The following is a 72,089-nucleotide window of genomic DNA, read 5'->3' on the forward strand; positions in this document are numbered from 1 at the left end:
TTTGTAATTTTGCTCCCACTCTTGTAGAAACTTCCTGCCCCAAACTAGAAATTAGCCATTTCTCCAAGGTGCTCTGCTTCCTTTTAGTGGGAAAATATTATGTGAAATCCATAATCTAGTCTTGGTTTCTGGGTTTTTTAAGTGGCCAAAACCTTCCCCCCACCCCCAGTAATGAGTTCATATTTATACTTTCAAGTTTAGAGCTACAGAAGTTTACTCATCTATCTCACAGAAAATTCCTACACAGAAAATGCTGGGTCCCAATAAATCAACACAGTTTTGCATTCACCTGAGCCCACTACACACCACACACTATAGTGTTCACCTGTCCTACCATACATCATATCCCATGAGGCTATCCACACATAATAGTTTTAGAATAACTATAAAAACACTACCATCATGATTATTGAAAACAATTTAAGATTATTTTCTGAGGCTAGAGTACAGCCCCGGGGAATAAGCACATTACTATGTTTTAAAATAGTTTGAAATAGTCCCTGACTTGTGGTATGTCAACACGTGATGAGTGGTTATACACATCGTTGCATTTTGTTCTCAATTTTTAGGAACTGAAACTCATTTGTCTGATTTATAATGTTAAAAAAATGTCCACATGGAGCATAGTAAGGAGATCAGCAAATGCTTTCCCCAAATGTTAATGATAATACTGGACAAAATTTTCAAAACAAAACATTTCAGAATTTTGGAAAATGACCAGTGGCATACCAAAGATTAAGAAGTGCTTATTCAAGAACTACCTGAACCTCAGCAAGAACAACGGGGGCAACTTAAACATGGTATTGTTCCCTTCCTTCCCTTGGCTTGGTGGTGCTGTAGACTGAGGACCAGCAGTCCTGCTGTCAACAGAAGGGTGATTTAGAATTCCATAGAAAGGCCCATGCCCAGGGATGTTATAGGAAACAGTAGCAATTAGTGACAAAAGTCAAAGATCAACATTACAGGTGTCTGAGGCTGCAATACTGAGACAAAGAAGAGACCAACCAAAATTTAACAAATACATCTGAGAAATTAGACAGCCATAGTGGAATCTGATAAGCTCCCACTCATTCCCAGAGATTTTGGAGGTGTATACAAATTAAGGAGAAAACAGAGAGGACCACAGTTAATTACTTCTCCCTAGCCAAATATGACACCTTGCACAAAGAATACATAGAAGCCAGGGCAGATTTGTAAATACCTTGAATAGTAAATGAGTGCTCTGATACATATATCCCCTCCAGAAAGGATGGAAGACTTACTGGTTAAAGTTAAAAGCACAACTGCTGGCTAATCATTGGCTACGAATGGGCTCTGATGACATAGGAGTGACTCCTGGGAGGCCAGGAAAGAAAAAGAAAGAAGGAAGAGGAGAAGGTAAGAAGGAGAGAGTGAGAGGGAGGAGGAGGGGGAGTGAAGAAAGAAAGTGAAAAGATCTATTCTTCAAAAATAAATAAGGCATCAGAGGCTACAAACTTCAGGGCAGTCAAAATTGACAGAATTAGTCCAGGCAGGTAACAAACAAACAAACAAAAAGAAATCTAGATGAAAAAACAATGTCGACTTTATTCAAAGAGCCTCAAACTAGAAATAAACCCAATAATCATCAAAGATTGAATGGATTATATATAGTCTATTCTTACATGGAATTCAATTGAGCAATAAAAAGGAATAGGCTATGATACACTGATGAGAAATATAGATGACTTATACGCTAAGTGGAAAAAAATACCACTTACAAAGAGTACATACAGTTTGTTCCACTTTAACAAAATTGTATAAAGGACAAATCTAAACTTAACTAACATAAAGCATGCCAGTAGTTGCAGTGATACTTTTTGGTGATGGGTTTAAGTATAAATGGGCATGAGGTGTATTGGGGTATGAAAATGTTCTGTATCTTGATTGTGTCCATGTTTACATAGTTTTATAAATTTGTCAAAATGAATAGAACTGTATACCTAAAATAGATATATTTTATTATATATAAATTATACATACATGAAGTTGATTCAAATTTTTAAAAACGAAACAGGAAAAAAAAAATGTGATCAGGAAAAAGGACATGGATAGACTGAAGCAATAAACATTGTAACTTCAAGCAAGTGCATACAATCGTGGTTATTTTCTCCCCCACCAGTTTACAAGCTGAATATGCCTGTTTCATATTCAGCACTTCACAAATATTTCGTAATTAGTGAATGAAACTGAAAGGAGCCAATGTCCAGGTAAGGTTATCTCAGATAGCACCACCCTGTGGGGGATCTGTCTTCCGTAAGCACCCCTTGCCTTGATCCCACCTTCATTCTAAGGACTAGCACTCTTGCTTCTTTTTCTTAATCACTTTTGCTTTCTTTTTCAGTAAAACATCAGCCTCACCACCCTTCACACATGGCCTGCACACCCTTCCTTTCTTCGTGTTTGGAATCAGTTGAAAAGAGTTGACCAAATGTCTTTAGAAAATAAGTGAGGCAAGGGGCAAAGGTGCATTTATCTTTAAGAGTTTAGAGAGAAAATGAGGGACCAAAGGAGTATGGAATTTCTTGGCCAAGTAAAAAAACATTTAAACAAGAAGGGAAACACTAATGTTTCAGATACTACAACAACGTCAAGGATGAATGTAATGAGGAAAGACTGTCAACATGACTGTGAATCCAACTGGGATATTGCCGAGACCAGCTCAGCAGGATGGGGCTGAAGAAGGGGTGCTATGGAACTTAGGGAAAAAAAGGTTACCATAAAACAGGACACAGAGACATTTATCTTAAGTAAAGGTGGGAAGCGGGGGTGGGGGGGGAACCCCTCAAGGTCTCAAGGACCAAGAGCCCTGCCTCAAGAAACCACACTGCTTTTATTGAGCTCTTGAGGATTACCTCAAGCGAAAAGGGGGTTGTAGGTGCAGGATATAGGTTTTTTTATTATTATTTTAGAAGTCACTTAGCTGGTAAATGGTTAAACTTTTTATTCTAAAAAGAATCATTAGCATTTGAGTTAGCTATCCATGCATAGCATTTCAGAGAATCCTCACTGTGCTTCAGCAAACTGCATGCCTATTTGTGGCAACCCTGTGTGCCTAGGTTTGCACCTTAGTTCTCTTTTCTAATGCATATTCTGTTAATGACCACTCATAAACCACTTGGTCATGAGGTTCCTCTTTCTCTTATTCTTTAGAGGACATATCATGCTTGTGCAAATGGCGTGCCAATCTGCACAGGTCTGGTGCACCTAGACCATTGTATTATGTCCTCATTCAGCTGACCCCACGAATAACCCATGCCCTTAGGTCTTTGTTCTTAAGCTTAAGTCATTTACCATCACCGTGACTGTTTCTCAAGCAGGAAAACAGGACAAAGTAAGGAAGGACAAGATGGAGTTTTCAGCAAAGAGGCTAAGAAAATATTATAAAAACATGTCTTGCAACAGGATATGGTTGATTTGTTTTGGCTTGATTTTCACTGAGCACTTATTACACACAGGAAGGGCACCTTTGTCATGATCATTATCCCAAAGAAACTTAAATGTTAGAAGGAGAGAAAGCCCTAAGTAGTGGCAATTCAGGGTAAGAAGTAATGTAAACATGTAGCAGAGTACAAATGAAGTGGTTTCTAGGTTCAGATCCAAGAGAGACTGCTTCCCACTTATGGATCTAGGAAACCTTCTGGAGGATGTGACACCCCAAATGGGCTTTGAAGTTTGAGTACTACTGAACAAAAAAGAGGTTACAAGGAAGGCATTCCCTAGAGAAAAGATGGAATCAGTGCGTGGTCCTAGGCTCCTGGGCTGTTAGGTTCTCATTCCAATGGGAGAATCACAGTAGTGGATCTCATGGGATGTCTTGATATGAACTGTGAAATAAGAAAAATGAGGAGACACTCTGAATAACTTGCAAGGGGTGGTTGAAGACAAGGAAGAGTAGTCAGGAGATGAAAACTAAGAGAAGTAAAAATGGAATATGAAATGAGAAATTGAGAAGAGAGAAAAAATGCAAAGAACTCACCAGCGCTTCTTAAACCACAATGCAAGGGCCATCAGAAGCATCAGGGGCAATGTGATTACCAATGGTGTCAAGTTCATGGAAAGAGGAGGTCCTGCGAATATTGGAAAGACACATAAATGTCACAATAAGCCCACTGTCTATTGTACTCCATTCATTGATTTCCCTGTTTTAACACATGCACTGGGTATGAATCCTATCAATTGTCTTATTTAGTTACTCTATGCTCGTACCTGCTCAACAAAGGGCTCCTCATCTCCCCACAAAATCTCTTATATCTGCGTGTACCTCATGTTCCATTCCTACATTTCTGAACTCACCCCTATTAATTCCTTCTTAATATCTCTCTCACCTAGTTCCAGCATCATGAAACTTTCTTTTACCCTATCTTTGAGGCTCAAGGATCACCTTTGCCTTACAGATCAACCTTACCCACCCCAGTAGAGAATGATGTCCTGGTCTCCCAGACTGCTGTGCTTCACTTGGCAAGACAGGTCAGCTGCCTCCTCAGCTGGCACTCCTCCTGGCACTCCAGCCACCCAGCAAGGTGCCTGTTCACTCCACATTCACATCACCCAAATGTGCTTTGGGTAGAAGCCAGAGACATGACAAACCAGCAAAAGCTGGCTGGACCCAATTATAGGGCTACTGGTCAGCCAGGTCTCTGGTCTAACTGCAGAAGGCATAAAAGATATTCAGATGAGGACTCTAATAAAAGATAGCTTACAGAAAAATTATCCACATTAATATTACATGTTATCCTCCTCTAGGAACTTTTTATCTAGCAACCCCCCTCCCTCTTTAACTCATATTTGTCCTATTTTTGAAACAAATAGTGGAAAGGGGAAAGACTTGTATAGAAAGTCTTATAGGAAGGGGTTGAACTAACCTTGCCTCTGGAAATACATCTTCCCTGCATGAAGGAGACCCAAGAGGAATTGGGGGGAGATTTTTCTGATGTGCTTATGTGCTGTTTCCTTGATGCCTTCACACTGATTGGTTAGATCACAAACTCTCTAGGCCCCACTCTCACCTTCTGGAGATGGCACCCATGACATGTTTTGGAAACTCAGAAAATCTGATCCTTGATAGGGTGTCTGTAGGAAGCCTTTTGTGGTATCCCTAGAATGTAGTTCACAGCCAGGACTCACCTGTAATTCAAAGGGATCTGGGAAGAGGGAGGAAGGAGAAAGAGATTAACTTTTAAAATGAGAGGACAGAGTTCCCGTCATGGCTTAGTAGTTAATGAATTTGACTAGTATCCATGAGGAAGTGGGTTTGATCCCTGGCCTTGCTCAGTGGGTTAAGGATCTGGGCTTGCCGTGAGCTCTGGTGTAGGTCTCAGACAATGCTCAGATCTGACATTGCTGTGGCTGTGGTGTCAGCCAGAAGCTACAGCTCTGATTCGACCCTTAGCCTGGGAAGCTCCATGTGCTGTGTGTACAGCCCTAAAATGACAAAAGACAATAAATAAATAAATAAATAAAATGAGAGGAGATGTTCCTGTTGTGATGCAGCAGAAACAAATCTGACTAGTATCCACAAAGACTTGGGTGTGATCCCTGGCCTTGCTCAGTGGATTAATGATCCAGCATTGCCATAAGCCATGGTGTAGGTCACAGACTTGGCTCAGATTTGCCATTGCTGTCACTGTGGTATAGGTCAGTAGCTGTAGGACTGATTTGACCCCTAGCCTGGACACTTCCATATGCCATGGGTACGGCCTTAAAAAGTTAAAAAAAATAAATAAATAAAAATGAGAGGAACAATATAAGAACCTGGGGATTTATTTTAAAAATGGTTGAATAGAAGTTTTATAAGGACATGAAGGTAAACTAAAGATATGTTCGATGAGGATCAAGGCAAAGAAGAATTGGTAGGATGAGGAAAGGGGCATAAGGGATAACTGCCAAGAACTGAGGGTTTAATGTAAAGAAGTTGGACAGTAATGACAGAAGAGGTACATAGGACAGATTAGGGGAGAGAGAAGAGGGCTCATGTGAGTGAGGTGATAGTACAACATGCAGGTGCATGAAATGAGTCATAAAGGTCATTGAACTATGGGCATAGACCTAAAGAAACTGAATGGAGGAAGGGATCATATTTTCAGGGGATCAAGCACAGAGTGAGACAATTGTGTAACTCTGGGTTTTAGGCTATATAAGGGAAACCACTGGGGAAAGATTTTTAAAAAACAAACAAACAAAAAACACAAGAAGTCCAGAAGAAGAAAGATTGTAAGAAATCTTGAAGAGTCAAATAACCCCTAAGAAATGTAGCAGGAAGATTTTTATGGTGAGATAGAAAAAAAAAAAAAAAAGGAAATAGTTCAGAAAAGTATGAAAATGTTTCCCAAAAGAATATAAGATCCTTCTGAGGAAACCCTTAAATGAATGAATTAAACTTACACCCAAACTGCAATTGACTGGCAAAGTCTTGAATCTCCTGAGTTAATCTAATAAAATAGATACGGAATAGCTGTTGGAGGTCTATCGACTTCTCGTTGCTGAAGTTTTCCTTAGACCAGGTGTGCAGGGAAATTATTGTGCCTAATTCGCTCTCCCAGCTGTGAGTCTGCAACTCATCCAGCCAACCGAAGCCTTAATTCTCTGCCCAGGACTGGTTGGCAAAGGATGAGATCTGGATAAGATAAAATGAGATGTATTCCTGGTCTGCTATGGATAGTAAAAGTCAGGTAGTTTAAGGGCAAATGAAGCAAGCAGAAAAGAGAGAAGTCAGAAAGTGAACCAGTTACTAGAGAGAAAGAAACATTATCATTAGCTTAAAGGTGACATTTTCCTGACCCAGGGCCCCATACTCTACCACCATCTTTAAAAAGAGTAAACTGGATCTGGACTCAGGAATGCTCAAATGGTAAGCACTCTGGTACCCTTAGGATCCAGATCTATCTTGGGAAAGTCTACCCACTCTCCCCATATCCACTTGACTGGGAAGCTGACAGATGTTCTTACCGTCTGTATTATCACCACCTGAGAGAAGAACAGCTAAAAATGCAAGGTGCAGAAACAGCATGTCGTTTGCAGATGTTTCTCTCTTTCTTTCTGGTCTCAACAAACCTGCCCCTCAGAGTATCTCTATTCTGACTTCCTTCTTCCTTCCTTCTTCAAGCAATATTCCCACCAACCGCTAACTACAAAAAAAAAAAAAAAAAAAAAAAAAAACTGCTGCTTCTCTCAACCTTGGCCTCCTACTCAATCTCTCGTTTCCCCTTTAGCTCTGGCCTAAGGCTATGCTCTCCTGTCTGTATTCTAGCTACTCATCTTCTCACTACCCTCCATCCTGTCTACTGTCTCTGCTCAATTGCAGTGGACAAAGTTATATGTGACACTGAAAGGTTATGTCACCTTTCTTAGAGATGCACCTCATCTCTAAAATGTAAAACAGAAACTACATGGCTTCCCCAGGTCCTGCTTGTTTTGACAGGTCACAATTCTTCCAGTTTCTCCACTAAGTTCTCACTATGCTCCATCATGTTTCCTCTTCTGGGCACTCCAATCTACTCTTCTCTTTTTGAAATCCTCAAAGAATTCTCTTTCTCATGTACCCCCTTCTTCCTCCACTTTTCTCTTTTCTTGATATTCACTGGCTCATTAATAAACTGGAAGATATGCTTTCTCAGATCTTCTGTGATTTCCCCATGCAATTGTATAAACTACTGCTAGTTGTCCAGTACACTTAGAGATGAAATTGCAGCCATCCTAGAGTGTGTGGGACCCTGAAACATGTAAAGTAAAAGCTTTCTTATTGAGTTTAATAGATATATTCACTCATCGAAAAATCACTCAGCACATGTGTGGTATCTCAGCAGGTATGGGAACATACAGAGATTGACAATTTATTCACTCCTGTCAGGGAGTTTTAAACCACAGAAGTAAATAAAGCCAGAATTAAAATTCATTGTGATGATTGTCATTTCAGTGTCTAGAATCCCAGATCCAAGCCTGTTCAGAATAATATTCTCTAGGGGCTATTTTCACTGCCTAACCCCTGGAATCCCCATAATTTGAACTCTTAGCAGAGCAGCATGCTCTTCAACTCTGAAGGCAAAACTTCTTTGCTGTACAACTACGTGGAATCCGGGTAGTCAGGAAATGGAGCTTTTCAAGAGGATGCATACTTGGAGACACATTAAAATCCATGTTGAGGATAAATGTTGTCAATGCATTGTCCAAAAAAGGGCAGTATTTGCTAATATTTGAATTTATTTAGGTATGCAATTTAAAAAGGAGTTGGTGATTTGTCAATGGTCCTAACTGGTTAATGTGTATAAATACATGTACACAAAACATTTTTAATCCGGGCCATGTGTTCATTATTATGGTATCACTTTAATAGCCTTTAGTAATTACTGAATGCAGGAAGCAGCCACTTACAAGCCCATTTTTAACATTTCTCTTTGAGATGTGTCAATATAATAAGTCTCAAATAATTGAGTGAATTTCCTCTATTATGGACACAGATAGCTGACAATTTCTATGAGCTACAAACTCCTCCAAGAACTGTACACAATTTAAGCTTCACCCTAATCACTCACAAGCACCATATCTCTTCTTTACCAAATAGTCTTGTCAATGGTAAACTCTTAGTTTTTAGGAAGCTATAGCTCATAAAACACTATATTCTCATCACATTTTCCCCATGGGCCTAAAAGAAAAACTCAATTGTCCTACTCTTTTGTAGTTGGATCAGGACCATGTGATTGATTTCTGGTTGATGGAATGTGTTGTGCTGGAGACATAAACCACCTTCCAATCTGACCATGTAAACTCTTGCATTTGATGATCTTGGCATGTGGTGGTAGCCTGGAGGTCCCCTTTCCCAGATGGCAGAGCTATAAGGCAGAGAAGGGCTACCTGGACTATGTGAAGCTTGCCTGAATAGGAAATATACTTTGTTGTGTTTAGCCTCTAAGATTCTCAAGTTTATTTATAACTGCAATACAATCTAGCTATGCTAATTAATATCGTAAAACCCAGTAACTAGCCCTGCTGAATTCAGATACGAATGAGATAAAGAGATAGAGCATTTAATAAATCGATCAAATTGTCAACTTTACTTCTGATAAAACTTTCAGAGAATTTCCCTTAGTGTGTAAACCAAGTAATGTTGCTGGTATTGAACTCCAAATGAAGTGGACTGACTTATTCACTGCTGTAAATTGATTATTTGTGGCTCACACTTCGGTTCATATGCTGAAGCCCTAACTCCCAGGGTGGTTGTACTTGGAGACAGTGCCTCTAAGAAGGTAATTAAGGTTAAATGAGGTCCTAAGAGCAGGACTGTATATGAAGAGACACCAGAGTAGCTCACTCTCCCTCTCTCTCTCTCTCTCTCTCTCTCTCTGTGTGTGTGTGTGTGTGTGTGTATCTCCACATGCACTAAGCAAAGGTCATTTGAATACAAATCAAGAATGTGGCTGTCTGCACGGAAGCCAGGAAGAGAGCCTTCACCAGAAACCAGTCTGTCTTGGACTTCCAGTCTCAAAAACTGTGAGAAAATGTGTCTTTGGTTTAAGCCACCCAGGCTGTGGTATTTTGCTATGCAGCCTGGGCAGACTATACACTCACCTAGTCCAGACAAGGCTGGAAAACCTCTAAGCACTCCCACCTGAGGTCTGTTCCTGGTTGAGTCATGGAGGAGGAGACCAGAACTAACATCCTAAGAGCCGCTTGGCTCCAGAGGCAAAAGTCAGGAAGAAGCTGTGGAGGTCTATCACATAGCCAGTGTCTTTCCCAGACGCACCAATAAAAGTAATTCACTCTGTTTTTATAGGAAAGACTAGGAATGAGAAAAGAAACAAAAATACTGAGGAAAAATTCTCCTTCAGGGGAACTAGATATGTAGGTCACAGCCTCACCCCCTGACACAGCAATACCCACCCAGTCATTTGTCTGAAACCTAAAACTTGCAGTCTTTGCAAACTTACCTCTTCTTTATTCCTCACAGTCACTATGGCATTTCCCTCCATAGTTTGTCAAATCTGCCTCTTCCTCTCTAACCTCACTGTCACATTTAGTTCTGTCACATTTAGTTCTGCTTTCATCAAGTGTGACTTAGGTCACTGTCACAATTCCTTATCTGTACAATGTGTTCCAAACCCTCTCTGTATTTATCCATCTCCGATTCAGAGGTGCTGCATGAAATGCAAACCTGATTATGTCAAGCTCATGCATAAAATATTTCAATTACTTTCATAACAGGTAATGCAAACCCCTATGTATGTCAGTTTTACACACACAAAAAAAGGCTCATATACATCAATCCCCAAGAAATAAGAGCAGTGGAGTTAGGAAGAGCGGGTTATGTGAGAGAAGAAACTGAAGGACTATTTGTGGCTGTGAACACCTATGAACACAGATCCAAGAATCTGAAATGTGTATGAGATGAAACAGGGAGAGAGGAGGTGTTTATATAGGCTCTCCAGATACACACAATTCCAAAGAATAAACTGCAGTGGGGGGGGGGACATCCTCTTATTAGACTGACTGAGGGTTTTGGCTGTCCTGGGGGAGCCCATTGCTTCCCCTCTGTCACCAGCCCCCACCCCCGCCAGGATCGCGGTTCTTGCCCCTTGATGCTCAGCCCACAGACATCCTCAGGCTCTTTGTCTGGGCTCTTACCTGGCCCTCCCCCAAATTAGCCCCAGTGGGTGTCCTCAGCACTCCAATGTCATGCCCCCACCCCACACAGCATCACACTCTACCCCATCATTCCTCTTCTCTGCCAATGGAAAACTTGCCCTCTGCCCACTTCCCTATTCAAGAAACCCCACTGCCTCCCACAACCTCATGCTTTTTACTGGACCTTTCATTTCCCCATTAGCAATTCTCTCCCCTTCCCAGCTCCCAGGAGCATCCTCTGCCTCTGCTCAATGTCTTCCTCCCTCTCACATCTACAGCAGTGGGAAGGGTCCCACCCTGAGATTAGGATGAAGCACTGACCAGAACATAGTCATTACCGCACAGGCACACTGCACACCACCTTGTATAAATTTTATTTATTTTATATTTTTTAATGTTTTATTGATTCAATATCTTGAATAGACATAGGCTTGTTCAATTATTTGTTGGTTCTGATAGATTGTGTTTTCCAAGAAATTGTTCCATTTTATGTTGATTATCAAATTTGTGGGGATAGAGTGGTTTATAACATTCCTTTATTATTCTTTTAATTACTTTGGCTAAAGTTTATTATTTTGTTTATTTATTCACTTATTTATTTTTGCTTTTTAGGGCCCCACCTGGTACATATGGAGGTTCCCTGGCTAGAGGTCAAATCAGAGCTGCAGCTTCCGGTCTACACCACAGCCACAGCAACATGGGAGCTAAGTCGACATCTGCAACCTATACCACAGCTCACAGGAACACCAGATTCTTAACCCACTGAGCAAGGCCAGGGGTCGAACATGCATCCTCTTGGATAATAGTCAGGTTTGTTACTGCTGAGACATAATGGGATCTCCCTGGCTAAATTTTAAAACCTAAAGTATTTTCTTATCACTGGACCTTTAGATTTCTGTGCTTAAATATCTGAATAGCAGGAAAGAGGCTTCTTTGCAGGATAGAAGCCAAGAAATGAACAACAGCAGCAAAAAAATTGCTATGACACATAGATACACGAAATAAACAATAGTGTTAAAAATTAATGCATAGACTAGAATCACAAGATCAGGAAATCTTCAAGAAGCAAATCAACTAAGACATTAAAACTAGAGTGAGGAATGGAAGCTGATACATGGGCTTCCCAAGGCGTTGCCAAGGGTTGGTCCTCAAGGGCTGTGGCTACTGTAGCTAGATGGGTGAGGAAGTAAAATCTTTGAGATCACTCCCCCAAAAAATGCAAGTTGGACATGTGACTTTCTACTACACCCTCAGTCAAACTGGACCAGAAAAAAAAAAAATCCATTCTACTACAAAGAAAGAAATCTTGTGGTTGCCTTATCCTCCGACTAGAAAAATTTTTAATTATTCTTATAAAAACTTAATCACAGGTTTTCCCTCACATGAATTTGACATTGAAAAATACTCACTTAATTTGGAATGTCGAACCCAAGCACTTAATATTAAAAAGTGATTCCAGTCAGGGAGGGAGGAATGGGCACAGCTCAGAGGATTTCTAAGACGGTGAAAATACTATTTATGACATTAAATGAAGGATACATTTGTCTAAACCCAGAGACTATACAACACAAAGATGAACTCTAGAGTAAATCCATGGATTTGGGGTGATTATTATGCATTAATGTAGGTTCATTCTTGGTAAAAACGTGCCACCAAGGAAAATGATGTTGGTCATGGAGAAGCCATGATTGTGTGGGGATAGGGTACATACCGGAATTCTGGATACTTTCAATTTTTTGTGAACCTAAAAATTGCTCTTAAAAAAACAGACAATACAAAACAAAACAAAAATTTTATATTAGTAGCAATAAATTGGGAAGCCAAAAGAAGTTTTTCTAAACAATCAATAAAAAGGAAAAACAAATCTGACCAATTTATGTTAGAGGCAGACTGAATTATGTTTTCATGTTCTCTGGAGAACATGATGTTACAAAATCATTATCATATGAAGAGGCAATCAAAAACACGCAGCTAAACATGTAAGACATGGTATTTTAGGAGTTCCCTTTGTGGCTCAGTTGGAACTCCTAAAATACCAGTACCCATGAGAATGTGGATTCGATCCCTGGCCTCGCTCAGTGGATTAAAGGATCCAGTGTTGCCACGAGCTGAGGTGTAGGTAACAGATGTGGCTCAGACCTGGCATGTCTGTGGCTGTGGTGTAGGTCAGCAGCTGCAGCTCCAATTCAACTCCTAGCTTGGGAACTTCCATATGCCACAGGTGTGGCCCTAAAAAAAAAGAGAGATGGTATTTTAGAGGTATGTTAGGTAGTTAATTTCAGAAGTGTCTCATTTTTCTGAATGATGTACTATTTCCAGTATTTTGTTAGCTTTTGAAAAAATTGAAATTTATTGTCATTTCTGCCATGTATTTTAAATATTAAGTGTCCTACAACCAAAAAATAAAATTAGTTGCAAGCTGGTCACTTGGCAGAAGCAAATGAAAAAACTTATTTCTAGGCATACACAACCAACGCAATCTTCTTTTTTTCTTCTAATATAGGTAGTCCTTGCTTTGCACAATTTCAATAAACACAAATTTAAGTTACCAAGGTTTATTTAAATAACACCAATCCCCCATGAACAAGGCTCAAATTTCAGTTGCCACATTATATTAAATACTAGCAGTTAAATGAAGTACAAACTTTACTAGTAGTTATTTATTCCATGAGTCACTATGGAAATAACAAACATGCAATCAGTAACCGATGACATCACTGACCCATCACAACACTTCTTTCAAAGTTTAACAGTAACTGTTAATCTCTTCCATGAACAGACATCAAAATGTGTACCTGGGCTCTCTCCCTGTATTTCAAGAACAAATACACACAACATTTTATATGAATAAATAATGGAAAGAGAGCATTGACCAAGAGGATTAAGATGAAAATGCTGGAAGAAGTGATATTAGAATTGAATGTAAATGAAGTCCGTAAAAGAAATAGTTAACTTGAGGAAAGTTTATATGCCACTGCTTGAGAAATTGTAGATACGAACTTAGAGGCACTTAGTGAAGGCAAACTTCTGTGATAATCTATATGGAAAAAGAATCTGAAAAAGAATGGATGTGTGTATAACTGAATTACTCTGTTGTACAGCAGAAATTATCACAACATTGTAAGTTAATTGTGTCAATAAAGCTTTAAAAAATGAAAAAAACATAAATGAGAAGAGTGGTTGTGACGAAAAGGATACAGTTGTCCCAGATGAAGTAACTGTCAGAAAACTTCACATTTAAGGGACTCTCAGAGATATTCCCCGATATTGAAAACTCAAAGTGTAAAATGTGGGAATCTGATCCAAACTTGGAAAGGATTTTGAAAATTCACAACGGCACAGAAAAGATACTCCAAATCTACAAGTTATGTGGTAAAAATAAGGCAAGCACGATTCAAACCATTCTTGGTAAATTTTTACAAAGAATAAGTACACTTTAATTCTGGATGTTTCTATTGTTTAAAGTGGCAATGTGCTAAATTAGTAGGTTTTACTTCTTTTATTTCCTCATGTATTTATAACTCACGGTAAGAATATTTTGAATGTTTTGACAAAATTTTTTTAAAAACTCATGAAATGATCATAATTTTTTCCAATAATTACTAAGGTCATTGCGCTTGGTTTCAGTTTGCATGATCAATTTTTACAGTCCCACACTATCATGCAAAGAAAAGACTGACTCTATATTGCAAGGTTTGAAATCAAATTCCCTTTTTACTTTTTTTTCTTTTTTGGTCATCATGAGGCCTATGGAGTTCCCGGAGCCAGGGATCAGATCCCATCTGCAGTTGTGACCTATGCTGCAGCTGTGGCAATGCCAGGTCTTTCACCCACTGTGCTGAGCCAGGGATCAAACCTGTGTCCCAGTGCTTCGGAGATGCCACTGATCCCATTGCGCCACAGCAGCAACTCCTGGAATCAAAAATTTTTAAAACTGCAATTTGTTAGCATTCTTGATATCTTTTTATAGACATTATCACTTCATTTGTTCTTAATGACTCCCTTAATCCTTTGAAGCTTGCAAGGAATTAATTGCAATTTCTTAAGTACATTGAATTAGGATTCTAATATCACTCTGATTATGACACTAGTTTTACAAAAATGCAGAGTCAAACTAGTGATAAACCCATTATTCAAGGATATTTTTGGAAGTATTTGGCTTGTTTCCTAGAATGCATAATTTTATTAATATCTTTGAAATTTCTGAAGAAGTATTACTGATTTCCACAAATTGCATCCCTAATCATATAATAGTATTTATTCAAATGCTTCATCATATATTCAACAATAGTTTTAATTTTATATTTATAATTTTAATACACTAATATTTTGTTGAGGCTGAAAAGTGATGGTACTGATTCTTGTGTATATATATATTTTTTTTTAATTGTTTTTGGGTTTTTTTTATGGCTACACCCACAGCATATGGAGGTTCTCAGCTAAGGGTTGAATAGGAGCTGTAGCTGCTGGCCTACACCACAGCCACAGCAATGACAGATCTGATGCAGCAGATCCCAGCTGCATCTGAGACCTATACCACAGCTCATGGTAATGCCAGATCCTTAGCCCCCTGAGAGAGGCCAGGAATTGAACCTTTGTCCTCATGGATGCTAGTCAGATTCATTTCTGCTGAGCCATGATGGGAACTCCCTGATTTTTGCATATTTTTAAAAATTGTATATTTTTTAAATTTTTATATAAATTTAAAAATATTTAAATATAGACTTTAATTATATCTTTTACTAGCAACATTTTTAAAAGAATGTGCACAGTCAAATGATACAGAATTCTATTGCAGTTTTTCAAGGATTTTCAGATGCTGTCAATTACATTTTCCATGCATGGTGGCACTGTCATATATCTAACTCCTTAAATCACTTTTCTGCATTCAGCTTTTGTAACTTGCCTATGAAAGATTTATATAATTTTTCCAGTCATTTAAATGTGCCAGGAAAATTCTTTAACATCAAAAAAAAAAAAAAAGTTTTATGTGAAACACAGGCATTTGGAAGTATGCAAATCAAATAATTATCAGTTTTACCTTTTTCATATTTGAGGTTATATCATCAAACTTTAGTGGAAAATATTTAGCATTTCTTATCTTACAATTATTCGGTTCATTACATCTGTCATTGTTTTAATTGCTTAGTTTTATATTTGTTCGTCTAAACCATCTGTTGTATTATTTGATGCTATTGTTCGTCTTCTGCATAAACATTCTGAAATAATGTTGGTTAAATTGGCTGTAGTATTTGCCAAATGAAGAGAATACTAATACATTTTCTTGGATGGTACTCTGAATGCTAGAATTTGTCTTGTCAAATACTGAATTACCCATATTATGAGTTCATTTATGGTATGCCAATATTTTCATGTAGTCATGGTACCATAGCATTCAGAGTTATACACATTAATCATACTTATTTTTAAATATTTATATATGTTCAAGTATTATTAAGGAGTTTTCGCTTCTTCTGCTATTAACATATAATAATTCTGCTTATCTTTCGCTCATTCTCATTCATCAGATAATTTTTGACCCCTCAAGTATGTTTGATATAAATTAAATAATAATAATTAGTCATAATAAAATATATAAGTTTTTTTAAGCAACAAGAATCTGGTTATTTTTCCACCAATTAAAAAAAATCTGTGTGCAAAAAATATTTCAAAACTTACATTTTCAAACACTTCTTACTGAAGTATAATGAGCATTCAAAAAAATACACAGTTAAATTATAAAGTTCATTGATTCATCACAAAGAGAATATATCTATGTTCTGCAATTCAGGTCAACAAGTAGAATATTAGTAGAACTTCAGAAGATTCCTTATGCTACTCCCCAAAATTACCTCATCTCTCTCCCCAAAATATAACCACTATTTGACTTCTAACATCATATTTAGTTTTCCCATCCCCCTGTAATAGTTTACCTTCTCTCTAAGTAATGCCTGGGTTCATTGGAATTCTTGAACCTCTCTTTCAGTTTTGAAGAGTTCTTACCCATTATTTCATCTCAACCATTATCAACTCCTTTCTCTTTTCTGTTGTTTTGTGACTCCAGCTGCACATGTGACCTTCTCAAGGCATTGCTTCAGTTGCATACTTTGTCTTTGCTAATTTTCCAATGTATTTCCCTCAAAAATTCATTCTGGATATATGCTTCTAAACTATCTTTAAGCTTATTTATTTATTTATTTCATCTTTTTAGGGCTGCACCTATAGCATATGGAAGTTCCCAGGCTAGGGGTCGAATCAGAGCTACAGCTGCCGGCTACACCACAGCCATAGCAACGCCAGATCCAAACCACATCCGAGACCTACACCACAACTCACAGCAATGCCAGATGCTTAACCTGCTAAGCAAGGCCAGGGATCAAACCTGTGTCCTCATGGTTACTAGTCAGATTCATTTCTGCTGCACCACGATAGAAATTCCTATCTTCAAGCTTATAAATTTCTCATCAGCGGAGTCTTATCTGCTATTACATTCACCCATTGTTTTTTAGCTATTGTCATTTAATTTTTCTAGTAGAGAATTTCCATTTATTATCTCTTTACAGCTCCCATTTCTCTGCAAAATCCTCAATATTGTTTTCAGCTCCTTAAGCGTATTTATTTTAAAATCTGTGCCTGACAGATCTGTGCCTCCATTGTCTAGGACCCTAAGTAAGTCTGCGTCTATTCTCTGTTATCCTTTTGTAGTTGTTCATTTTACCCTGCCTTTATGAGGTTTTTTTTCTTTTCCTGATTTTTATTTTTGTCGTCATTATTTATGTTTCTAAAATATATAGAAATAATTTGAGAGCTTAAGATAAAATAGTATCTTCCTGCAGAATCATTTAGGAGCATTGGTAACAAAAAATTACATTATTAATTTTAGAGTTAAGAATAATTTGAAACTTAGTACCAGTCTCTGCAAAGTGACTCTCCTTCTGCTTCACACTTATTCCTAGAATGAAGCCCTTTACGGCAACAACCAAAATTCAGGCTCCAATGATATCCTCAAAGACCTACAAGTCTGCTGAAAGTTTTGCTGAGCTTCCTCATCTCTTTGGTTGCCTCTCATGGAATAAGTAGGTGCCCATGGGGAAAAGTAGCCCCCAGTGCAGGGTTCATTCTGTGACTCCTAGGTACTGTCCCCCTCATTCATCTCTCCTTTGATGGCTCTTCAACGTCTTGAAGCAGACTTCACATATACATACTGCTTTTTCTACTTGTCCTTGACAAAAGAGTTGGTCCAAATTAAATAGTTTACAATTTCTGGAAGCAGAAGTTCTCCTGTTTCTTTGATTCTTTTTTTTTTTCTTTTCCTTTTCTTTTCTTTCTTTTTCATTTATTTATTTTTAATGCCCACACCCATAGCATATGGAAGTTTCTGGGCCAGGGGCTGAATCTGAGCTACAGCTGCAATCTATACCACAGCCATGGCAATGCCAGATCCTTTAACCCACTGTGCCAGGTGGCAGATGGAACCCACACTTCTGCAGCGACCCAAGCCACTGCAGCAGATTCTTAACCTACTGTACCATAGCAGGAATGCCTCTCTTTAAACTATTTATTAATTCCTTTCTTTTAAAACTATTTATTAATAAATCTTAACATCTTTCCATTGTGAAGCCTCAATTTCTGTCTCAGAAATCTTAACAACAGAGCTGGGACAGGCAAACTGATACTCTATAGTGGGAGGCGACCCTGAGCCTGAGTACAGAACATATGAACTTAAAGTCAGTTTTTTCACAGACTTCCTTGACCATAAGCCAGTTCAAAATAACTTAGGAGAGGAACCAAATTTGCAGTTCCTATAGTCTAAGCTACACATCTAGTTTAGACTGAAAGCCTGGAAAAGCTGGCACTAATTGTTTTGCTGCCTAGTGCTTTACAATAATCTATACCTGGCGCCCAGCGCCACATACCAGGCTCCCCGCGAGGGACCAGCACCTCAGCTCCCAGGGCCAGACGGAGGCCCCAAGCAGCGCCGTGGGGTATGGAGGGGACCCAGAAGATGAAACAATGATGTCAACCCTCCAGACACCCACTGATCTAATGACAAAAGCCACAGACAAGGATAAAGCCAAGAATTATGAGGCACTCCAGCTCTACCAGCATGCAGTGGGGTATTTCCTGCATGCTATCAAACAGGAGGCACACAGCGACAAGGCCACGGAGAGCATTCGAGACAAGTGCATGCAGCACCTAGACCAGGTGGAGAAGCTGAAGGATTATTTATGAAGCAAAGAGAAGCATGGCAAGAAGCCAGTCAAAGAGAATCAGAGTGAGAGTAAGGGTGACAGCCACAGTGAAGGGGATAATCCAGAGAAAAAGAAACTGCAGGAACAGCCAATGGATGCCGTCAAAATAGAAAAGACCAACATTTGGTGGAATGATGTGGCCGGGCTCGAGGGCACCAAGGAGTCCCTTAAAGATGCTGTCATTTTGCCAATAAAATGTCCACACTTGTTCACAGGCAAACTGATCCCTTGGTGGAGGATACTTCTCTTTGGACACTCACGTCCCCACCCCGGCACAGGGAAATCCTACGTGGCCAAAGCAGGAGCAACGGAGGCCAACACCTCTACCTTCTTCCCTGTGTCCTCCTCAGACTTGATGTCTAAGTGGTTGGGGGAGAGTGAGAAGCTAGTCAAGAACCTGTTTGAGCTGGACAGGCAGCACAAGGCCTCCATCACCTTCATCGACGAGATGGATTTGCTTTGTGGATCCCACAATGAAAATGAGAGCGTGGCTGCCTGAAGGATCAAAACAGTTTCTGGTCCAGATTCAGGGAGCGGGGAATAACAATGATGAGACTCTGGAACTTGGCACCACAAACATTCCGTGGGTATTGGATTCAGCTCTTAGAAGGAGGTTTGAAAAATGAATCTATATCCTGTTACTGGAGGAGGCTGCCAGCACCCGGATGTTCTGGTTGCATGTGGGGAGCACTCCCCACAATCTCACAGAGGCCAACATCTACGAGCTGGCCCAGAAGACAGAAGGCTATTGGGGTGCGGACATCAGCATCATCATGCAGGGCTCACTCATGCAGCCCGGTGAGGAAAGTGCAATCAGAAACACATTTCAGACCTGACCCCCTTGCTGTACAGTGGGAAAATAATAAAAAAAAAATAAATAAAAAATAAAAAAAAAAGAAACACATTTCAAAAAGGTCTGTGGTCCTTCTCGCACCAACCCTAGCATTATGCTTGATGACCTCCTGACCCCATGCTCCCCAGGGGACCCAGGGGCCATGGAGATAACTTGGATGGATATCCCTGGTGACAAACTCTTAGAGCCTGTGGTTTGCATGTCAGACATGCTCTGGTCTTTGGCCATCACTCTTCTCACCATGAATGCAGATGACCTCCTGAAAGAGAAGAAATTTTCAGAGGACTTTGGAGAGGAGAGTTACAAGCTTCACTTGTGTGATGATGAAGGTGGGCGGTTGACTGGGGTAAATCCATGGTACTCCCCAAGTCATTTCCCAGACAGGGCTCCAGGGCTGGTCCTAAAATCACTACAGTGTCCTCTCTGCTGTCTTGCCACCAGCTGGGGAGCAGAAAGGAAGAGCCTCACCGACCAGAGGTGCAGAAGCACGTTTGGCACCTTGTGGAACACGGGCTCTTCCTGCTTCCTCCTCCTCCTCCTCTGGATGCTCACCAGCTCCTGGTCCCGCCCCTCCATGTTTTTTTTTTAAAAACCATTCTTTGCTACCCTAAATTAATGCTGCTTGGATTTTCATCTCATTTATAAATAAAAACTCCCTGAAGTGTCAAGGAGTGGGAGTAGTCCCTGCTGCGGGGTTGGTGCAGCAGACGTTCAGCATAGCTTGCTAGTGCCTCATTGCCCATCTTTCTCCTCCCCAGCCCAGACTCAGCCAGTAAAGCCCAAGAGTAAAGCTAAGCTATTCGCTCCCTCCGAGCCCTGTGTCCTCCCTGCAGGAGGAGTGAACATGTTTTGTGAGCACAAAGCTGTGTAGATCAGAAAGAGTGAGGACAGTCAGGCGGTTTCACCACCACTTTCTTCTCTCTGAATGTAAGTACACTGAACCCAGTCACTCCTGCTGGTTCCCTATTCTGGAAATGGGCTAATAAATCTTTTTCTCTTCTTGGAAAAAAACCTATATCTAAGAGCTCTCTGATTCCCTTAACAGAATCTTTGCCTCAGCCACTCCTCCTGTCAGCCTGGTTGAAGGTGGTCACTTATAGAATCTCATGCACATTTCCTAAGACTTATTTAGTGGCCTATGTGTCCACCACTGACTTTGTGAGGCTTGTGTGCTTACTAAGGCTCAGCAAGTAAATCTGAGTTTTGCCCAAGGAGACCCCTTTTCTCTTGGGAGAGCACATATCAAATGCGAGAGTAAAAAGTATAGCCCATTACCTGATTTTACGACATCTCTGAAGGGCCATCCTAGCTCCAGAACTCTCTGTGAATTTGATGAAATCCTCTACTGAAACTGCATCACTGGTCAAACTCTTTCTCCCCTCAGTCCTGTTGTTCCTGAGAGCACCCCAAGCAAACACTCTGCATGCAGATGTCCACTTGAGTGGGTATCCTCAGAAACTCACTGAAACTCATGAAAATGGCCACTGGACTTGGGCAAGTCTTCCTAAGTAGCAGCAACCAGCCAAATTAAACCCTCGAATGGACATTAGGAACAGCCTGTCCAGGCCAAAACAGTAAAAATGCAACTACACAGCATATCAAAGCCATCAGGATTATATAGTTTGAATATTAGCCTCTTATCAGTCACATCATTTGCAAATATTTTCTCTCATTCAGTAGTTATCTTTTCATTTTGTTGACGGCTCCTTTTACTGTGCAAAAAGCTTTTACGCTGAATTAGGTTCTATTTGTTGATTTTTCGCTTTTGTTTCTTTTGCCTTAGGAAATATTAGTAAGTTTTTGTGTCAAAGAATGTTCTGCCTATGTTCTAGGAGTTTTACAGTTTCAATTCGTATGGTTAGGTCTTTAACCCATTTTGAGTTAGTTTTTGTATACGGTGTGAGGATGATTGTAACAAAACAGAAACAGACTAGAGATACAGAGAACAAACTAGAGGTTACTAGCTGGGAGAGGAAAGGAGAAGGGGCAAGATAGAGTTAAGAGGTACAAACTGCTATGTATAAAATAAATAAGCAAAAAGAATACAGAGCTCGGAGAAATGTGGCCATTTTTTAATAATAACTTTAAATGCAGTACAATCTGTAAAAACACTGAATTACTATGTTACACATCTGAAATTATATCATATTGTAAATCAACCACACATCCACAAAAATGGTAACTTAAAAAACAAAGGGAAGAAAAATTAGAAGAAAAAAAAAAAACCTGCCATATTGAACCATATGGGCAACTACAAAAAAATGGTCAAAGACTCATGTGGTCATACTCTAATTTCTAAACTCAAAGCCTTCTCACACATTATTTTATTCTCCATTTCTACAATATTTTTCCCTCCATAGTTATAACAAAGGGCTCCAGAAGCTTTTGTTAGTTCTCTCCTGAATTGAACTTATTCTCCTAAACTATAGACATTAACCTTCTATCTTATTCAAAATAAGTGAAAATGTATGCTAAAAAATTATTCTAACCTTGTTTATAATTTATAGATCTTCCTTGGTTTTTGTTTTAAGTTATAGATCTTTTCTAGAGTCAATGTAAAAAACTTCCTTTTTCTACTTTGAATTTATCACAGTAAGGTGAATTATGAAATATTTTACGCTACCATTTTCCCAGTTCACTCTGATTTCTAACATGTTTCTTTTCCTATCAATTTTGGAGTGGCCAGCTGCATTTTCTCTCTTGCCTTATAAAATTTACAGATAAAAAGAACTTAAATACAGATAACATGGGTGTTATTGTCAAAATTTTAACTGAGCCTTAGCAAAAAATCAATAATCCATATAGGTCAAAACAATTAAAAAAGTAAGAGCTACAGGTAAACGTTACATAAACCAACCTTAAACATTACATATCAACCTTAAATTGAGATTAAGCTAATATCCTAGGTAAGTTAAAACGGAGTTTGACTTCAAGTGACAGAAAATTCACACGAACAATATCTTTAAAAAGATATAGTTATGTTTCTCTCTCATGTGTAAAGACTAGAAGTAGGCAATTCAGGGTTATTATTATTATTATTATTACTATTATTATTACTTTTATTATTTTTGTCTCTGCCTTTTCTAGGGCCGCTCCCATGGCATATGGAGTTTCCCAGGCTAGGGGTCTAATCGGAGCTGTAGCCGCCAGCCTATGCCAGAGACACAGCAACATAGGATCCGAGCCCCCTCTGCGACCTACACCACAGCTCACAGCAACACCGGATCCTCAACCCACTGAGCAAGGCCAGGGATCAAACCTGCAACCTCATGGTTCCTAGTTGGATTCCTTAACCACTGAGCCACGACGGGAACTCCAATTCAGGGTTATTATTGCATTTCATCACGTCAGGGACTTGGTTCTGATTTCCTCTTTTCTTTGGGGATTTTTTTTTTTTTTTTTGTATTTTTGTATTTTTGTTTTGCTTTGTTTTCGTTTGGTCTTAACCATGCTCTGTCCTTTTTCCAAAGGTCATCCTGTTCTCTGTGATGGTTGCCAGAGATTTTTTCCATCAAATGCATCGTTTAATCAACGATAAGGAGAAAGGAAGAAGCTGAGCACTCTCACCCCCGCTGCTTAGATCCACTTTGCAGAAGCTGTGCGCAGCATTCATCAGACTGCAGTCACATAACCACAACCAACTAGAAGAGTCCCTAAGAGATGTAGCTTTTATTCTTCCCAGCTAATTATTAAGGAGTTGGTTTCTTCTAGAGAAAGTGCAAAGTAGATTCTAGGAGACACCCAGTAGTCTCTGTCATATAACTCCACTTGGCAATTCATCTAAGTACACAAATGTATAGTTGATAAATTGAATAGGTCCCCTGGAAATAACATTGTTCAAAGACCTTGGGTGTTTGTCTCAGGACACTTTATAACCACATTAGAGCTCATTCTCACTTTTAAATAATTCCCTTTCTGAAGTCATATCTGGCCTTCTCTCTAAAGTGGAGTTGGTTCTGCATATGGGGATGCAAGGAATTGTAGGGAGGCTAACAAGTGCTTCTGTATTAGAATAAATTAGAGTATATCTCAAGAAGAATCTTAGTCCTCACTAAAGATAGGTACTGGGAGCAAACCTGACATTTCAAACAGTAACATTTGAGTAGATCTCAAAAAGCTACTAGAAATTTCCAATTGCAAATTTCACTTACAGCTCCAGTGAGTATTAAAGTTGCTGCTCTTCATCTAACAGATAATGAAAACCGTCTTACATAAAGCCTATGTAAGAGTACACAACCAAAGGTCTTTGCTACTAAAAAAAAAAATTCAAATTCATCCAAGATAAAAAATATTTACCGGAGGGAGAGCGGCCAGGGGTGAGGTTGGAGTGTGTCGTGATGAGGTGTTGCGTGGAAGGCACATGCGGGCCAAATGTGTGAATGGACGCGTGAATGTGAGTGCGCATAGTGCATACAAGGCGAGGGCGTGTGCCCGCCCGGGTCCCTCCCCGCCGCCTTGGTCTTATTTGATGGGGTTGTGACTCCAGCCCCGCGGGACCGACCCGAAATGAAAAGCTTATCTCCTGCGAAGCCTTGTCTTGGGGCGCTGTGCGGCGAGGCCCAATGGGCGGTGGCGATGCCGAGGTCCAGGAGCCGAGCCTATGGGGGCTGGCGCTCAGAAGTGATGAATTGATCAAATAGACGAGGCCGGGAAATAAAGTTTTAAAAAACAAACAAACAAAATAAAAAATATTTATGGAAGACTTAGAGTCTACTCATTCCTGAAGATTATGAAAGTCTACCATTGAGTTTGCCAGAACTTCAGAGAGCTGCACTTATGGACCAGATACTGCGTATTGTGTAGAGTTATTTTCCCTGTCCTTAATTTTCAGCTAACATGATCTCCCTTTTTTGAGACACTTAAAATAAACAGGCCAATGAACCTTGTAAAATATGCTGAAAGAACATTCTGAGAACATTGTTCACTGCACTGAATAGTTTCTTTCCTATGAGAACTGATGGGAGAAATTTCCTTGTGGTCTCAGGACCAGGAATAGTGACACTTTCCCTGAACAACTTATTTGTCTGTTTCTTCTACACATTGGGGATGCATAATTGACCCCGTAGGAGTCACCTTGTAGTCCTCTAATAATTCATGACCCATAAATAGCCTACCTATAAGGTGTCATGACGTTTTATTTTTAAATCTACCACTTCTTGGTTTCATCTTATTTAACTGTCCATGTATTCCCTTGAATTCTATTCTTATATTATTGTTGATATATTTTTAATATTATGTACACTTTTGTAGACAATTTTCAATTATTTTTAGGACTAACAAGTTCTTGCAGATTTAAGCAACTTGATGATGTGGAGACCTTAACACTTCTAAAATTTCAGTAAGATGCTGAAATGTTATTTTAATCTCTAGTGCCACCTCGTGGTAGAATATAGAGATTTATCCCGATCAGTAGCCTTTGTAGATTACAAAAGCTTTGATTTTCAGCCAGAGGGTTTTGAGGTTGCAAATATTTTGATTCTCTTCCTAGATATATAACTATTTTACACAATATTGTATCTTATGTGTTTCCCTAAGAAATTATCACCTATTATGAAACTCATCCCAATTCAGTCTCTATTCTATACAGCATCATTGAATATTTTCCAATTATTGCCTTGTTGAGTCATATTTTGCTTTTGAAATCTTCAATGAAGATTGCTATTTATTGTCCTCCACTTATGACTCATGAATATCATTTGGTCTGAGCAGACTTCCTTTGTAAACTACTTGATTAATTAATTTATCTCCATTCCCTTCTCTTCTGCAAATTCTAATGTATGAGTGTGTTATCCTTATATTTCTATATGTTCATGTAAAATGTGATGTTGTTTCTGATGAAGCAAACTAAAGACAACAGAACCAGATGGAAAAATATACCACGTTCATTGACTGGAAAAATAACACTGTTAAAATGACCATACTACCTAAGATAATCTACAGATACAATGCAGTCTCTATCAAAATACCAATGGCACTTTTCATGAAACTAGGACAAATAATTTTAAAATTTGTATGAAGATGAAAAATCTCAAATAGCCAAATCAATCTTGATAAAGAGAAACAGAGTTGGAAGTGTCAGCCTCCCTGACTTCAGACTATACTACAAAGCTATGGTGACCAAAACAGTGTGGCACTGGCACAAAAATGGACGCATAGGTAAATGGAATAGAATGGAATAGAAAAGAAAACCCAGGAATAAACCCATAATCCATTAATCTACTGCAAAGGAGGCAAGAATACACAATTAGGAAAAAAAAGTCTCTTCAACAAGTGGTGCTGGAAAATAACAATTACTTGTTAAAAAATAGTAAAATTAGATATTTTCTCACACCATATACAAAAATAAACTCAAAATGTATTAACGATTTAAGTGTGAGAACAAAAACTATGAAACTCCTAGAAGAATGCATAGGTAGAACACAATTTGACATAAATTGTAGCAATGTTTTTTTGTATCTTCTTCCTCAGGCAAAGGAAACAAAAGTAAAATTAAATAAATGTAACCTAATTAAACTCAAAAGCTTTTGCACACCAGGGGCACAGAAACACAGAAAATAGTGCACTAAACAAACAGTTCAAAGTGTTTAGTGCTGTTGGTGTTTAAAGTGGTCCTGAAGCAAAAGGCTGAAGTGCTGTCTAGTGTTGCTATGTGCAAGGAGGCTGTGATAGGCCTCACAGAGAACAAATATGTATAGATGAGTTTGTTCAAGTGTGGGATATACAGTTGTGGCTGTGAGCTCACTGTTGGTGATCAACAGTGCAGTGATCCAGGAAAAGACAAGGAAATTCACTGATCTGTATGTGGAGCTGCTCCAGAAACAGGAAAGGAGCTATACTTGTGGATTCATGAGATAATGGCTGGGTTTTGGGGGGTTTTCAGTTTGCTTTAAAAGGATAGTGGACAGCACAGCTGTGTGGTAGAAAGCCAAAGACATTTATGATCCCATCACCCAGTGTCAAGAAAAGGTTAAACACTTCTCGGCTGTGTCTTATTATAAAGAAATATTGCACATGAATATAACTTGTTTTGTTCCCATTGTGGCTCAGTGGTAATGAACCTGACTGATATCTATGAGGATACAGGTTCAATCCCTGGCTCTGCTCAGTGGGTTAAAGATCTGATGTTGCCATGAGCTTCAGTGTAGGTCACAGACACAGCTCGGATCCAGTGTTGCTGTGGCTATGGCACAGGCTGGCAGCTGCAGCTCAGATTTGACCCCTAGCCTGGGAACTTCCATATGCCATGGCTGTGGCCCTAAAAAAGAAAAAAGTAAGAAAATAACTTATTTTGAAATAAATATAAACACATATAAAATAAGGCTATGTATTCATTAACTGACAAAAATGTTGTGACCAGAAGCTCACTGGAATCTACCTAGTGTTTCCCCAGAAGCAATGGCTCAGTTTTCTCTAAATCGGCATTTCCAGTGATTCTAACACAATACCCAGAATATCGAGACTGTGTTCTCTATACAGATCCTTACCTTGATCTGAGGATTGACACTCTGGTTCTCTTTTCTCAACCATCTTTTTTCCTCCTCAGGGACACATCCCCACTACTATCTCTCAGGCATCATCAATATCAGGGCTTCTCAAATGTTAAAGCCCCTGTGACCCTCCCTATTGATTTTGCTAAAATGCAGATTATGATTCAGCAAGTCTAAGATGAGGTCCACGATTCGATATTTCTCATAAGCTCCAAGGTGATAACTATGTTCCTTGTTCTTGAACCACCCTGAATTGCAAAGACTTACGTTCTTCCCTCCTTTTTCTGTTAGAATACTTAGAGTAATATTTTCACACCAATAGGTTGCTATAGTTAAATAATAAGAATGGTCAGAGGCAAAATTGTGTTTGCCTCATACACAGAGAAATCCCCAAGGAAAGTGCAAATCTCTTGACCAGGTGAGAAGACTTTCAAACGGACGAGCAGCAAATATCTCAACTGCTACAAAGATGGCAGGAAAATAATTTTTAAAAGGCTATAAAACTTGTATAAATTTAACACAGAATTTTACTGAGAGCATATTACATGCAAGTAAGATATTTCGCCAAGGATACAAATAGTAAAAACACTTGGAATTTGCTCTTCAGAAGGTTGAAAAATTAGGAGAAAGGGAGTCTAAACAATAGTAAGAAAGGGTCTAAAGTGAGAAGTAGCTTTAGCAAAGTCCTGTTACAATGTGGTGGGAGATCAGTCAAGGCAGAGACATCTTCCACTTGTGAATCAGGGAAGACCTCTGGAGGAAGTGACATCTGATATAAGCCTGATAATCTACTTGACTTTGAAGACATAAAGGTCCCTAGGACATCATGCCATAGACAGTTTAAATTTTGAATTTTCAAGTCCCATAATGCAGGTTAGAACAACAAATCCTGCAAAATCACATTTAGCTTATGTTGACTATTGATCATTAAGCAAAAATAAACAATAACTAAAGCTGTACAAGGAGAATTGAAAGGATGGAGTGACTGTGCTGTGTTTAGATACATCCCTGAGCTCCTGGGTGGCTGGGATCTCATTCCAAGCGGTGAAGAGCACTTGAAGGGTCACAGTGTTTCCTGGGAAGAAAGAGATGAGAGTCACTCTAGCTGGGGTGCAGGTGAGAATTGAGAGATGAGAGGGAAGGGAGATGGGAGGAGGAGAACTGAGGAGAGAGAAAGAAAAAAAAAAAAAAAAGACGGGCAGACAAGTAGGGAGTTAGGGGGAAAGCAAGAAAGATGGACACAAAGAACTCACCAGTGCTTCCTATGCCAAAATGCAAGACCTGTCAGGAGCACCAGGGGCACAATCACTGCCAATAAGATCCAGCCCACGGAGCTGTGCTGTTCTGTGCATTGGGGCACAAGGGTGTCATTTACAACCCAACCCCCCACCCCACTCTACTGCACTCCCCTGCTCTTCCTTTGCTATCCAAGTATTTGCCTCAACAATCTCCTTCCTCCCTATTTCTTCTCTCATCCCGACTCAAAGATGAAGGCTTCATCTAACCCTCAATATCTTGCTATATCTGCAGGGCTCTCATTCTCAACATCCATATTTCTTATCTTTATTTTTATTCTTTTTGGGTCTAGAGTCCCTACAATCCCACATTTTCCATCTGGCTTTCCTGCTCTGGTTGAAGACCACTCACTCCCATTCCCAGCTTGGCCCCAGTTCTTTCTCACCCCAGTAAAGGATGATGTCCTGGCCTCCTAGGCTGCTGTGCTTCACTCGGCAACTCAAGCCAGATGCCTCCCCAGCCGCCACATCCAGGGTTACTCGAAGATACCACGTCCCATCCGCATTGGGCAGGATGTCACCTTGCTGAGTGCCAGGCTGCTCCTGCTCACCCCGCATCCACATCACCCAAATAGGTTTTGGGTAGAAGCCAGAGACGTGACAAACCAGCATCAGATGGCCAGGACTGGGATTGGGGCCAGAGGACAGCCAGGCCTCAGGTCTTACTGTGAGAACAGGAAAGATAGCCAGGGAGGACTCTAAAGCAGACTTAGAGGTTCAGATCTTCAAGTCAGTTTAGAGGGACACAACTTTCCCACATCTAAGAATCTGTTACTCATTTTCCCCTTTTCCTCTTGGCTCCTTCGTATCCTAAATTTGAAGGGCATGGTGGGAAGATTTAATTTTAGAACAGAAAATTCATGGAGGGAGGGTGCAGGACTGACCTTGTCGCTGGAGATCTGCCTTCCCTGCATCAAGAAGACCCAAGACGAAACGTGGGCAAGTGTCACTGAGCAACTTGTGTATTATTTCCAGGGTGCCTTGGTACAAATTGAACAGTTTGCAGACAAGCTGAGCTCTAGTTCCCCCTTTTGGAGAGGGCAACCATGAATTCTTCTGGAAGCTGGCAAAGTCGGATCCTTGATAAGCAATCCTCACAAAGCCTACTGAGGTTTCACCATGGTACAGGTCACAGCCTCCTGCTATCTGTACATCAAAGGGATCTGGTGAAGAAAGTTGTAAATAGAGAAAAGAGGTAGTGAAAAAGATAAAATGAAATGAGTTGAACCAAAAGATGATAAAAGCAGAGGAAGGAGTTTACAAGATTTGAGGGAATAAAGCAAAGTTTGATTTCATCAGAGCTTCAAAGAAAGGGGAATTGATGGTAGTTGGAAAGTCAGGAAAAGATGAATGCAATTAGGAAGGGAGCAAAGTGTTTGAAGAAGGCAACATGAATGGTGTGAGCAAGACAATAAGGAAAGGTAGTGTGAGAGAGTGGGGGTTATAATAATCTAAGGTGAATGGAATGCAATGGGTAACATTGAGTGCATAGACAGAGATTGTTGAAGAGATTGAATAAGGGATAAAATCACACTTTGAGCCAATGGCAGAGTGAGGAAGCTGAGGGCATCTGGTCAGAAGCCAGAGAGAGGGGTGGTCACAGGTGACCACTGATAAAGCACAAGCCTGCAGGCAATGAGAGAGGAGTTTGTAGCCAAAGTCTTGAACCATTTAAGGAATCAGGGTCTGGATTATACTCCTTGACCGAAAGTATATGATTGCAATCTACGGTGGGACAGGAGTGAGTGAAAGCTGTTTCATAGAGAAATAAGAAACTAATTGACACACACACACACACAGCTCCCACCATATCCCCACTCCCTATTGAGAGAGCTGAACTTACATTCAAGCTTCCATTGACTGGCATGATTGAAAAACGCCTGAACAAATCTAACGAAAAACATACGAAGTATATGTTCCGATTCCATCAGATCCTCCCTGCTGAAGTTGCCCTTGGACCAAGGCTGCCGGTAAATGACTATGTCAGATTTCCCTTCACGTCTGTGAGTCTGCAACTCTCCCAACCAAGCTGAACAAACCTCTTCTTCCCAGGAACGGTTGTAAAAGGATGAGATCCAGATGATTTGGAAGGAGATTGGCTCCTGGAAGCCTATGGGAAAAGAACAACTAGAATTAGAAGAGGCATTGGAAAGGAGAGAGAATGGAGAAAGAAAGAGGGGAAACTTGGAGTCTGGAAGAAAGGATGCATAGATATCTCAGCAGACATTTGCCTGCCCCAGGGCCACATGCATATGATACAACTGTGAAAGAGCACAGAGACCTGGAATCAGGAATACTCAGAATGGAAAGACATTGACACTCTCACTATCCATGTTGGGGGAAACACCTCCCCCCCCCCACACACACACACATACTCACACACAGAGACACACTTTCTTGAACAGAGTCCTTACCCTCTTCACTGTCACCACCTGGGAGGAGAACCAGGAGCAATGGAAGTTGCAGAAACAGCATTTCATTTGCAGATGTTCTTCCTCTCAGAAAAGTTTGTCTTTGATTTCTGTTCTAAACAAACCTACCCCACAAAACTTCTATTCTGACTTCCTTCTCCTACCAACAGACAAACCTTCCCTTTAGTCACTCTGTGGGATTAAAAAAAAAAGAAAGAAAGAAAGAAATGAAAATGTGTTCTTTCCCTAAACCCTGGACCACCTACTCAGATGCTCATGTTCCCTCCAATTCTGACTCTCTTCTCTAGCTTCCAACTTCTCTCCTTGTCACCAGTGACTATCCTGTTCACCTTCCCCAAGTTTATCTGCTATGGACCATGTCTCATATAGTGTTGAAAAGCCAATTTACCTATAAGGCCTTTTTTCTCATTCATAAATCAAAGCATGAAACTAAATGTCTCTCCAGCACCCTATTTAATGTCCTCATGCCCCTGCTTTTTTCTGTCACTCTGTCCTTCTCTTGCCTTTTTTGAATATTTCTTCAAATACTCTCTTCCTCTTTCTGACCCTCACTCCACCTCAGTCACATCTCTGGCTTCTATTGGTTGCTTTATTAGCGTTTCCAGAAGTCCCAATGATTGCCCATGAAACAGTATAAACTGCCACCAATTCTCCAAGTATGTAGACAATACGTAATCAGTGGTTGTTATGGGGTAGGGAGTAGGGGAGAGATGGGTATAACAAGAGTATTCTTAGGGTAGTGAAACTGTACTGAAAAATACATGTCATTACACATTTGCCCAAACCCAGAGAATGTACAATACTATGAGTGATCTCTAATGTAAACCAGGAACTTTGGATGATAACGATGTGTCAATGTAAGTCCATCAATTGTAGCAAATGTGCCACCGTGGAGTACGTTGATGGTGGGGGTGGGGGGCAGTGTGTAGGGACAGGAGGTGTATGGGAGCTGTGTAATTTCTATTCAATTTTACTGAGACCCTAAAACTGCTCTGAAAAAAGTCTATTTTTAAAAATGGCAATCAAAAACTGTTTACAATAGAACACACAAGACCAGCGCTTACATGCAGTCCTGTGAGTAAGATGAAAAGTGATCGCACTGTGATAAGGATTTTTGTAGTCTGCACATTTCTAAAAGAGAAGACGGAAACAATATTAACTGAACTTCTTCTCTGTACCACGCTTTGATCAGGGTCCTTACTCGTGCCCCCTAAATTTTTTTTCCGAATAGCTCATTAAGTCTGATATGCACTAGTTGAGACCCCTTATGTCTCTGAATGTGATCTCTTTTTAGGTCATGATGAAAAAAAAAAAAAGCATTCTGATCTGATTGCCCCTTGTCTGAAGAAGAGTTCAAATTCTCAAAGATAACTGAGCTTGGGTCAGTTTCAGAAGTGGTTCTGCCCACTTTTAAACAGCTCAGTCTATGAGTTGTTCCAGGGCTTCTGAAGAGACACTGAGTCCACAAAACTAAAATGTGTGTGAGATTTTACCTTTATTGAATTCTTCAACAAACTGGTATTCTTATGAATTTAGGAGTTATCTCTTTGATTCTCTTAGGTATTAGATGTGCAAGGACCGTGCTAATAATAAGAATAATCAACAGTTGGGTTTTATTCTTACAGTAACTCCTGTCTGCCAACATAAAGTATCTCAATTCTCCCAGCAACCTTAAAAGTAGGTATTGTTGGAGGTCTTGCCATGGCACAATGGGATTGTCTCTGGAGCACTGGGATGCAGGTTCAATCCCCAGCCTGGCACAGTGAGTTAAGGAGACAGCATTGCTCATATCTGATCCCTGGCCCAAGAACTCCAGATGCATGCCACAGGGCAGCCAAAATGGCTAAAAAAAAAAGTGGGTATTATTAATTTTTTCAGTTTTGAGAATGAGGTGAAAAGGGGTGAGTTAAATGGCACTAAATTTCACAACTGCTGATTTGTGGATTGTGGATTTGTGGAAAAGCCAAGTTTTTCTGACTGCATGTCCTTCTAGATCATGAGCAACACTGAATGGTGCACTTGTGGTTCTGAGTTGTGGGTGCCCTCAGAGTCACAAGACATGAATCATTTATGTGTCTATGGGTGTGCAGACAAGCAGAGATGTGCAAATAAGCAGATGATAAGAACTGCTCTTTCTTTTTTTTTTTTTTTCCAAGAAGGAAATGATACTGTTTTACCTAAAAAGGAAATGAGTTTTTTTTTTTTTTTAATGTTCTGAAAGAGCAAACAAGTGTGGCAATACCTCCTTCTGAACTCAGATGGAATACACCCCTCTTTTTTGGGGAGGGTAAGTGTCTCTTGGGGCAAACATTTACCTTACTCTTCTTTTCCGCCTTTCACACTCAATAAACTTTTTTTCTTAAGCACAGTAAGGAAACTACAGTGTCATTTCTTGATGCTCTTACCCTGGATATCAGAACACAAAACACATAATTTATCATATTTCATAAATTTACAGTCAAAAAAAGTAATTATAAAATCCAATCTCCATATTTTATATATTAAAAAATCATATCCAGTGTTTTCACCATAAACATCTTTGCTGCAAGCAGATTTATGACACAACAAATTGTCTATACAGCAATTTTGCCATAAAAGATAAAATAACTGTAATTCACAGTCTTTGAAAGCATTAATTATCCATTCTTTTTCTTTTCTTTTCTTTTCTTTTTTTTTTTTTTTGGCTATTTCCATGGCATATGGAAGATCCCAGGCCAGGGATTGAACCCACGCCACAGCAGCTACCCAAGCCACTGCAGTGACAATGCCTTATCCTTAACATCCTAGCTCCACAAAGGAAATCTTAATTATCAACTTTTTATCTAATTTAAATACAATGGCTTATTCTATGATGCTGCTTTTATCAAATGTATCGTGCAATATTAGAATTTGGAGGCAAATAAGAATCAAGCTCTGGAGTTCCCATCGTGGCGCAGTGGTTAACAAATCCAACTAGGAACCGTGAGGTTGCGGGTTCCGTCCCTGCCCTTGCTCAGTGGGTTAACGATCCACTGTTGCCGTGAGCTGTGGTGTAGGTTGCAGGCATGGCTTGGATCCCGTGTTGCTGTGGCTCTGGCGTAGGCCAGTAGCTACACCTCCGATTAGACCCCTAGCCTGGGAACCTCCATATGCCGCTACAGCTCCGATTAGACCCCTGGCCTGGGAACCTCCATATGCCATGGAAGCAGCCCAAAGAAATAGCAAAAAGACAAAAAAAAAGAAAAAGAATCAAGCTCGGTTCCTCCTATCCATCCAAAAGAATGACCATATGATTTTTGCTAAATATAAGTCTTTTGAAAATGGTGATTTTTATTTTTTTTCTATTTGATTCTGGAGAACAAGGTGTAGACAGAATTTTTGTGTTTGGCACAGAATCTGGCTTGGATGATTTGGTGAAATATGAGCACTGGGAAGTGATGGAAAACTTAAATATTCCCCAGATGTGTACTGCCAATTATATACCTATGTGTATTGATAAGAAATATCAGCATCCTTCCCCTGTTTGTTTTACTTCCAGGATAATGGGAAGAGACTTAGAGCAGATTTTTTTTGTATCATAAAGAACTTATGTCCAATATTAGGCCCTGAATCATTAATGACTGAATTTGAGAAAGGAAGTAGCACCACTTTCTCTGTTATACCTTAATACAACTCTAACTGTGAATTTAAACTCATTTAATTGTATTCAGATTTTTTTTATATTTTTCACTCTTCACCATAAAATATTTTTTACAATTTTGTCATTTAATTTTCTGTGTGTAATCATCTCCTTTTGATCTTTTTCATTATGTCCTTTTCTTTTACAGCAAAGTTTGTCTTATGGCCGATTAGTTGTACAGCCAAACTGCTTGTGGCAAAGATTCTTACAGCGAAAGGACTTAGGACTTAAAAACTATAAACCTTGGGAAAGTTGTGTGGCCACTTTGAGTCAGAGTTAGTTAGTGGCAGAGCCTAGAGTACAATTCAGGCCTCCTGACTCCCAGTCCACCTCCACGTGCCTCCTGGTACTGTGGGGACAGATGCCCTCTGCCTGATTCAGGCAAAGCTGGGGTTGGTGACTCCTGCAGGCCTGGAGAAAGGATTCCTAGGAGGGCTACTCCCCAGAGCTGCTTTTTTGACATCCTGGTCTGCATTCTCATATTCCCAATTAGTATTAATTGAGGGAGGCATGAGGAGAAAGCAGGGACCTCCCGGAAGCTCCCCGCTCCTCATCTCAGACAGGGGGAGGCCTCTGCAGAGGGGATGCTGATCATTACTGAAGTTGAGGCTCTGCTTCATTAGGCAGGCACAGCCTCTCCTGGGACTAGTTCCCTTGCCTCCCCCTCTGGCTTCCCCAGCTCAACTGAGCAGCTCCTTTGTCTTCTCATTAGCAAACATGTTAGCATGTTGCTCTGTTCCCCCGAGTTACTCAGAAGAAAAGTTTGTGGGAGGATTTCCTCAGCTGGGTCGGGCTGGCACTCATGCTTCCCCGTGGGACGTCTAGGTAAGGTGTTCAGACAGGCTGTGCATGGCAGTGGTAACTCAGCAGTGGGTCCAAGGTTCCTCCGCTTGACCAAAGGGAAATAGGGGCAAAAACCTGGGCTGGCCAAGGCTGTGGAAGTTCACTACAGCTGCCTGAGATCTAAGAAGGAGGGGAATATCTAAGATTTCTTTGGACGCACAGTTCAAAGATGTCCACGCTCACCTTGAGCTGTTGGGTCTCTGAGCAGAGGTGCCGTCTGGACTCCACCCCATGTACAGAATTCCTACAGACCCACACATTGGTGTAGTGCTTTCCTACTCACCAAGCGCTCTCACATTTCAGCGGTCCCTCCCCACCGAGGCAAGGCAGTGCAGGGTAAATATTATTATTCTCTGTTTTTCAAATAGACACCTGAGGGTCTAGGAGGCCACCCAGTACAGAGACTGACTTCACTGTTAGGGGGTTTTCTAGCCCCTATTAATTAAGATCATGTGAAATGACATTCAAAATTGCTTTAGCTTAGGAATTCCCATCGTGGCTCAGTGGTCAATGAACCTGGCTAGTATCCATGAGGACCCGGGTCCATCCCTGGCCTTGCTCAGTGCGTTAAGAATCCGGCATTGCTGTGACCTGTGGTGTAGGCCAGCAGCTATAGCTCAGAGTCGACCCCTAGCCTGGGAACATCCATATGTCATGGGTGCGGCCCTAAAAAGACAAAAAAAAAAAAAAATGCTTTGGCTTTCAGCCCTTGGAGACCAACCATCAGCAATTTAATTTGGTACCTATGTATTTACTACCACCAAATAAGTAGCAGTGATAATAATATAGTACTATTTATGGAGTGCCTATATGTATATAGTGGGTATATAAACTTATACTACATGAGGAAACTGAGGCTCAGAAAGGCTGTGTGACCAGTCTTGGATCACAACAGAAATGATGGATCTGTGTTCTTGCATAGGGAGACTATTTTAGGTAAAGGACTAATATAGGATAGGTAGGGAGATGGGTTCAATAATTAGTAACAGTGCAAAATGGATGAAAATGAAGGCATGCAAGGAGGAATAAATGGGAGACATAGATAACAGATTCAGAAAATGTTAGACCTTATCATTACCCTGATTTTACCTTCCCTGGACTGTGGCATCTGGACTCAAAAAAACTCATCCTCAGTCTCTGAAAGTACCCCGTTTCTGTGCGAAACATGGCAGGAAAAGAAGATTCATTAATCTATCAGGGGTCTCAAACCCTGCCCCAGTTTCCCCACTGGGGGGGGAGTTTTTAGTTAGGCCTCCATTCAGCCCGTGATTGGTAGGGGGGAGTTTTTAGTTAAGCCACCATTCAGCCTATGATTCTTGGAGCTCAAGCTGAATGTCTGAGGCCCTAGTCTCAGTGACTCTTTCTACAAGGGCACTGAATTATTCCACCTGTTCAGAATGTTCGCTTGTCTATGTCTGCCACAGGTAGGCAGTTGTCCTGGAACAAGGAATATTCTTTCTTTCTTCACATTAGTTCAGCATTTACTGTGTAGCCATGGCAAAAAGTAGACCCAGCATTCTCGAAGTATCAAAGAAGACACCAGAAAATCATCTGACCCCATCTTTTCAAAAAAAAAAAAAAAAAAATCAACAGCATTAGAACAACAATGCAGAAAACAGATGAGCAAAAAGTAGAAAACAAACTGAAACATAAGTAGGAACAAGGACCCAAAGCTCAGCCCTTCCCTGTCCCTCCCTTCTACCTGGCTCCTTGACCAGTTCCTCTGCTAAGATGGTTCAGTTCCACTCTCGCACTTTTTCAGATGCGTGAACTGAGGGCCAAGGAGGTGACACAAGTTTCCAGAGATGCACAGCTCCTTGGAGGCCAAAAGCTTGGTAGAAATATGTCACTGCGTGTATGTCCTTCATACAAATGTTCTCAACCACTTGTATAAAAATAAAATAGAAGAATTGCTGGACATGGATTTAACCCCAGATCCATTCCCGTGGGCTGGGTGGTCTTAGCAAGACTTCCTCAGCCTCATTCTCTCTTCTGCCAGGTGAAAAAGAGAGGATGAGGCTCTTTAATTCCACTTTTGCAAGACTTCTTAGAGAGAGCAGGATCTGAGATGGGTGAGGTATGAATATCCAGAAGAGAGGAAATAGTGTTGGTCCTATTTCTCAGTGTTTCCACTTTTTGACTATGTGATCCTGGACAAAAAAGAAAGTAACTACTGGCTGACCTCAATGTTATCTCCCTTTTTAAAAAAATCAATAACAAAGTGTCCTAAAGATCAAATGAAGTAATACGTGTTAAATGTTCAATACACAATTTAGCTGGAGGATGGGCAGTGTGGTGGTTAAGGCATGGAGTTTTTCATCTGTCTTCTGAGGGTGGAACATCAACTCCAAAATCTACTATTGTGTGATCTTAGGAAATACACTTAACTTTCCTGTGCCTCAGTTTCCTGAGGATAATAATAGAATCTTAAATACCATATACATGTTTTCTGCAAACATTTCTGCAACAGAAATGTCTTTCCTTGAGAGTGCTCAGTTTCACACATATCTCACATTCTCATTAGGTATGATGTAAAATTGGTAACAATTAATGTGAAACATCTCCTTTTGACCTAATAGTCCAAAATCAACTTTGCATAACTTGAAGAATCCTCCTGGTTTTCATGATGTCTCTCTACACTGTTTCCCAAAATGCAAGATGCAATGTTCCATTCTGTTGGCCTGCTAAGTTTACAGTTTTTGAGCTCTGATCTCGGCTCTCCTCTTGTACCTCATTTCACAATTATTAGAGAAATTAAAATCAAAAATACAATGAGATATCATGGCACACCAGTCAGAATGGTCATCATTAACAAGTCAACAAATAAATGCTGGAAAGGGTGTGGAGAAAAGGATACCCTGCTTCACCATTTGTGGGAATGTAAATTGGTTCAACCACTATGGAGAACAATATGGAGGTAGCTCAGAAAACTAAATATAGAACTACCATATGATCCAGCAATCCCACTCCTAGGCATACATCCAGACAAAACATTCTTTCAAAAGATATGTGCACACCTATGTTCATTGCAGCACTATTCACAATAGCCAAGACATAGAAACAAATTGATGAATGGATTAAGATGTGATACATATATACAACGAAATACTACTCAGCCATAACAAAGAAAAAATAATGCCATTTGCAGCAGCATGGGTGGAACTAGAGATTCTTATACTAAGTGAAGTAAGTCAGAAAGAGAAAGACGACATTTATATCACTTATTTGTGGAGTCTAAAATATGGCACAGATGATTCCATGTACAAAACAGAAATAGATCATGGCCAAGGAGAGCAGATTTGTGGTTCCCAGGGGAGGGGAGAGAGTGGGATGGATGGGGAGTTTGGGGTTTTGGGATGCAAACTGGTTACGTTTGGAATGAATGGACAATGGGACCCTACTGTGCAGCATGGGAACTGGATGTGACTGGGTCGCTTTCCTCTACAACAGAAATTAAATAAACATTGTAAATCAACTACACTTTTATAAAAATAAATAAATAAATAAATAAATATATTTACATAGAGAATTCTCGCTATTCCAACTTCCCAACCTATCTTCACCTTCCTAGTCTTTATTCACCATGAGAGAAGACCACTTTAATAGTGTTTCCTATGTCAAACCTAGAAGATAAGAATTTGTTATAATTTCCTATTCTTGAGCACAAGGCCTCGTAGTGTGTATTTGGTTTCATCTTGGCTTTTTTTCTTGATAATAAATTTTGAAAATCTGTCCATTGACTTGTAGAGAGTACTTTCCCATTTAAAAAAGAATGCTCTGTGGTTTTCCATTGTGTGTTTAATTGAACTAGTCCTCTATTAAAAGAGTCTTGTGTTGCCCCAATATTTGGCTATTTAAATACATAGCTCTAACAGGAGGTTCTGTCATGGCTCAGCAGTTAGTGAATCTGACTAGCATCCATGAGGATGCAGGTTTGATCCCTGACCTCTCTCAGTGGGTTAAGGATCTGGCGTTGCCATGAACTGTGGTGTAGGTCGCAGTTGCAGCTCAGATCTGTTGTTGTTGTGGCTCTGATGTAGGCCGGCGGCTGCAGTTCCACCTGGACCCCTAGCCTGGGAACCTCCATATGTCGTGGGTGCAGCCCTAAAAAGACAAAAAGACCAAATAAATAAATAAAATAAAATAAAATAAAATAAAATAAAATAATAAATACATAGCTATAATAAATAACCATGCATATACATCATTTCATATATATGCAGAGAAATTCTTAAAAATGTGACTCCGGGTATGTAATTTGGGTAAATATTCCTAAATTTTCTTCTAAAGAGATTATACCACTTAGTTGTCAGCAATGGATGAAATGGTGTTTCCACAAAACATTTTTTACAAAGCATGTTTTAGAGCTTTTGAAGCTTTGTAAATATGAAAATTGAAAAATCGTAATTTATTGTAGTTTTAAGTTTCTGCTTTACCTCATTGTGTATGAGGTTGAAATTTTTTCTCATGTTTATAATATATATATATACATATATATATATAGTCTTTCCTTTTTTTTTTTTTTTTTTTTTTGTCTTTTGTCTTTTGTCTTTTTAGGACCGCACCCACCGCATGCAGAGGTTCCCAGACTAGGCGTCTAATCAGAGCTGTAGCCTCCAGCCTAGGCCATAGCCACAGCCACAGAAACTCTGGATCTGAGCCACGTCTGTGACCTACACCCCAGCTCACAGCAACACCGGATTCTTAACCCACCTGCAACCTCTTGGTTCCTAGTCAGATTTGTTAACCACTGAGTCACGATGGGAACTCTGATAAAATCTGTATTTTTTTATATAATTGGCTAATTTAAGGTTCTGTCTCTAAAACTCTGCAGTAAACATTTTAAGAGAAAGGATTCTGTTTTATACATCTCATTTTCCCCTGTTTCTAGCATGAGGGCTGGGCATAAAAAAATGTTAAAAGACACATTAAATAAAGGAAGACATAACTGACTGTGATTTCACATATTTCTCACATTGCTTTACTTATACTTGATACAATTTTTCTAAATTTAACTTAAATTTTAAAGAATGCATTGCATAGAAATATAGCACATACAATTTTAAAATCACTTGCAATGGCACTACTTTAAAAACTATTCATCTATTCATTTCTAATATATGCTTTTTTCAAATATCAGCATTGAAATTTTGAACACATTCAATCTTATATTTTTTCAAATAGCTTTTAAGCATATGTAATTTCAGATGTCATCTTTTCCCCATATCATGAATTACTTGATGGAGGCATGAGGACTTGTTCCTTTCTCTTGTTCCATTCCTGATACAGAATAAATGTTAGGTAACTACTCACTGCTGAGAGGTGATGACATAAGAGAAGAAACGACATTCTTGGTTAGGCAAGATCTATGCTTGGAAGCTTCTGATCCTTTCACATATATCTCTGCTTCTGCACTACTGACTCTGGATAGTGTCTATAAATTCCTAAACTCAGGTGTTTATATTGTATCAATAGCCTTCTAATCTACTCAGTTAGTGCTAAAAGATTCAGATACACACCTGGACACTACAAATGAAGAAAGATATCTGTTTTGGAGCCTGCCTCATGAAGAGGAAATATAGGCATATCAGTGTGATATGACTATACAGAGAACTAAAAATGAGTATTAAAGTGGCAACTCTGAGTACAGCATAGTTATTCCTTTGAAGAGTCTGCATAGATGGCTAATCTATACAGATATATGAAATAAGGGTGGAAACAAAGACTCTTTTGGTGTTTAGGATTGGGGAGGACCCAGTAATTTAGTGAAAGGGCAATTGAAACTATCTATTCTGGAGAAAGATCAGGTATTTCAGGTGAAGTGGGATATAGGCTCATTGCTGGGTGAGATTGAAGAAAGCTCTCTTATTGTCCAAATACTTGAGATTTATTTTTCTCTCTTTCAATCCTGCAGTTACATTAGCACTCTCAGAAGCAAATATCTTTTTTTCCTTTTGCTGAAAAATCTCCAGCTCTCATAGAAGCTTCTCTAGTTGGATCTCAGAAGATTCAATGATTTCCCTCATTTCATTGTTGATGTACTAGTTCATCTCTTGTGGTGACCTCTTTATCTTAAATTTAATCTAGCAAGTGTATAGTCTCCACTTTTGATTCTTTAAAAAAAAGTACTTTGGTTACCTGATTGATTCAAGGGCATTATTTCCAATAGATAGATGTTCTTATTCAATTATTTTTCTGGATTCCATGACCATCCAAGTACATGCTCACAGTTAGAACTCAGCTGAGGTTAGAACCCAGATGCTAATCTCAAGACTTTTGATGAAAATATTGACCATCTGCCGAGAAACACATGAAAAGATATTCAGCATCACTCATTATTAGAGAAATGCAAATCAAAACCACGATGAGGTACCACCTTACACCAGCCAGAATGGCCATCATCCAAAAGTCTACAAACAATAAGTGCTGGAGAGGGTGTGGAGAAAAAGAAACCCTAGTACACTGTTGGTGGGATTGTAAATTGGTGCAACCACTGTGGAAAGCAGTATGGAGATTCCTCAGAAAACTAAACATAGAACTACCGTTTGATCCAGCAATCCCACTCCTGGGCATCTATCCAGAGAAAACCACGACTCGCAAAGACACATGTACTCCAATGTTCATTGCAGCACTATTTACAATAGCCAAGACATGGAAACAACCTAAATGTCCATCAACAGAGGAGTTGATCCAGAAGATGTGGTACATATACACAATGGAATATTACTCAGCCATTAAAAGGAATGAAATACCAGCATTTTTAGCAACATGGATGGACCTAGAAACCATCATGTTAAGTGAAGTCAGCCATACAATGAGACACCAACATCAAATGCTTTCACTGACATGTGGAATCTGAAAAAAGGACAGACGGAACTTCTTTGCAGAACAGATGCTGACTCACAGACATTGAAAAACTTATGGTCTCCAGAGGAGACAGTTTGGGGGGTGGGGGGACGTGCTTGGGCTGTGGGATGGAAATCGTGTGAAATCAGATTGTTATGATCATTATACAACCACAGATGTGATAAATTCATTCGAGTAATAAAAAAAATATTATAGCAATTCAACTGAAATCTAAGCAGCCTTAAAAAAATCACACTTTGGAAAAATATATGTTGATGTGGGGAAATGCTTGGATTTCAAATGCAGTATATGTATTATGATTTTGTGTGCATGCATGGGAGTGGGGGGAGGGTGGAGAGAGAAACTAGAGGATGAAAGGAAAATAGAGAAAGAGAAAGAAATACAGGAATGTTACACCAAAAAAAAAAAAAAGAAAATATTGACCATCTGGATATAAATAAAATTCTTCATAGGAAAGAGGATAAGCCCCATTATGCAGTCTTGGGTAATAAATAATAACAGTGGCGAATATGTATACAATGGTAACAATACTGGTATGGAGTCTTTGAACAGTGCAGTTAGAGTATCAGATATTCAATAAACAATAACTGAAATAGTGAATAAATGATAAAGGACTTGATGACGATAGAGATAGTTATGGGAGCAATGGAGGTGAAGATGTTCAGTACAGAAGTGATTGTGATGCCCATGTTGTTTGGGTTTATATGGTGATGAAGTTAGTGGTATCAGAAAAGAACCCGGATAAAAGATAAAACTCACTTCTGTGATGCTCTATGTGCAACTCTCAACCTGTGCATAAGGCTTATACACAATGGCTTGTCTCTTCACATAGAAAGCTATGTGGAATGTACAAAAAGTTCTGGTGACCCCAAAGAGGCAACGTCTCTGAGATTGGAATCCAGAGCCCAGCCTCCCAACTGAGGATTGCTGAGTTGAGAAAAGTCATTGGAGAAGTAGAGCTACTCTGCTCCAATTTCCTGTGCCCTATTTCCTGCCCCAAGGGAATCCTTACTGAGAGCCAGGCATAACCAGCCACCCCAGGGAACATAGCAAGGAGCCCCTTGGAAGCCAGTATTTTCAGGAACATGATATATAAGTAGGGACTTATTGTATTGAAGTAAAAAGGACACTGAAAAATAAGCTACAAGATTCAATACCACCCGGTCTAATGTTCAAGGAATGGTGTAGCAGAGCTGAGAGGAGCCAAAGAAGAGGACTAAGAAATGTCTCTGACTTTTCCTTGGTGAGGTCTATTGGATGCGTGAGAAGAAAACTCTCAGGACATTACTGTAGATCTCCTACTTCTACTCTCATCTCCAAAATATTTTTTCAGCAGCTTTATAGAATCACAGACTATCAGGGATGCTGTGGCTTTTATAAGTTATCTACTTAAACTTCGTCATTTTAAACAAGAGCAAGTTCAGGTAAAGAGAAACATGGGAAGGCTCGATGTTCATTTTAAATTAGTGACAAAGCAAGTTGAGAGAGCCAGTTCCCAAATAGAATGAGTTTATTTGGAGATAACCCTTCTAGACTGACACCGTAGGGTCCTGACTTCAACAATTCACACACACCCTCCTTAGAGACTTCCTAGTTCATAATTCCCTTGGGGAATATTTCCTCAAAGATACTGTGCCTACTTAATGATTCTTTATGTTATCCATTCATTCTGGGCTTTGAGGGACTGTCCCCAGAGTGTTCACATTTCTTTTTTTCTCCCACCTCTTCCTCCTTCAGCCTTTATTGAGAACATTCTTGAGTTTCAGAGGCTCCCTGAGGGTACATAACCGTCATATTTTATAAAGTATTTGCCACATTTTTTCAGAGTTGAGTACAACTGATTATTGTATAAAGTGGATGTGGTATAGGGGGATGCTTTAAAAAAAATCACAACCCATTTCATTTGGACTGCAAGGGTATGAGCATAAAAGTTTTCTCATCTCTTCTCTTTCCTGGTGGTATATTTGGGAGAATATCATGGGACCTAAGATTCTGGAGTCATATTCTATATGATCAGATAAGTGCTAGGCTGTGAAGCAGGAAACCCAGACCCCACTCCAACTCTGTCAGCAATATGCTGTGATACTATGCAAACCACTTCTGCCTTCTGGTCTTCAGTTCCTTTTTGAAAAGTGAGAGGAGTTGTTTTGATAACATGGAAGTTATTTTCAGTCTCATATGTTCTATTCTTTTTGATCAGTAGAAATTTCTCAAGAAGGAACCACAAGTGGTTAATTTTCTCACTCTACCCATTCCTACCTAGGAATATTGGATCATGTCAACCACATGTGGACCCTCGGATTTTAATCCTTACTGGTTTCACTACAACAGGAACTCTATGAACTCTTTCACTCTTTTTTTTTTAATCTTTTTAGGGCCACACCCTTAGCACAAGGAAGTTCCCAGGACAGGGACCAAATTGGAGCTGCAGCTGCAGGCCTACAAAACAGCCACAGCAATGACAGATCTGAGCTGCTGCAACCTACACTATAGCTCACAGCAATGCCAGATCCTTAACCCACTGAGAGAGGCCAGGAATAGGACCTGCATTCTCATGGATACTAGTCAGGTTTATTACTGCTGAGCCATCATGGAAACTCTATCTGTTTCACTCTTGGAGACACCCTGTGCATCTGTCTCCTCATCCTAGCAGGGAATTTGGTTGTCATTTTACTGGTTCAAGTAGATTCTGGACTATCTATGCTCATGTACTTCTTCACCAGTGTTCTCTCCTTTTTGGAACTCTGATATGTCAGCACCACAGTGCCCATGCTGCAGCACACATTACTCCATGGGCATTCACCCATCTCATCAGCTGTGTGCTTTATCCAACTATATTCCTTGGGCATGACTGAGTGCTACCTGTCGGGTGTCATGGCATTGGATTGCTACCTTGTCATTTGTCACCCACTCCACTAACATGCACTCATAAGGAGATAGGTACATTATGGCTAGCACCAGACACTTGGGTCACTAACTTATCAGCTAATCTTATGCCAGTCAGCCACATAGCCACTTTACCTTTCTGTATGAAACAGTTCTGGGGAGAGATGAAATACAGTCACCACAGTTTAAATGTCCAGTTTGCAGAAACAACAGCAAATATGAGACATGAAAAGAAATAGGATAGTTAGATCTACATACTGAAAAAAAAAGTAACTAGAAACTGTTTCTTAGGAAACACAAATATGAAGTTTACTAGGCAAATGTTTTAAATCATCTATTATAAATATGTTTAAAGAATTAAAGGAAACCATGTCTAAAAAAATCTTAAAAAAGGTGTAAGAACAATGACTCACCATATAGACTATCAAAAAAGAAATAAATATTATTTTTTGAAAACAAATCAAAACTCTGGAGTTTAACAGTCCAATTACTGACATGAAAAATTCACTTAATACTCTCAACAATAGATTTGAGCTGGCAGAAGAAAGAATCAACAAACTTGAAGATATGGCAACTGAGATTAACCAGTCTGAGAAACAAAGAGGAAAAATAATAAATAAAAATAAACATCACTCCAGAGGCCCATGGGGCATTATTAACAATACTACTATATGGTATTCTCTTGTGGCACAGTGGATTAAGGATTCAGTGTTGTCACTGCAGTGACTTGGGTTGTTGCTGTGGTGCAGGTTTGATCCCTAGGCCAGGAACTTCCATATGCCATGGGAATGGCCAAAAATAGAGAATACCACTATGTATGTATAATGAGAGTCTCAGAAGGAGAGTAAAGAAAGAGAAGAAAAAATGTGTAGAGAAATATAGCCAAAACTTTCTAAATCTGATGAAAAACATGAAACTATACATCAGGAAGATAAATGGACTCCAAGTAAGATAAACTCAAAGATATTCATATCTAGACACACAATAATCAAACTGTTGAGAGCCAAAGATGGAATCTTATAAGCAGGAAGGAAGAAGCAACTCAGTACATACAATGGATCCTCAATAAGATTAACAGCTCTACAATATTATGTTAGTTTTACGTGTACAACATATTGTAAATCGATTGTACTTCAGTTAAATTTTTTAAAATTTAAAAAGATCAATAGCTCATTTCTCATAAAAAAATGAGGATTAGACATTTTTTTCAGAGAAATAGAACAAAAAAATTTAAAAACTTGTATGGAAACAAAAAAGAACAATAGCCAAGACATAGAAGCAACCTAGGTGTTTATCAACAGAGGATTTGATAAAAATGTGGTACATATATACAATGGAATATTAGTCAGCCATAAAAAGAATGAAATAATGGCATTTGCAGCAATACAGATGGACCTAGAGATTATCATACTAAGTAAAGTTAGACAGTGAAAGACAAACATCATAAATATCACTTATATGTGGGATCTTTTTTAAAAGGATGCAAATGAACTTATTTGCAGAACAGAAACAGAATCATAGACTTTGAAAACAAATTTATGGTAACCAAAGGGGACAGATGTTGGGGGAGGGATGGACTGGGATTTGGGATTGGCATATGCACGCTGAGGTATATGGAATGATTGGCCAACAGGGACCTGCTCAAGAGTACAGAGAACTCAACCCAATATTCTGAGATAATCTTTATGGGAAAAAAACCTGAAAGAAAATGGACATGTATAGCTTAATTACTTTGTTGTAATTATAAGTTACAATTACAACAAAGTTATCATAACATTGTAAATCAGTTGATGCTTCAATAAAACTTTTTTTAAAAAAACATGGGAATTAGAAAGTAGTTGGATAATCAAATAGCTAAGAGGGAAAGATTGTCAACCAAGAATTCTATTTTTTTTTGTCATTCAAAGTTATTCTTCAAATAAAGAAATTTATTCATAGATGAATAAAAAATAGAGGTAAATTGTCTCCAATAGGGCTGACCTACAAGAAATACTAAAGTTTTGAAAAAAATTCATTAAATTCCTGAAATAGAGAACAGAAACATGGCAGAGGAACTTGACAAAACCAAAAGTTAGTTCTTCAAGAAGATCAACAAACTGGAAAATCTGTAGCTATACTAGCAAAGAGAGAACCTCAAATTACTAAAATCAGGAATGGAAAAAGTTACATTACTGCTGACCTAAATAAACTTAAAAGAATTTTAAAGGAATACTATGAAAAAAAAAATATGTCGACAAATTAGATAATCTAAGTGAGATGCACAAATTTCTAGAAAAACACAAACTACAAAAATTCAGTAGATCTGTAACCAAAAAAAATTGAATTAACAATCAAAAACTACCCACAAAAGAAAAAATGGGTTCAGAATGTTTAATTGTAAATTCTACCAAATGCCCTAAGAATTAGTATCAAGGCTTCAATACTTTCCAGGAAATGGAAATAGAGGGAATACTTCCCAATTCATTCTATGAAGTCAGTATTACGACAAAGTCAAAACCAGAAAAAGACATGACAAGAAAATTATAAAGCAATATTTATCCATGTACATAGAGGCACAAAATTCTTCAAATATTAGCAAATCAAATGCAGCAATGTCTAAGTATTATACACTAAGGTTATGTGCAATTTAACCCAGGTATGCAAGATTTCTTTGAAATATGAACAAATCTATGAATATAATACACTCAATTAATAAAGGACAAAAATACATGATAATATAATAGATGCAGAAAAAGGCATAAAGGCAGTTTATTGTTCTCATGTACATGTGTACACACATTTCTAGGCCCAAATAGAGTAGCTGCTTACTCTCATCAGAAATTTGAATTTGAATTTTAGAAGATAGCAGAATAGAAGTACTGGAGCTCAACTTCTCTCCTAAAAACCACAAAATTCACAACTAAAGGCTGAGCAATCTTCAACCAAATGGACCGGAAACCTTCAAAAAGATATCCTACCCCAGAAGACAAATAGGAGGCCACATCAAGAGGTAGGAGGGGTGATTACGTGATATAAGCTACTCCATACTTCCCAAGTGGGAAGCCCCACAGACTGGAAAGTAAGTGGTTCACAGAGACTTACCTTCAGGAGTGAGACCCACATCAAACTCCCACGTGTGGGAATCTGGCACTGGGAGAAAGAGCCCCTGGAGCATCTGGCATTGAAGGCCAGTGGCACTTTTGCACAGAAGCTGGATGGGACTGGGGGAAACAGAGACCCCATTCTTAAAAGGTGCACACAGATTTTCATGTGCACTGGGTCCCAGGGCAAAGCAAAGTCTCCATAGGAATCTGGGTCAAACCTGACAGCAGTTCTTGGAGGACCTCCTGGGAAAACAGGGGGTGAATGTGGCTTGTTGTGAGGGAAGGACATTGGAAGCAAAGCTCTCAGGAATATTCAGAAATATTCAGCAGACGGCCTTTCTCTGGAGGTGGCCATATTGGGAAAATCTGGCCCCACCCATCAGTGCTGAAAAGCCCCAGGGCAAACAACAATCCAGGTGGGATCACAACCCCACCCATTAATAAATAGGCTGCCTAAAGACCCCCCCCAGGCACACAGCTGCCTCTAATCCCATCCAGAGACAGAGCCCCACCCACCAGAGGGATAAGAATTAGCTCCACCTACTAGTGGGCAGGCATCAGTCCCTCCCATCAGAAAGCCTACAGCAAGCCCCCATACCGACTTCAGCCACAAGGGGGCAGCCTCCAGAAGTAAGAGAGGCTACAACTCTATTGTCTGCTAAAAGGTCACCACACCAAAAACCTATAAAAATGAAAAGACAGAGAAATATAACTCAGATGAGGGAGAAAGAAAAAAAACGAGAAAATCAGCTAAGTGATCAGGAGATTCTCAGCCTCCAGGAAAAAAGACGTTAGACTGTTGATGCTGAAGATGATGCAAGACATTGGAAATAAACTTGAGGCAAAGACGCATAACTTACAGGAAACACTGAGCAAAGAGATACAAAATATAAAACTTAAACAAGAAGATATGCAAAATATAATAACTGAAATAAAAAATTCACCAGAAGCAGCCAACAGCAGAATACAGAAGGCAGAAGAATGAATAAGTGAGGTGGAGGACAGATTAGTGGAAATCATGGCTGTGGAACAAAAAAGAGAAAAAAGATTGAAAAGAAATGAAGAGTCTCAGAGAACTCTGGGATAACGTTAAATGCACCAACATCCATATTATAGGGGTGCCAGAAGGAGAAGAGAAAGAGAAGGGGTCAGAAAAAGCTGAAAACTTCCCTCACATGGGAAAGGAACCACTCACTCAAATCCAGGAAGTGCAATGAGTACCATATAAAATAAACCCAAGGAGGACTACACTGAGACACATATTAATCAAACTGACCAAAATTAAAGACAAAGAGAAAATCTTGAAAGCAGCTAGGGAAAAGAAACAAATAACATACAAGGAAACCCCAATAAGGTTATCAGCAGATTTTTCAGCAGCAACTCTGCAGGCCAGAAGGGAGTGGCATGATATACGTAATGTGATGAAAGGTAAAAACTTCCAACCAAGATTGCTTTACCCAGCAAGGCTCTCATTCAGATTTGAAGGAGAAATCACAACCTTCACAGATAAGCAAAAGCTAAGAGAATTCAGCAACACTAAACCAGCCTTACAACAAATACTAAAGGAACTTCTCTAGGCAGAAAAGAAAAGACAGCAACAGGAAACAAAAATATCACAAATGACAAGGCTTACCAGTAAATGAATATATATACAGTAAAGATACAAAATCATCCATGCACAATTATGCCACCAAAATCAGAAATCATAAGAAGAGGTGGGTACAAATGCAAGACACTGGAGGTGCACATGCAATTAAGAGACCAACAACTTAAAACAATCTTATATACATATAGACTCTTACATCAAAACTTCAGAATAACTCCAAACCAGGAGTTCCTGTCATGGCGCAGTGGAAACGAATCCAACTAGGAACCATGATGTGGCAGGTAAGATCTCTGGCCTCGCTCCATGGGTTAAGGATCCAGCGTTGCCATGAGCTGTGGTGTAGGTCACAGACGTGGCTCGGATCCTGAGTTGCTGTGGCTCTGGGGTGGGCTGGCAGCAACAGCTCTGATTTGACCCGAGGCCTGGGAGCATCCATATGCTGTGGGTGTGTCCCTGAAAAGCCAAGAAAAAAAAAAAAAAGAACTTCAATAAATAAAACTATAAGACACTGAAAAAATCCTCAACAAAATACCAGCAAACCACATCCAACAACACATTAAAAGGATTGTACATCATGATCAAGTGGGATTTATCCCAGGGATGCAAGGGTTCTTCAATATCCACAAATCAATTAGTGTAATACACTACATTAACAAACTGAAGAATCAAAACCATATGATCCTCTCAGTAGACGCAGAAAAAGCCTTTGACAAAATCCAACACCCATTTCTGATAAAAACCATTCAGAAAGTGGGCATAGTGGGAACCTACCTCAACATAATAAAGGCAGTATATGACAAACCCACAGCAAACATCATTCTCAATGGTGACAAACTGAAAGAATTCCTGCTGAGATCAGGAACAAGACAAGGATGTCTGCTCTCACCACTACTCTTCAACATAGTTTTGGAAGTCCTAGCCACGGCAATCAGAGAAGTAAAAGAGTAAAAGGAATCCAAATTGGAAAGGAAGAAGTAAAACTATCCCTATTTGCAGATGACATGATACTAACCTAGAGAATCCTAAAGACTCTACCAGAAAACTGTCAGAGCTCATCGATGAATTTGGCAAAGTCGCAGGATACAAAATTAATACACAGAACTCAATGGCATTTCTATATACTAACAATGAAAGATCAGAAAGAGAAACTAGGGAAGCAATCCTGTTTACCATCGCATCAAAAAGAATAAAATACCTAGGAGTAAACCTACCTAAAGAGACAAAAGACCTGTATTCTGAAAACTATAAGACACTGATGAAAGAAATCAAAGATGACACAAATAGATGGAAAGACATACCATGCTCTTGGACTGCAAGAGTTAATATTATCAAAATAACTATACTACCTAAGGCAATCTACAGATTCAGTGCAATCCCTATCAAATTACCAAGGACATTTTTCACAGAACTTGAACAAAATATTTTAAAGTTTGTTTGGAAGCACAAAAGACCCAGAATATCCAAAGATATACTGAAAAAGAAAAATGGAGCTGGAGGAATCAGGCTCCCAGACTTCAGACTATACTACAAAGTAACAATCATCAAAGTCGTATGGTACTGGCACAAAGACAGACATATAGATCAGTGGAACAGGATAGAAAGCCCAGAATTCAACCATGCACCTACAGTCAACTAATCTATGACAAAGGAGGCAAGAATATACAGTGGAGAAAAGACAGCTTGTTCAATAAGTGGTGCTGGGAAAACTGGACAGCCACATGGAAAAGAATGAAATTAGAACACTCCCTAACGCCATACACAAAAATAAACTCCAAATGTATTAAAGACCTAGATATAAGACCAGACACTATAAAACTCTTAGAAGAAAACATAAGCCAAACACTCTCTGACATAAATGACAGCAGCATCTTCTCAGATCCACCTCTTAGAGTAATGACAGTAAAAACAAAAATAATCAAATGGGAGCTAATCAAACTGAAAAGTTTCTGCACAGCAAAGGAAACCCTAAACAACACAAAAAGACAACCCACAGAATGGGAGAAAATCTTTGCAGATGAATTGACTGACAAGGGATTAATCTCCAAAATTTATAAACACCTCCTATGGCTCAATACCAAAAAAACAAACAACCCCATCAAAAAATCGGCAGAAGATCTAAATGGACAATTCTCCAAAGAAGACATACAGATGGCCAAAAAACACATGAAAAGATGTTCAATATCACTCATTATTAGAGAAATGCAAATCAAAACCACGATGAGGTACCACCTTACACCAGCCAGAATGGCCATCATCAAAAAGTCTACAAACAATAAGTGCTGGAGAGGGTGTGGAGAAAAAGGAACCCTAGTACACTGTTGGTGGGATTGTAAATTGGTGTAACCACTGTGGAAAACATTATGGAGATTCCTCAGAAAACTAAACATAGAACTACAGTTTGATCCAGCAATCCCACTCCTGGGCATCTATCCAGAGAAAACCACGACTCGCAAAGACACATGTACTCCAATGTTCATTGCAGCACTATTTTAAATTAGCCAAGATATGGAAGCAACCTAAATATCCATCAACAGAGGAGTGGATCCAGAAGATGTGGTACATATAAACAATGGAGTATTACTCAGCCATTAAAAGGAATGAAATACCAGCATTTTTAGCAACATGGATGGACATAGAAATTATCATGCTAAGTGAAGTCAGCCATGCAATGAGACACCAACATCAAATGCTTTCACTGACATGTCGATTCTGAAAAAAGGACAAAATGAACTTCTTTGCAGAACAAATAATGACTCTCAGACATTGAAAAACTTATGGTTTCCAAAGGAGACAGTTTGGGGGAGGGGGGATATGATGGGGTTGTGGGTTGGAAATCCTATAAAATTGGATTGTGATGATCATTGTATAACTATAAATGTAATAAATTCATTGAGTAATTTAAAAAAAAGAAATTTGAAATTCAGACTCCCTTCTGCTCCTCAGACAATGGTATCACAGTGGACATCGAACTTCTCAGCATTCTTTGCTGTCTATTCAACAAGAAATGAAACTAATCCTATCCAATGTATTTTCAACTTCACATAGTATATATTTTCAACTCTCTTAGTTACTCTTGGGTCCTTTTTACATAGTCCATTAATTTCTTCACCAGGCTCACATCTTTCTCTACATTCTTGATTATAAAGAATATGTCTATAAGGATGATTTCAATGCCTTTTTCTACTAATTTTCTCATTTCTGTCATTTCTATATCTATTTGAATTGAATAATTTTTCTCCTGCTTATGAATTGTATTTCTCTTGCATCTTTAAAGGTCTAGTATATTTTATTTAGATGTCAGAAATTGTATATCTCCTGTTTTATGTATTTTGTTTTTGTGTGGTGTTCTTTCATCAGTTTAATCCTTTCAAGACTCTTTTAAGCTTTTAAGTTACACTAGAATAGCCTTTAGGCTAAAGCTGACTTATTACTGCTACAAAGGGAAATCTTTCCACTCTGGCTGCTATAAACACAAACTCTTTTTTTATAATTTAATTCAATTTTTATTTTATATCAGATATAGCTGATTTAAAATATTTTGTTAGTTTCAGGTGCACAGAAAATGATTCAGTTATACATATATGTATATCCATTCTTTTTCAGACTCTTTTCCCATATAGGTTTCTACAGAAATGCTGAATAGAGTTCCCAGTGCTGCACAGAGGTCCTTGTTGATTCTATACTTTTTTATATAGCAGTATGTATATGCTAATCCCAAACTCTCAGTTTATCCCTCCCCCCACCCTTCCCCTTTGGTAACCATAAGTTTGTTTTTTAAGTCTGTGAGTCTGTTTCTGCTTTGTAAATAATTTAACTTACATCATTTTTTAGATTCCACATATTTTTTGTGCAAATGGCATTATTTCATTCTTTTTATGTCTGAGTAATAATCTACTCTTTATAAATACCACATCTTCTTTATCCATTTCTCTGTCGATGGACATTTGTCCATTAATAGAAACACAAAATTTTTCTCTGTGAACTCTAGGAACTCTTTGATTTATTGCTTCTATAAGGGGTATTTTATTCTAATGGAACTACATAACAGTACTCTGTCAAAGATTTGGTGGAACCTCTTTGCTGATACATCCAGAATTCCCTAATGAAATAGGTAAGTAATTTATCTGATAAAGAGTTTAAAGCAATGTTCATAAAAATATTCACTTAATTCAGTAGAAGAATGGAAGAACACAATTACTTCACAAAGTTAGAAAATATAAAAAAGAACCAAACAAAACTGAAGAATACAATAGCTGAAATTAAAAAAAGAAAACAAAGAAGTAATTAACAGCAATTAGGTGATACAGAAGAACAAATAAGTGACCTGTAAGAATAATGGAGCTCAGCTGGGGTAGTTTTGTATTGCACATAGCATATTGAATACAAATTGCTACTTAAGACCTATTTGTTGCTGCAAAAGACATTATTTTTGTGGCTGAGTAATATTCTATTTTATACATGTACCATATCTTCTTTATCTAATAATCTGTTGATGAATATTTAGGCCGCCTCCATGTCTTGGCTATTATAAATAATGCTTCAATGAATATTGATTCCCAGGAGTGGGATTGCTGTGTCATATGATAGTTCTATATTTAGTTTTTTTAAAAGAACTCCATGCAGCAAAATGGGTGGGCCTAGAAATTATCATACTAAGTGAAATAAGTTAGGCAGAGAAATACAAACATCATATAAGATCACTAATATATGGAGTCTAATTAAAATGATATAAAAGAACATATAAAACAGAAGCAGACTCAAAAAAATTCAAAACAAAACTTATGGTTACCAAAGGGGAAACATGGGTTGGAAGGGATAAATAGGTGTTGGGATTGACATATACACCTTACTATATGCGAAATAGGTAACAAGGACCTACTGTATAGCACAGGGAAATCTACTCAGTACTGTAATAGTGTGATAACTTGTATGGGAAAAGAACCTGAAGAGGAATGGATATATTTATATGTATAACTGATTTATTTTACAGTACACCTGAAACTAACACAACATTTTAAGTCAATTATACTCCAATAAAAAAATTTAAAGAAATATTTGTTTAATAAATGTATTACTGAATGTTTGATTTTTTTAAGATGACATTTGTAAAAGGTATTATGTAAGCTCCTGAAAGAGAAGGAGGAATTTTAAGCCTTAGAAGGTGATCTCTGGAAAGAGAGATCCATCCCACGACCTATCAGATCACACTGCATAGTTATAATTGGATTAGCCATGTACCAATCTGTCACACAACCAAAAAGTTGTAGAACATAAGCCAGACCCAATTCCCACAAATGCCCATTATTACTGTTGCTCTGGTACATTACGCATCACTTAGTGACTAACAACAGCAAAAACAATCCAGGATCTCCCATGAAATACATAACTTATTTACCTACACAGTTCCCATCCCTGAGACTTATGCAATAGACTGTTTGCTCACATAATGTTAGGATATTTAGGTCTGAAGACAGCAGAAATTCTGTGGAGAAAGACGTCTAAGTCATATACTCACTTCTCTTTCTTCCTCATTGCTTTTCTAATATATCATTGCCATCAGATAACAGTTTCGTGTGAAATTTGAGAACAGATGTGAATAAAGTAAATGTTGAAAGTTCATTCTTGATAGAGAGTTATAGGCATCTGATTTTTTTTTTTTCGCTGCACCTCTGGCATATGGAAGTTCCCAGGCTAGGGGTCTAATTGGTGTTATAGCTGCCAGCCACAGCCACAGCCACATCAATGCCAGATCCGAGGCATGTCTGTGACCTACATGACAGCTCATGGCAAGGCCAGGGATTGAACCTGCAACCTCATGGTTCTTAGATTCATTTCCGCTATGCCGTGATAGGAACTCCCCTGATATTTCTTTTTTAATCATCCAGGAACGACTTTCTAGAGGGACCGGTCTTTCAGAAATAGTTGACAGAGAGGGAGCCTAGCATAACTGAGACTTTGAAGAACAGCAGCAAGAGCAGATTTGAGGACTGAAGGAAAGTTGTGGAATGTTTGGTTGCAGGTCCCAAAGGTTTCTTTCTGCTTCCTGCTAACTTGGTAGACATGAAGATCTCTCCAATCAAGTGTCTGCCTGAAGAGAATGGATAGGATTAAAATCTTGTCTGTACCATTCTAGAGGACTTAGCTAGCCCCCCAATTACCCTCATTCTTTCCTGCTATTCTCTGATAGACTGACCTAATGTAAGTGAGAGAGGCTCATTGAAGAACCAACGAAGTGCCTGTTCTACTTTCGGGTGCCACTGGTTTCATATCCTGTATATGAAATGGTGTTTAACATTTAGCTCTCTATTGCTGGATTCAGCAAAAACACAGTTTTTAGACCTCCAGGTTCCCTGGAACTTCAAGTTCCTCATTTGGTGAGATGTGGAGAAATTCACCCTTTAGACCTTCCCTCATGAGTCATGAGTGACTCACAAGAGGAGGCTAGAGAGAATTGCAGGCACATGGCATCAAGATCTTCTTGCATGCCACTCTGTTGCAGAGCCTGTCAGTGGCTTCCAGCAGAGCTCTCCTGTGGGCAGTCCCCAGCAGTTGTCCTCAGAGCAGCAGAAACTCCCAAATAAGATGATCAGAGTCTTTTTATTTCCAGCTACACCATTTTTGGAGGCTACCAACAGAGATCTGACAGCAGCTATTGCTGCTTCCAGCATTTTTCAAACATGCACAATAGTCACTTATAATAGCTTCTGAATTTCTGGGTTTCTTGGACATTTTGTCTGCTCTGTGCATCTTCCTACTCTGTGCTCTGTGCATTTATCCACAGGATACTGACCAAGTCCTCAGCCTTGGTGCTGCATAACCCTTTAAAGAAATCTTTCCAAAGACCTTGGAGGTTTTGGAGTAGGAATAAATCTGCAAAATATTGTAGTTAATCACATTTCTAGAATCACTTTTTTTGACACCTGAGGAGTGGGGAAGTCTTCTCACTATTACTAGATTAGCTTGGGAATTGCCTCTCTCTATTAGGCCTCCACTGATATATCCTGCCTGCGAGGATCTATAGTGCCTCTTTACTGTGCCTCATGCAGCCTCCACTGAGACCACGGGAAGAGAGGAGCCTCATTACTGCTGGACAGCAGTGAAAGTTCTGACTCTCTACTATCCACCTCTGATACTGCCCCCCTGGGGAAGGGACTGTGAGGATTCTCATCACAGTTTTTCAAGGATTGAAGTCTAGGTTCCCCACTTGGCATTTGCTAGTATGGGTGGTAGGATCACTTCTTGTAACAATTGTTGTGGACTTACTGCCTCTCATCTCATTCTCATGCATTTGAAGATACTTTTTCAGGACGTTTTTATAGAGTCATTCCTTTTTGTTAGAGATTAACTCACATCTCCAATAAACTTAGTATGAAATGTATTCCATTTTGAATATTCCAATTTAATCTACAGCCATACAACCCTGAATGAACCTGATCTCATCTCTCAAATATTCCAATTTATTTCATGCATGCAAACAAAGAAACAACCTTGGATATCCTTTAATTCCGTATTTAGAGCACATGAAAAGATGCTTAATATCTCTAATTATTAGAAAAATGAGAATCAAAAGTAAAATGAAGTACCACCTCACACCAGTCAGAATGGTCATCATCAAAAAGTCTACAAACAATAAATGCTGGAGAGAGTGTGGAGAAAGGGGAACTCTCCTACACTGTTAGTAGGAAAATAAGTTGGTACAACAACTATGGAAAACAGTATGGATGTTCCTTAAAAAGGTAAGTGTAGAGCTACCATATGATCCAGCAACCACACTCCTGGACATAAACTCAGAAAAAACTCTGATTTGAAAATATACACACACCCCAATGTTCATCACAGCACTATTTACAATAGCCAAGACATGGAAGCAACAAAGAAATGGATTAAGATGTGATGCATATATGCAATGGAATATTACTCAGCCATAAAAAGAATGAAATCATGCCAGCAAGGACCTACATATATCACGGAAAACTCTACTCAATATTTTGTAATAACCTGTATGGGAAAAGTATCAGAAAAATAATGAATATAAGCATATTTATAACTGAATCACCTTCCTATATACCTGAAACTAACAAAACATTGTAAATCAATTATGCTCCAATAGAAAAAACTTACATAACTTTACATTTCCTACATTAATGTCCAATTGAATCAATTATTAAAAATAATCAGGAAACATTTAATTGTATAAGATATTTTATTAAAATTATGGGGCTAAACTCTGCTCTTCAAGACACTAGCAAAAAAATTAAGCAAATCACAACATGATAATATATTTCTATAATAGCTATGTGATGAAAAAATTATACCTAGACAATATTAAAATTTTCTAAATTCAAAAAGAAGAAAAATGACTCAAAAATTAGAAATATATTTCAATTAGGAAATGGCAAATAGATTTGACTAGTTACTCAACTATAGAAAATAAAGAGATGGCCAATAGGTATACAAAAAGATATTTAGCATCTTTTATCAAGGAAATTAAAATCACAACCACAATCAGATACCATTATGCATCCACCCGATGGATGGAATTACGACAGGTAAGTTTTGTTGAGAATACTGAGCAACTGGTACCCTTCATACCTTGCTGCTGAGAGTGTAAAATGACAAAGCTACTTTGCCTAGTTGTTTGGAAATCTCTTTTAAGTTGACATATACTTACTATATGACCCAGTGATTCTACACCCAAATATTTTCTTAATAGGATGAAAAATACCCCCAACAATTACGTAAAAATGTGTGCACAAATATTTGTATAGCTCTATTCCTGAGAGCTAAAAATTGGGAAAAAAATAAATATCCATCACCGAGTGCCTGGATAATCAAACTATAGTATATCCATACAACGGAACAAAAAAGAGCAAACTACTATGTCACAGCCAGCATGGATAAATTTCAATAGCATACTGAGTGAAAGAAGCCCAAAGGCAATAAGTACACACTCTGTGATTCTGTTTATATGAAATTCTAGTGCTGTCAAAGTTTTAGTGACAGAAACAATCATTGGTTTGGTAGGACCAGTGGAGATATAATAGACTGATACGGAGGAAGCATGAAGGAAAGTTTGAATGTGATGAAAATATCTTATGTTTTTATCATGGTGACAGTTATGGGCATACACATTTGTCAAAACACATCAAACCATGTACTTCAAATGGAAGTATTTATTGTATTAAATTATGCTTCAATACATTTAGCTAAGAGATGAAACAAACAAATGAATCTCGCACCATAAATAAAAGCTAAGGCTATAAAACTGCTAGAATATAAATGTCCTATAAATAAAAGGGAAGGTTTCTTCAACCTTGGTTTATAAAAATGTTTCTTACACAAGACACAAGAAGCCCTAAACATAAAAGAAAATCATAAGTAAATTTAACCAAAAATTAAACACCCGCTCTTATTTGAAGACACTACTGAGAAAATAGATATGCCAGCTACAAACTTGAGGACAATATTCCCAATACATATATCTTAAAAACAGCCTCAGGAGTTCCCATCGTAGCGCAGTGGTTAACGAATCCGACTAGGAACCATAGGGTTGCGGTTCGGTCCCTGCCCTTGCTCAGTGGGTTAACGATCCGGCGTGGCCGTGAGCTGTGGTGTAGGTCGCAGACACGGCTCGGATCCCGCGTTGCTGTGGCTCTGGTGTAGGCCGGTGGCTACAGCTCCGATTGGTCCCCTAGCCTGGGAATCTCCATATGCCGCAGGAGCGGCCCAAGAAATAGCAAAAAGACAAAAAAAAAAAAAAAAAAAAAAAAAAAAACCAGCCTCAATCCATTATATATGAATAGCTACTGGAATTCAACAACTTTAAAAGTTTCATTAAAAAGAGCAAAAGACAAGGGCAGTTTATTTAAAAGACACATGAAAAGCCAGTAAAAATAAAAATAATTGTTCAACATAATTTTATATCAGAGTAATACAAAATAAAACTAAATGAGACACTACTACTAACCCCACTAGAATGACTAACATACTAAAAAAAAAATAGTAGTACCAAAAGCTGGAAGGCATATGAAGAAACAGATGGGAGTGTTATGAGGCATACCTACTTTAGAAAACATTTGAGCAGCATCTTCTAGAGTTAAACATATATCTACCAGAACATAGAGATGAATGAAAAACTGTCCACAAAAGACTTTTTACAAAATATGTTCATGGCAGGTTTATTCACACTAACCAGTAATTGGCAACAAATTACATGCTTATCAACAGGTAAATGAATAAAATATTTTTTGCATTTTTATACATGGGAATCCTGCATCGCACTAAAACGAACAAATGCTGTGAATACACACACACACACACACACACACACACACACATATAAGCATTCTGTGTATATATTATATACATATACATATTCCAGCCCACATATATTGCATATATATATATATATACATATATATATATAATGGAACAATATTCTATTGTAATAAAGAAGGAAATTCTGCCTTTTGTATCAACATTAATGGACCTTGAATGCATTATGCTAAGTAAAATAAGTCAAACTGAGAAAGAAAAATTCTGTACAATCTCATTTGTATATGGAATCGAAAATGCTGAATTCCTAGAAATAGAGAGTAGAATGGTGATTACCAGGGTCTGGGAGGAGAAATTGGGAGATATTAGTCCAAAGGTACAAACTTCTAGTTATAGGGAGATGAAGAAGGAGTTCCCTTGTGGTGCAGAGGGTTAAGGATCCAGCACTGTGGCTGCAGTGGCTAGGGTCACTGCTGTGCCATTGGTTTCATCCCTGGCTTGGGAACTGCCCCATGACATGTGTGCATTCAAAAAAATTAAAAAGAAGAAGAAAAAGATGACGAATAAATTCTGGGATCAGGGATATAATGTGCAGCATGATGACCATAGTTAACAATACTGCATGTGTACTTGACAACTGCTGAGAAAGTGTATCTTAAATGTTCTCACCACATACACACAACAAGAAAATTATATGAGATGATGGAAGTGTTAACTGACTTTAAAGTGGTACTCATTTCATGTTATATAAGCGTATCAAACTATCACCTTGTGTACCTTAAACTTACATATGTCATATGTCAATATATCTCAATACAGTTAGAAAATAATTCAATGCTGTGTTATCTCAAGGTAGAGAGTCAACTAGAAAGTGGCATAAAATAATGGGCGAGTGAAAACATATTGTATTTCTTGATTGGTGTGGTGGTTAAAGGAACAAATGTACTTGTAAAAACTCACGAATAACTTACACTCGAGATACCTGAATTTTATTTACTCAAAGTATCCCTTAATTTAAATGTAAAATAAGGGAAAATATAAATGCAAAAGGTAAATTAAGACCCCCCCCAAGCCCACATTTCAAAAAATCAAATTAACAAAATATACTCAGGAACTCAAAGTATGGTATTAAAAACTGTGAAATACAGAGCAGAGGAAAAGAACAACTTTTTCTGATAGAACTAATATCAGGAGAACAGAAAGAAGAAAAAACAGCCTCTAATGGTAGTAGCTTAAACATCAGTTGGTTAATCTGAGAACATTAGCCAAAACAAGAAGTTTACAGGCTTCAGTTAATAGTGACTATATTCTGCTGACAACACAAGAGGGAGCCTCACAGCTAGAAAACTAGAACTACTGGGCTAGACAGGCCTCCCCTTCTAAGAGTGCAAGCAATTCAGTCAGTCTCATGTAAAAAGACAATGCCTAGATCCCATAAAAATTATTAAAGGATAAAAAAAAAAAAAAAGCAGAGCAACATCCCTGTAGGAAATACTCAGCATTTGTAGTGAAAATCAAGATGTACTGTGCAGATTCTCCTTCAAATAAGGAGTTGTTGCCCCAGCTGATGACAGGGCTACAGGGAAGCAGACGTCAGCTGTCTGCCTCTCCAGGCTTTGTGGCAGCAACATAGACACCTCAGCTAAATTAGCATCCTTTCCAGGAGCAGCCATACACAAACACTGATTGACACCATTTCATAAAAACTTGGCCACCTTGGCCCAACTCAGAATACCTCTGAATGGTCATTCCACCACAGAGCTCACCACTGGGCTATCTGAGGCTGTCACTACAACTGCCTTCAGGTCTCCCTCTCTTCCTGCTTAGTACATCCCTTCATACCATAATTTATTAATAAACATCCTATGTATTTATTAATAAACATCCTATATGCCAGGCTTTCAGAGTGTGCTTCCCAGGGAATACCACCTAAAGAAGTCTAGAAGACATGCTCACAAAATAGATGGAAACTATCCAGAAAATTCAAAATAAGCTAAAAGAAAATTGAGGTCATAGAATATGACAAATAACAACAAGGTAATAGAATACGTGAGATAACCACAAAAATGAGAATTCAAAATAATTCAGTTATGAATAGTTAGAGAAAAAGAAGTTTTTGAAAGAGAGGGAATACATCAGGAAACAGCTAGACATGAAAGAAAAATCATTTCATAAGTGAACTCTAAACTTAGAGAAAAAGAAGACTGAATAAACATGGTGGATGAGGTTGTAACAGAGAAAGCAGTTATCAAGAGAACAGGGGAAATGAGAGAAAAAGATAAAAAATAATTTTAAAGCCTGTATTTCTAGAATTCTACTTTTAACAAGGCTTGCAACCGAGAACATGCTAATACATGATATTAAAAACCACAAATGTTTTTTCTCCTGGAGAAGAGGGACAAGTAATACAGTGCTTGTAATATTGTATTTTTGACCCATTTATGTTCCCTTTTGTGATTATTTACATACAAATTGTGATTTGTACTCTTTTCTGTCAGTGTGGCTTTTTTTCCATAAAAAATGAACATAGGGAGTTCCCGTCGTGGTTCAGTGGTTAACGAATCCGACTAGGAACCATGAGGTTGTGGGTTTGATCCCTGGCCTTGCTCAGTGGGTTAGGGATCCGGTGTTGCCGTGAGCTGTGGTGTAGGTTGCAGACTCGGCTCAGATCCTGCGTTGCTGTGGCTCTGGTGCAGGCCGGCAGCTACAGCTCCGATTAGACCCCTAGCCTGGGAACCTCCATATGCCGTGGATGTGCCCTTTAAAAAAAAAAAAATTTTTTTTAATTAAAAACAAAACAAAACCTACATTTTACTCCCCTGGGTGGGGGGGGGGGGGAATTGTTACTATTCAAGTGACAGTCTACAATCAAATGAGCTCTTTGTTGTCGACTTGTGATGAATTGGATATAGAAATTGAGTGTATTAAGCAACTTCTATAGAATTTGGTATTACTGAAACATCTCATCAGTGGAGACACATCTCTTGGAGCAGAGAATAGAACAGCTAAGTTTTTCACTTCATTATTCTAATAATTTATTTTCATTGCATTTTGCTGAAATATTGGCTGGTGACCAAATGGAAAAAGAAAACTAATCAGTCCTTCACAGCAGATGATTTAAGAAGCACTGACTAAGAAACTATGTTCCTTATGAAGACATTACACCAGTCTTACTGATTTCATGTCATCTAAGAGACCCAAATGTGAGATGGATGTTCAGACACACTTCTGTGCTGTGAAGTGGTTGCTTTTGGTTGGTTTTCCACCTTATGTGGGTGTATTTTCAGCATTCTTTCTTCTGCTTGGAACTTTTCTTTTTTTTTTTTTTTTTTTGCTCCTATAATTAAAAAAAAATATCTCCTGTGTTCTGTCCTTTTCTGTTTGACTTAATGGGTGATTTTATGTTTTTTTTTAATACTTCTGCTATCCATTTTGGTGCAGTTAGAGGTGAAATACATGTGTGCAATCCCAAAAGATTTACTTAGAATTAAAGAAAACATATTCCATAACAAACTTAATGTCTATATTGCTAGAAATATAGGGAAAAGCCAATAAACACAAATTAAGTATTTGGATTCAGTCCCACTAAGCCAAAACAAATACACATATACATAATATTGGCTACATACACACAAAACAAATAATAATGTCACATGTTTAATTAGCTATTTTATTAGCCATACTGTGCATATTAAAATTTTAATCTAAATGAAAATGCTTCCCAGGAATAGTTTAGAAGCAACCAATAATGAAATTCAATCAATTCTAAAAATAGAAGTATATCAACCACATTCTCTCAACACAATAAAAACTATAAATAAATAACAGAAGTTATTTAAATATCAGCAAGAAGGAATCTGTATCTGTAATAAATAAGATTCCATTCCTAGAAAATATTTAGGTAATCAATGAAAATTGCAAATCCATTAGGAAGAAAAAATACTGAACAAAATAATGGTAATGGCCAGTGCTCTACTTATATAGAAATGTAGTAACTTAAATATCTTAATTATTTAACTATTAAGAATGAACATAACACAAAAAAAGGCTTGTGGGAGACAAAAATAGGAATGGAAGTAGTGATTAAAATATGAGAGTATTCTTGATGATTTCATACACTTTGATTTGAAAATCTAAATAAAGTGAACAAGAGAGAACACAGTTAGATTTTACCCTGAAAATAGAGGACACGCATAAAATACAAACTTCAGTTTTATTCATTAGTCTTTAAAAAGAATATTGATAAGTGGCAGCATATATTGAGGACTGTGCCCAAAAAGTAAGGTGTATGAAATTCAGGTCATATGAGTAATAGGAAGGGATCTGATTACCATCATAATTGTCTTAAACACCTGTGAACCGAGATTAGACCTACTGTATGACATGAGAGACAGAAAGTATGAAAATTACAAAAAGACAAATATCAGCTTACAGGATGGGAAATAATAACGAGAACTGAAAATAGGAGGAATGTACATTTTATGGTACCTAGTCAGTGCAGCCTGGTTTTCCTTGGAGACAATGATGAAGGAATTTCTGAACAGCTGAGAGGCAGGATGAGATGACTACCCAAGTCCTTCTCTCTCTTCTACCATATACTCAGACAGTAAATTTGAACCTGGGAGCACTTCTCCTTAATAAATTCAGGGTTTAAAACCATGTAGACCTCTTCAGCCTGAGGCATGACTGTATATTATTTCCTATTTATTTATCTAGTGTATTTTCTGTTACATAAGGAGTGGTTCAAAGGCATGGTCAGAAAAGGAATTGAGAAACACCATTTTTGAAGAGTCAAAGATAAAAGCTGCTTGCAGTGATATGCAAAATTTTGATTAATATAATTAGGAGCCTTACATTCTGTGCAGTTTTACATTTTACATACACTTTCTTTTATCCATTAAATACAGGCAAAAACCCTGTGAAGTAAAAAAGGAAAATTATATTATCCCTGTCTTCCATATTTTAAAATCTAGATTTAGAAAAAAAAACTATAGCCTTTTAAAAGTTAACTAACCAGTGTCAAACTAAAATCTTCTAATTACTGATACAGTAAATTTTTTCTGCATCATATCATACTCCTAGATCCAAATCACATTCTGGCCTGAGTAACTCATTTTAAACTGGACGTAATCTTTAAAAAAGAGTAACATCAGAGATTTGTGGAAAAAAATACGGCAAGAGAAAATAGCTGTTAAAAGCCTTTTGAGAACTAGAAATCTGGAAGAAGAAAAGGAAAAGGAAATTTATTATTTTCCGTCAGATACTCTGCCATCTCCCTTGATCTTTGCTACAATCTTGAGATGAATATATTACTATGTCTGCTTTAGGAGTTCCCATTGTGGCTCAGTGGGTTAGGAACCCGACTAGTATCCATGAGGATGTGGGTTTTATCCCTGGCTTTGCTCAGTAGGTTAAGCATCCTGTATTGCTGCAAGCTGTGGCATAGCTTGCAGAGGCAGCTCAGATCCTGCGTTGCCATGGCTGTTCTTAGGCCTGCAGCTCTGATTCACCTCCTAGCCTGAAACTTCCATGTGCTGCAGGTGAGGCCATAAAAATAAATAAAATAAAATTAAAATAAAAATACTATGTCTGCTTTACATAAGAGAACATTACAGCCCCTCAATGTCAAACAACTCATCCAAAGTCACAAGTTATACAAATAACTAGACTAGAAACTTTTATGACTTAAACAATTAGTGATACATTTGACCAAATGTGTGTGTGCTGTTGAAAATGTTTTAATTATGAAGTCTTAACAGAAAATCCAGTCTTCCCAATCATTTTCCGAATGGCCAGCTGCACATCTTTGTTCCTGAGGCTGTACACCATAGGGTTTAACAGGGGGGTGATGATGGTATAAGTCACTGTCACCAGCCTGTCTTTGCCTGTTGTATATTTGGCTGAGGGTCTCAGGTAGACAAAGGAAGCACAGCCATAATGGACGATGACCACAATGAGATGAGAGGCACAGGTCGAGAATGCTTTTTGCTTGCCTTCGGTTGATGGGATCTTCAGGATAGTAGAGACAATAAATCCATAAGAGATGCAGATGCAGGTCAAGGGCACAACAAGCACCAAGATGCCACAGATGAAGATGACCAGTTGATTAATGTAGGTTTCAGCAGAGGCTAGGTGGATGACTGGTGAAATATCACAAAAGTAATGGTTGACCTTGTTGGAACCACAGAAAGGGAGGCTAAAGACTAAAGTTGTGCCCACCAGAGATATTAGGAAACCATTAACAATACAAGTTGCAGCCAGTTGCCCACACACCCTCCAGCTCATGAGAATGGGGTAGTGCAGAGGTTGACAGATGGCAGCATAGCGATCATAACCCATCACTCCCAGAAGCAGACAATTGGTGACAGCAAAACCAAGGAAGAAGTACATCTGGGAAGCACAGCTCACAAGGGAGAGGGTCCTGAGTACAGAGAGCAGATTGATAAGCATCTTGGGCAGGATAACAATTGTGTAGAAGGTCTCAGAAGTAGAAAGGACAGACAGAAAGAAGTACATGGGTGTGTGGAGGCTGTGATCCAAGCGGATGACTGAGGTGATGGTGATGTTTCCACTCAGGATGATCAAATAGAGGCAGAGAAAGATGACAAAGAGGACCAGCTGCAGGTCCCCAAGGCTGGAGAAACCCAACAGGAAGAACTCAGTAACACAGGAGGAATTGGCCATGAAGAGTTGATCCCAGAGAATAAAGTCAATACAATTAAGTCCAGAGACCCTTGAAAGGAGAAATCAAGGAGATTTACCCTTCATAACGTAGCTAGTCTGGTTTAAAAGAAAAACAACAGGCATGGGATAAAAATAAAAGGATTGTAATCTAACCAAGAATTATCCTAAATTATTATTTACTCAGAGTGCTAATTTTGTGCCAATGTGGTTTTTTTTTGTTTTTGTTTTGTTTTGTTTTGTTTTGTTTTTTGGCCATAGCCATGGCATGTGGAAGTTCCTGGACCTGCATCTCAGCAGCAGCAACACCTAATCCTTAACCCACTGCACCACATGGGAACTTCCTCTGCTGATGATTTTAGCAGCACATTTGGAAACAAGTGTTTACAACAAATGTAAAAACATTTGCTCAGAGAGACCCTATTTTTCAAGCCTCCTCCTTGCAGTCTTGTTAAAGTCTGTCTTCAGTTTTTGGTAATCTAATCCTCAAAAAACTTACCTACATTAATCTTATTTGTAAGTGGTCATAGTTTTATTCATATTACTAACACATTTTCTATAAGCAACAGCACCAGTATCTGAAAATCCACCTCCCATCTGCTCTTAATACTTTTCTCATCGAGGGCAATATCCATTGAAACATTTGGTGTTGCTTGTCCTTAAATAGAAGTCCTTTTCCTTGCTAATCATATTTCCCATTTCCATGTAGTCATTCACTGAAATTAATTTGGATTAGAACCACTGCTCCTGTCTTAGAACTAGTTTTATGATTTCTCTACAAACTTTTATAGGACACTAGGCTTGATTTCCATTTGCAGAAAATGCACAGCCAGTATAATTTAGTTTTGCTTCAGCATTCACTGCCTGCCCATTTGGTTATATGTCTTATCCTTGACATACCTGCCCTGGGAGACCAACAATCTATCATTCCCAGCTCTATATCTGAATTCCTGAGAAGAGAGGCTCAGATACTTTCCCTAGGGCCTCTGACACAGTTTTTATTGTTGGTACTAGATTATATATATTTTTTAATTAAAACATTCTTATCTTCTCCCACCTCACATCCAAATCAGTTCCATTACCTGGATTCTGTACCTCAACAAAGTGTTTCAAAAACTTCTTAGTCATCCAAGCTCTAAATTTCTGAGGATGTTTAAATACTTGATAAATCTCATCTACCAATTCATTTTATTCTGTAATACTTCTAGGATCCATTTTTTTCTTTTTGTCAGAAATTAGCTCTTACCTGGAGCATTATGATTGGACTTCCAGGACTCTATCTTGTCCCACTAAGCCATCCTCCACAATAGAAGTAGAGCTTTCTTTTTGTAGGACAATCATATCCTATTGAAAAAACTAAATGACCCACGATTATCTATCAAGTTAAACCGCTGTATTCTCTGTTTCATACTTTTCCCAAATGACCTTTCCACTCATGACTGCCACTACATATTCCTTCATATGCACTTTAGCATTTAGAAATTTTGAACAACCATGTTCTTTTGTTTGTTTGTTTGTTTGTTTGTTTGTTTTGAAGACACAGCTTTTTTTATATAATTTTTTTTAATTTTCCCACTGTACAGCAAGGGGTCAGGTTATCCTTACATGTATACATTACAATTACATTTTTTTTCATACTACTTCCCATATCTTGAGAGTCCATGCTTCATGTTTGTTGTTGTTTTTGTTCTTTTCATTGTGGGACCTTCTTAAATTTCCAGTTAAAACAACACATACTCATTGACCCTTCCTACAACTTCCTAATCATGCTTTACAACTTTTTCTGAATTTCCTTAACATTCTCTAGACTTACCTGCTTTGCCACTAGTATTATGTTTGTCTCTGACTCCACAAATGGTAACTTACCAGAGACCAGAAACTGCATCATCACACATTCAACAGTGTCAAGTAGATACCAAGCACTTGAAAACTTGCCAAAAAATCCACAAATGATCAATAATCTCAATTTTTTGTCTAAATTATTTCAAACTCAAAAGTGGATGGCACTTGATTTAACGGATTTTCTAAATGTATTCCTTTGATGTTAATCTGGCATACAATATAAACTTTTTGCTTTAACACTTTGGAATGAGAAACTCTCAAACATTATTCTCTAAATGCAGACACAAAAGAGCTATTAAAAATTGTAAACATCTCATTTTCTTTTCTGATTGTCAAATGGTTTTCCCCATTATCTCACTAACCAAACTTTCCTTTTTTCTCCTTTTTTTAGGACCACACCTGCAGCATATGGAAGTTCCCAGGTTAGGCTGTAGCTGCCAGCCTATGCCACAGCCACAGCCACAGCAACGCCAGATCTAAGCTGCATCTCCAACCTACACCACAGCTCATGGCAACATGGATCCTTTAACTCACTGAGTGAGGCCAGGTATTGAACCTGCATCCTCATGAATATTAGTTGGAATCTTAACCCACTGAGCCACAATGGGAACCCTTAACCAAATTTTTTAATTTGTGCTATAAAATTGGGTTAGGGTTAGGGTTAGGGTTAGGGTTAGGGTTAGGGTTAATATAAATGTCAACTATAAATGTCATAAATTCATTGAATAATATATAAATAAATAAAATAAGCACTTTATTTTTGGTCATAAGGTCCTTTACAAATAATAAAATTTCTAAAGTTCTTTACTCCTTTGCTTAAACAAGGATTTAAGAAATTTTTGTAATATGACTAGAATCAAGAATTTTTTTTCTTGTCTTTTTTTGTCTTTTTGCCTTTTCTGGGGCCGCTCCCACGGCATGTGGAGATTCCCAGGCTAGGGGTCTAATCAGAGCTATAGCCTCCAGCCTAAGCCAGAGCCACAGCAACGTGGGATCCCAGCCGCGTCTGCAACCTACACCACAGCTCACGGCAAAGCCAGATCCTTTACCCACTGAGCAAGGCCAGGGATCGAACCCTCAACCTCATGGTTCCTAGTTGGATTTGTTAACCACTGCGCCACGACGGGAACTCCTAGAATCTAAAATTTTAAATCATATTTTGATATCTTCAAATTGCCTTATCTCCAAACTTTATAAATAGGGATTATTTGTTGAACACTTGACCAGAACAAAGACTCCTCTAGTATGCCTCCTAAAATATTGCCTCTACCTTTCCAATTTCCTGGTCTCCCTTCTTTCAATATTTTCTCTTTTATAGAATCAGACTCAGAAAGAACAGTGACTAGTTATCCAAAAAAGCTGACATTTCTGAAAGGAGAGAAAGACCACATTACTCAGTGGCTATTCCGTGACCCTCCCCCACCAAGCCCTGCCATACGTCACCTACTTTTTCACTCATCCTTAGAACACTCTGTGGGAAATAAAGTCTGAAAATAAATTTACCAGGGAAAACTTTGGATATATTTAACCTGCTCTAGGATGCTACATAGAATATTTGATCGTGAAAAATAGTGTCCTGAGCTTGGAAAGGAAGATACTACAGAGTTTAAAAAAATTTTTTTGAAAAAATTAAAAGGGGAAATTGAGTAATTAAACTGTCTTCAACAAGAGGAAAAAATAAATTTCATTATCTTGTTCAGTAACTCATTATCATCCATAGGGTAAAGACAATACCCTTAAGTTAGTTAAAAAGACAAATAATTCTCCCCCTCATCTGCATTTACAACCTTATCCTCTAAATCTTTATCACACAGAAATTGCATTGGAATATGCACAGTTTTCTACCTATGCCTTCATATTTCAAGATTTTGTGCTGAGAGAGAAAGTGAGAAAGAGAAATCTAGCCTTCAATTCCCCTTTACCTTCATCTGTGATTCACTTATTCTTTACATTTTTTAAGGTCATTGGTTATTAAATATCTTCTAATATGTCTAGGGAGAATTTTTTGTTTCTAGGATATTTGTGGCTTAGTATATTTAAAGCTTGTTTCATATAACTTCATCAAAATATTCAACATATTATGTTCAAATTATTTTTTCCTGATCATCTCTTCAATAGACTAGACAGCCTCAAGGATAAAGACCACAACTTATTCCCTGTGTATCCCCAAAACATAGCCCAATATTTAAATAAATGGAATATATGGAATATAAGGGCTTGATGAATAAATAAATGAAATAGCCTGTTAATTTAATTAGTAATGATTTCAGTTAGTACTCTTTACAGGCAGCTTAAAGCCCTCGATATCATTATGTGTCTCCTAAGTAAAAACACTTTCTATGTTCTCCGTGTGGTCCGTATTCCATACAAAATTTTGTTTTCTTTTTAATACTGTATCCCCCATTAAAAAAAAATAATCCTGTGGCCCTGCTTTTTCCTTGAGCATGGCCCTCATTTTTATCTTTACATTTTCTTCTATCCAGCTGCTCTTTTATCACTTGATCACATTTTCTTTTTCCACTGCTAATAGGTAGACGAAAACATCACTGGGTCAGGGAAAACCCAATAATTTTTAAATTTGATGTACAAATAAGTGACTGGATTATCACTGCTCTTCTCAATAAGGAAAGAGAAATCCCTAAATAAAAAGAAAAATTTCACATTCCTGAAAATCAGAGTTTAGTGCCCAGTGACTTGCGTGTATCTTCATTCTCAGACACATCCTGGAAAACGCTATAGTTTCTAGGTGAAATTTGCCAAAATTATCTTCCCTATCATAATGTCCCAAGGTTTTTCTTCCACTTCCTATGAACTCTCTGGACTAATATGAGAACATCTACACTGTTCCACTGAAAAATATCACCTGTGCCTTTATCCAGGGGCAGTTTCACTATTTCCTCAGTGATTGTCAGCAATGGCCTTTCCTTTTTACATTAGCCATGGCCTCAAAGCTTTGGTTGTTATTGAGATCTCTATCTTCCTAGGGATCTAATTACCTTTGTTGTGCCCAATATTTGCCCACAATTTTGCCAATTAGTTAAGTAGAACTATGGTAATACACTATGAGAATTAGTTGGCCAAAGAGAAGGGCATTTCTAATACACCATAGGAATTAGTTGGTTTCCTCTTAAAAATTCTCTAGGTACTTATTAGAGAGGTGGAGATTTTCTGGGCTCTATTTGTAAAAATAGACCTAATAGACAACCTCCTTGAGTATCCCTACCTAAATTTTTACTCAGTTTACTCCATTTCACATTCTCATAACTTAAATCTAGAAGAGGGAAAAAAGATACAAAGAATAGAGAACAGAATATTAGAATGGCAGAGGCAGCAGAAGTCTTCAGACATATGGGAAACTCATTTGTTCCCAGAATATAATATGAGCATGAATGAT

The 72,089-nt window shown here is 38.5% G+C and overlaps 3 protein-coding genes, 1 non-coding gene and 1 pseudogene across 5 annotated transcripts; 2 read left to right on the forward strand and 3 right to left on the reverse strand.

The window, feature by feature from the left end:
* Positions 1 to 3,679: 3,679 nt before the first annotated feature.
* LOC106510122 (T-cell surface glycoprotein CD1c) lies at positions 3,680 to 7,072 on the reverse strand. The gene is given in 6 exon segments (XM_085021280.1): positions 3,680 to 3,845; positions 3,998 to 4,088; positions 4,431 to 4,667; positions 4,884 to 5,162; positions 6,403 to 6,669; positions 6,967 to 7,072. Coding segments are annotated over 6 exon segments (957 nt in total). The 5' UTR covers positions 7,028 to 7,072; the 3' UTR covers positions 3,680 to 3,823.
* An 11,477-nt stretch (positions 7,073 to 18,549) lies between these two features.
* On the forward strand, positions 18,550 to 19,723 carry LOC146404039 (vacuolar protein sorting-associated protein 4A pseudogene; annotated as a pseudogene).
* Positions 19,724 to 24,030: 4,307 nt separating this feature from the next.
* Positions 24,031 to 24,464, forward strand: LOC146404040 (small Cajal body-specific RNA 2). The gene has a single exon (XR_014845032.1).
* Positions 24,465 to 27,736: 3,272 nt separating this feature from the next.
* On the reverse strand, positions 27,737 to 31,614 carry CD1.1 (CD1 antigen). 2 transcript variants are annotated; one of them, XM_005663229.4, is made up of 7 exons: positions 31,343 to 31,614; positions 30,937 to 31,125; positions 30,366 to 30,632; positions 29,407 to 29,685; positions 28,909 to 29,187; positions 28,481 to 28,571; positions 27,737 to 28,302 (listed from the first exon to the last, which is right to left on the reverse strand). In XM_005663229.4, exons 2-7 carry the CDS (start codon positions 30,995 to 30,997, stop codon positions 28,260 to 28,262), a joined length of 1,020 nt encoding a protein of 339 aa, XP_005663286.2. In that variant the 5' UTR covers positions 30,998 to 31,125; positions 31,343 to 31,614; the 3' UTR covers positions 27,737 to 28,259.
* A 34,300-nt stretch (positions 31,615 to 65,914) lies between these two features.
* LOC100626599 (olfactory receptor 10R2) lies at positions 65,915 to 66,859 on the reverse strand. Its single transcript, XM_003355122.2, has one exon. The coding sequence runs from the start codon at positions 66,854 to 66,856 to the stop codon at positions 65,915 to 65,917; it is 942 nt and encodes a 313-aa protein (XP_003355170.2). The 5' UTR covers positions 66,857 to 66,859.
* Between the last annotated feature and the right edge of the window lie 5,230 nt (positions 66,860 to 72,089).

This window comes from Sus scrofa, chromosome 4 (genome assembly GCF_054392235.1).
Source record: "Sus scrofa isolate SSC_HxYL_T2T_F1_AM1 chromosome 4, Sscrofa_HxYL_maternal_Yorkshire_Landrace_v2.0, whole genome shotgun sequence".
Taxonomy (NCBI): domain Eukaryota; kingdom Metazoa; phylum Chordata; class Mammalia; order Artiodactyla; family Suidae; genus Sus; species Sus scrofa.

Bases quoted from the DNA above. Each gene is read 5' to 3' on its own strand.
- CD1.1 (XM_005663229.4), bottom strand. From the start codon at position 30,997: ATGCTGTTTCTGCAACTTCCATTGCTCCTGGTTCTCCTCCCAGGTGGT. The intron at 29,188-29,406 runs GTCAGTCCTGCA...CTGTTCTCACAG, and splicing joins GGCAGATCTCCAGCGACAAG to TAAGACCTGAGGCCTGGCTG. The intron at 28,572-28,908 runs GTGAGAAAGAAC...CCCAATGCACAG, and splicing joins GGACATCATCCTTTACTGGG to AACAGCACAGCTCCGTGGGC.
- LOC100626599 (XM_003355122.2), bottom strand. From the start codon at position 66,856: ATGGCCAATTCCTCCTGTGTTACTGAGTTCTTCCTGTTGGGTTTCTCC.